This window comes from Lactuca sativa, chromosome 1 (genome assembly GCF_002870075.4).
Source record: "Lactuca sativa cultivar Salinas chromosome 1, Lsat_Salinas_v11, whole genome shotgun sequence".
NCBI classification, from domain to species: Eukaryota; Viridiplantae; Streptophyta; class Magnoliopsida; order Asterales; family Asteraceae; genus Lactuca; species Lactuca sativa.
In genome coordinates, this window is record NC_056623.2 from 185,895,345 (window position 1) to 185,967,433 (window position 72,089).

The window sequence follows — 72,089 nt, forward strand, 5'->3', positions numbered from 1 at the left end:
AATTCCTTAACTTTGTAACCTATTGTTCCATCAACATTTTCAAATATAATCCTTGCTGTACACCCAATAATTATCTTGTTTGAATCTGTTTTCCATTAACAGAACTTGTAACCAATGTATCAAAAGGTTTTGTTTTATCCTTGCCACCCTATTACATATAACATATATTTTTTTAATTATTTAGCAAATGTATTTTGATTGGTTACTCGTTGTTGTATGAAAACCTACCATTTCTTCGTATTCAATATATATTTTTACTACAAAATTTAGTGATTTAAAAACGTTATTTACAACTGGTACATTATCATATATGACTAATCATATATTAGAATTTATAATCATATATGGTTATACATTGTAATATATATGTAATCCTATTTTATATTGTTTAATCATAAATGATTAATCATTTGTATTTATACATTGTCATATATGACTAATCATATATTAGGATGTATAATCATATATGATTATATAGTTTAATATATCATTAATTATATATTTCAATTCTGATAAATCATGTGTTTGTACATTGTTATATATGACTAAGCATATGTTATATTGTCTAAACATATATGATTATACATTGTAATATATAAGTAATCATATTTTATACTATTTAATCATAAATGATTAATCATATGTATTTATACATTGCCATATATGACTAATCATATATTAGGATGTATAATTATATATGATTATATAGTATTATATATCATTAATTATATATTCCAATGTATGAACACATATGATAAATCACATCTATTTGTACATTGTCATATATGACTAATCATATATTAGAAAGTATAATCATATATGATTATACATTGTAAAATTTAAGTAATCATATTTGATACTATTTAATGATAAATGTTTAATCATATGTATTTATACATTGTCATATATGAGTAATCATATATTAGGATGTATAATCTTATATGATTACACAATTTAATACATCATTAATTATATATTTCAATGTATGAATACATATGATAAATCATATGTGTTTGCACATTGTCGTATATGACTAGTCATATATTAGAAAGTATAATCATATATGATTATACGTTCTAATATATAAATAATCATATTTTATACAGTTTACTGATAATTGAATAATCATATGTATTTATACATTGTCATATATGACTAATCATATATTATGATGTATAATCATATATGATTAAACAGTTTAATATATCATTAATTATATATTTCAATGTTTGAACACATATGATAAATCATATGTGTTTGTATAATGTCATATATGATTAATCATATATTATACTGTTTAATCATAAATGAATATACTATATAATCGTAAATAGTTATACAGTTTAATACATCTTTAATAATATATTTCAATTTATGCACATATATGATATATCATGTGTTTGTACACTGTCATATATATTTAATCATATATTAGACTGCATAATCATATATGATTAATCATATGTTACAATTTGTAAAGAAATATTATTAGTCATATCTGTTTATACATTTGCAATATATGATAAATCATAAATTACAACGCATAATTTTATACTATTATGCAGTTTAATATATGATTAACACATTATCAGTTATTTGTTTTGTTTACGACTGAGAAAAAATCAAAATGAACTTTTTAAATTATAATGCAATACGTAATAAATTATTTTTACTCGATCGTATTTTGAAGGTTTTGATGTTGATTTTGATAAGTTAATGAAATTAAATCGATTTGTTCGTCATTACGATATGAATTGATTTCAATTGTGATAGTATCTCTTGTGATACACTCGTTAATTTCTTTAGAATACGACATCATGTATGAAATTTGATTTGGATTCAATATTCAAATGCTCTTAAGCTCTTTTGAATTATGATGATGAATGTAATGTGATTGTTTCTTCAATTTGAGGATTATATCTCGTATTTTGAAAATATGAACGAATGCTTTGTTTCGACTGTTTTCTTCGATTTGAAGATGCTCATTAATTTAATAACAGATTCAGTAAAAATAGGAACTTTAAGATGAAATTGAATGAATTGTTTAAGTTGGTTGATAGGATTAGAGGATTGATATTGAGAATCGATGATTTAGCGATATGAAGATTTTTTGTTTCGTAATCGTATAACAGAGAAAAATGAATGTGTGCACTTTCTAAACATAAACATGAAATTTAGTGTTGTACCCCTGAATACGGAAGTTAAAGTTAGAATGTACTGGCTGATGATTCGGCTCAAAATGTCTATTTTTTTTTTTTATCTCAAGAGAACCATATATATATATATATATATATATATATATATATATATATATATATATATATATATATATATATATATATATATATATATATAGTGGTGGACACAGAACATTTTCGTAGGGGTGGCACTAAATTTTTTTTTTCAAATAAATCTATATTAGTAGTGTCACTCGTGTTTTAAGCCGGTGCACCAAATAGAAAAAACATTTAAAAAAAAAATTTACATTACGTGCCGGCATCGGAGCAGTGGCCCGGGACCCTTGGGGCACCACTATGGTCCGCCACTATATATATATACACACCAAAAAAACCAATGTTTAAAAATCATATACTTTTTTCAAAAAACTTAAAGGATATTTATGTAACTATCTTTCTTTTAACCTATTTCTTATGAATAACATTCACTTGACTACCTTAAGAGTGGACCCTTGACACGTCAAAAGCAACAAACAAAATGCGACAATGTTTACTCAATTACGTAGGTTGTCTCCCCCTTTTTGTTATTTTACATTTAAAATCAAAAATAAAATTTGGAATTATCGTATGAGTTATTCCAACAATTAGAATCTCTTGAACATATTTTTTTCAATATGACAAAATAACGGCAAATAACATTATACTTATTCTTACTTCTAGTTGGATAAATAAATTCCCAATATGAATGTAGAAGGTAGACATACAAACTTGATTACCATTGGGATTATATAATAAAATATTTATCAATTTAAAACTTCAAGTTTCAACACTTTGATGTCATGAACTATCTGATAGATCAAAACCAAAGATATAAAACGATAACAAACAAAGGGATTCATGACATAAACGACTTCAATAGGCGACGCTCTAATAATTAGGACTTTACACCTTTATAAAAATGCTTATGATATAATAATATATAAACGGTCTAATGTCCTTACTGATGATTTATAATAATCCGTGAGAAAAGAATATAGAAAAGGAACTTCAGTGAGAAAAAGTATAGTATGTTACAAATTGTCATTATTGGTGATTTTTTTATAGTGTATTTACGTTGATAAAAGTGGACAGAAATGACCTTACAAAATGGTTTTGACTGTTGAAAAAATAAAACAAGGAAAAAAGGATTCAAAAGGATATAAGATTCAAAGATAAAGCATAAAGCTAAAACATTACATGCTTTTCTTATTCACCACCCCGAATAAATCAATGGAACCAAAAGCATGGACTTTTCTTATCAAAGAATTCTCTGAGTTTTGATTTTTTTTTATTTATTTATTTTTATTAATATCTTAATCAATCTATAAAAATGCACTTAGTAGATATTAGGTCGATGTAAAAAAAAAAAACTTATTGCCTTACATAAGCTCTAGAAGACTAAAACCTATACCTTTAAGTAAGGCGTTTTATCTATTTTTTTAGTCTACTAAATATTCAAAATATGGATGACAACGAGTAACACGTAACTCCTAAAATAAATGATAAAAGAAAAATGAACCATATCTAATAACGTTCTCTTCTTCCCTTAGTAATTTACAAAGCCTTCAATGGTTCTATTAAGTAGTTTCTTATCTTCATATTGAAACAACTTCAACATTTCAAAAGTTTCAATATTTATGTTATATCATATAAAACGTAATCACAAGTTACTTCTGACGAAGGAAGTGTAAATTCAAATAAACATACAAAAGAAGTTTTACTAAAATCAAAAAGAAAAATGTGGAAATGCTTCTCGTAGAAATGAAACCAATCACTAGTGCTCCCTCAATTTGTTTGCTATTAACGGTTAATCCAAATTTTAGTTGACTGTAGCATGAAAGACTTTTCCATTTGAACTTCAAGAACATCAACAAATTTGTTACAAGTGATTTAGTTCAGGGCCATCCAATACAAAAATTCGATAATGATTCGTTATGTACCACATGAGAACAATGAAAACAAAGTAGACAATGTCATCCAATTACCATTAATACAAAGATAGTGAAACGATTTGAACTTTTTCATATTGATCTTCGTGGCTCTTCTTTTGTTATCTCTCTAGGTGGTAAAAACACGTTCTCGTAATTTTCATTTACATGGGTTTATTTTTTAAAACATAAATCATAAACAAAGATTGAAATGAATAACTTCATCCAACGTATTGAACTGAGTTTGAAGAAATATGTTTGAAGGATACGAAGTCAGAATGATACCGAATTCAAAAATCAAGTTCTTGATGGATTTTTGAAGGAAAAGGGGATAACACACAGCTTTCGGCACCATACACACCTCAACAAAATGATGTCATTGAACAATGAAATCTTTCTTTGTGCATAGAGGCTAGGACAATGCTCAATTTTGCAAATATTCCATTATAATATTGGGTTGAAGCAATTTCCATTGCTTGTTTTACACCAAATCATTCATTCATGCATTGTCGTTTTAATATTACACCATATGAAGTCATAAATAAAAGAAATCCTAATGTCAAATTATTTCATGTGTTTGGATGCAAATGCTTATCATGATTTTGAATGAGCATCTTTTTAAATTTTATTCTAAATTAGACATAGGAATTTATTTGGGTTATTCTCAAAACTCTATTACTTATAGAGTAATGAACGAGATGACATAAATAATATACGGAACTTTCAATTTTACTTTTGACGATCACTATATAAAGAAGTCTAATGTAAAATCCCAAAAATCAACCATAATTTTTTTTTTTGAAAATCATAGTGTAAAACTATTAAAAAGATTTCATCTATAGCATAACAACATAGTCTCACCATCAGATTGTCATAAAAAAACGGAAGCTAAATCTTGTTTTGAAAATGAAACACAAAACATAACATAAATAAAAGTGAATTCTTTAGAAAGTCCAAATACCTCAATCATGCCAACTCCTTGCCCTTCTAACCTGAAGGACCTACAACTAAAAACATAAAGTAACATATGTAAGCCTAAGGCTTTGTGAGTAAACATAATACTGTCTCATTGTACATATCATATGCAAAACACATTAAGCACATAGTATCAACCATTAAATCAGATATTACATTACATTCTAGCACATAACATATGCCAACATATTCCTAACCACCATGCAACTAAAACTTCCCTTCGAGAGGCTATTTTGTAAGAGCACAGATCATGTGATCACACTTCCCTTGGAGAGGTTATTCTTTAGTTGGACCGATCATCTCGACTACACTTCCCTCCGAGAGGCTGTTGGTGGCCGAACATAACATAATCACATATATAATAAGGAAGTTCGTGAGAAATCACCTGAAAGATTGATAAGGTAACCCCACACAATGAGTTATGTGGCGCCGATACTACCTCGAACCAATGCACAGTTAGTAAGACCTTGATTTAATAGTTATAACACTTAATTTTCTTTCTTATAAGAGTATTCCCTATTTTAATTCAAACTTTAGGGAAAAAGACCATTTTACTCTTAAATTTTTGGTCTAGGGCTCCATCTCATCAAAGTTAATGAAAATTTAAGTTGGTCAAAAGTCAATTATCAATGACCCACTAATTCATGGCCAGTCCTCGGCCGTGCCATGGTCTAGTCACGACAAAGCAGTCACGTGAATCCACTATCTATCGTGTTGTGATGCCACGGTTGTTATGGCAGAACTCATCTCTCATTACACTCCTAATCCTTTTAGTCAATGTCTCATACATCCCTAGAAGGCCTTAATACTCACTTATGATGGGTTGGATCTTCATTCCAAAGCTTTGAAACATAAGGGATACAAGGAAATGAGGGAGATGAGAGGCTTACAGAGACTAGCGTTTAAGAATCTAAGAATATAGGAACATCCGGAGAGAAACCCTAGGAGTTAATGATGTTTATATAGGGATAAAGCCCAAAATATAGGGATTTTTAAGCACAATGACACCTGCACCGTGGTAACTAAATGACTACACATCGCGGTACACGTGGCCACTGCGTACCACATAAATCCATTCTTCGCGCCGTGGTAAAACAAAATTCTACAAAATCGAAATTAAGCTTGAACATGTAAGGAATGATTTCATCCTTGAAAACGGTTGTTATAATTCTCCCCCACTTATTTGGATTTCATCCCCGAAATCCATCATGTCAAGTTTTTTTTTTTTTTCAGATATTGGCTGCGCATCTTCTCTTCTGGTTCCTATGTCCATTCAGACCCCTTCTGGTGATGCCATTGCCCCTTCACTATTTCATTTTACTTGTTCAGAAGCTTCTTCGTCTTACGCTCCTTAATAAATATAGGTCACCCTACATAATTCAATCTCTCGTCCACATGAATATCCTTGAGTGGCAGAACAACGATATCATCCGCAACAAATGTCATCAACTCACAAACATGGAAGGTGTTGTGGATCTGTTGGAGTTCTACACGTAACTCCAAATAGTAAGCAACCTTTCTAACTCGGGAAAGAATTTTTAATGGTAGAATATATCAGGGTCCCAACTTCCCTTGCTTCCTGAAGCGAATGATCCCCTTCCATGGAGATACTTTAAACAATACATAATCTCCCATTTGGAACTCGAAGTCTTTCCTCTTTTCTTGGCATAACTCTTTTTTCGGCTTTGAGTGATCTTGAGGTGCTCTTTGATATGCTGAATACTCTTGGTGGTCCGCCGAAAAACCTTAGTGCTCCCTAGCACACATTATCTTACCTCCCCCTCCCAACAAGTTGGGGTTCAACATAACCTTCCATATAACATATCATATAAAGGGGTACCCCAATGCTAGCTTGATAATTATTATTGTAGGAAAAATAGACCAATAGAAAGAAGGTATCCTAGCTACTTCTAAAATCTATAATACTAGTGCTTGACTTCCAAAGTAAAAATGGTTATCTCACTTTGGTCGTCTGTTGAGGGACGTATGTTGTATTGAACCTCAATGGCGTACCCAGATCCTCATGAAACCGCTTCCAAAAATGAGATGTTAATATGGTATCTCTGTCAGATATTACTAAAATTGGCACTCCATGCCGATACATCACTTCCTTCACATAAATGTTTGCAAGCTACTATACAAATGAAGTCTCTTTAATGGCGATAAAATAAGCACTCTTTGTCCAACGATCCATTACCACCCAAATAATATAATAATTCCTTGGGATCTTGGGTAGCCTCATAATGAAATCCATTATTATGTATTCCCATTTCCAAATAGTAATCTCAAGAGGCTGAAATTTTTCATGTGGCATCTGATATTCAGCCTTGACCTTCAAATACGCGAAACACTTCTGCACATATCTGGTAATTTCCTTATTCATTGTCAGCTACCAATAATCTCCTCTTAAATCTATGTACATCTTGGTAGCACCCGGATGAATAGATAACTTTATGAGGTATAAGTAACTCCCGAGTGTCTCTGACCAAACTACAAATCTAGCCCTTAATCCTTTCCTTAGCTAGGTTTTCCATCGCTAATGCCTCATCCTGAGCCTTTCTAATCATGTTGAAAAGACATAAAACCAAATTCATCATCAAACATGTAAAATGTTGGGGGTGCACTTTGCTTCTTGCAACTTGGTGCATCCGCTCCTATATTTTCTTTACTAGGGTTGTAAAGTATAACTAGATCATAAGCCTTGAGTACGTCCAACCATTTGCATTATATCATATTCCACTCTTAGTGATCCATAGGGTACTTCAAACTCTTGTGATACTTATACACTATGCACATCACTCCAAACATATAATGTCTCCAAATCTTTAAGGTGAACACAACAACCCCAAGCTCAAAATCATGGGTTGTGTATCTCATCTTCTGTAGCTTTAATTGTCGAGATGCATAAAAATAACCTTACACCTCTGCATAAGGATTGCCTCTAATCCAAGTAAGGAAGCATCACAATAAACTGTCATATCATACACACATTTTGAAACGGTCAACACTGATGCTTTGCATAGCCTCCGTCTCAAGGTCGCAAAGCCTCGCTGCTGATCATCATCCCACTTGAAAGGAACACTTTTCTTTGTCAACTTTGTTAAAGGTATGACTATCATTGAAAAGTCTTGGATGAATCGGCAATAATATCCAACTAATCCTAGAAAACTCCTGATTTAGGTAGGAGTTTTTAGAAAACTCCACCTTGGCCAGATCGAACAAAATCCCATGCTGGTTGATGAGATGCCCAAGAAATTGAACTTCCCGCAACCAGAACTCACACTTCTTGAAATTGCATATAATTTTTCGCGTCTCAGATTCTTTGGTACTTCCCTCAAATGTTCCTCAAGCTCTTTACAAGTATTTGAATATATCATGATGTCATCTATGAATAAAATAACTAATTTGTCTAGCATGGGCATGTATACTCTGTTATTGAAATTCATAAATGCTGTTGGGGCGTTTTTCATGCTAAATGGCATTACTACAAGCTTATAATACCCATAGCGAGTACAAAAAGAAGTGTTGGAAACATCCTCTTCTCTGACTTGCATCTGGAGATACGTGAAGCGTAAATCGATCTTGGAAAACCAAGATGCTCCCATTTGATCAAATAGACAATCAATCCTCAGTAAAGGGTACTTGTTCTTGATAGTAAACTTGTTCAGTTTGTGATAATCCATGTACATATAGAAAGATATGTCCTTCTTTCGTACGAATAAAATTGGCGCTCCTAATGGAGAGCTACTAGGAAAAATGAATCCCAAATCTAATAGTTTTGCAAATGAGTGGATAGCTCTTGCATCTCAAGAGGTGCCATACAATATGGTGCTCTAGCAATAGGCACTACGCTTGGAACAACGTTAATCCAAAACTTGACCTGCCGCTCAGGAGGAATACCTGACAAGTCATCTATAACAACTGTTTTCTAGAATGGATCAGTAGATGGTATATAAGAGTAAAATTCATGGTTTTTGAGGAAAACCATGGGCTACGACATGACATGAAGTGTTTCATGACGTGGCATGCAAAATGAAAATCGCATATCTGGAGTGGTTGTCATGGCATGAAGAATGTTGTGTCATGACGTGACAAAGTTGCATCAGAAGCCCATGATTTTTAGGGTTTCTCCCATATTAAACCATATTAACTGAAGATCTAGGGCATCCTTTTTAGCCTCCAACCCCTCGCAATGAAATCTTAACACCATTTCTTGTTTGGAGGCCTTGTTCTCTGTATATGGTGAAACTTGAAGAAGAAGGAAGTTCATTGTGGTGCAAGGAAGCAAGGAGCTAGCTTGGATCCCTCATTCCTTTCATTTGGAGTTATTGGAGGTATAAATTTCACATCTTGATCCTTGTTCTTCTTGTTTCAAGTTTGGGCTCACTCGGATGTTTTGGTCCCTTTCATGAATGCTCTAGGAGTTTGCAGAACTCTAGAGCTTGTTGTGACTCTAAAATCGTCCTTAGGTTTCTAAGAATGAGAAAAGAGTGATGTGTGGAACTATTTGAGTCCATGAGCAAGTAGAGGTCATATTGAGGACTTAATGGATTTGGGGTCATAAGTATAGCTTTGAGATGGAGTCCTTATAGGTAAAGTTGGAAACTTTATCCATTAAATCGGTGAAAAGGAACTAGATCTAAAGTTATGGGCCTTGGTCTAAAGGAATTAAGCACTTAATGAAGATTTTGGATTTCTTCCATAAGTCACGACGTGTCATAGGGTTTGTCACGATGTGATGGTGCTCGAAGTTGCGAATATTTTGTCCTTGCCTTCTCACGGCATGACACATGGTGTGCCACGAGACGACGTTGACTTGGTTGGTTGTTGAATCTTGACCAATATGACTTGGGGTCAAATTTGGAGGATTTTGGTTGTTAATTGAGGATTCATTTCTTTTGGTGATTATTTGGTTCATGAGATTAAGCAGTGCGAGGTGTGAGAGTGTTGTTAAGCTTCTTCGGTTCATCAGTTCAGGTGAGTTTTCACTATGCCACGTATCCTATTATGTATATTTTGCATGGTAGGATATAGGTACTATTAGAGTACAATTATTTTAGTGGCCTAGGGTAAGTTGTTATTATCCCTTGCAGTTAGAGCACTTAGTGCTTCAGTATGCTAGACTGGTAGGGTCTTGACTTTTGATCGTATGATTCACTTCGAAGGCATGTTAGGTAGGGTAACTAGAGAAGGCTAGTTGCCAAGGGAATATACTATGTCAGTTATGAATGTGTTTATGTTATATGGTTATGTGGTAGTGATAGTTTGGGTCCTATGTAGTCTAAGTTGGATAACCTGAAAACTCTTGGTCTAATGCCTGATTGTGATGTTCTTCTGTGATTATTCACTCTTGGGTAGATCATTTATTCGACTGTCTTTCTGATCCATGACTACATATGACTTTATATCTTTATGGAAGACCAGGAGGTGGCTCCTAGCAATAGAGGTTAGGCTGGGCCAATTTACTCCATGCACAGGGCCCATTAGGTACAGTTGGGCGAGGCCCATTACATTAGGTGGGGCCTGTTATATTGTGAAAGGCCCATTATGTTAGATGGGTCCCATTATATGAGTTAGGTTGGGCCTATAAACTCTTGGGTTGGGCCCGATGTATATGATGCATGCATGTGGTTAGGAGATTTTGTTGTTCGGCACTAGAGCCGAGAAGTTGTGTGGATGCATTGTATATATGATGGTATATGTGGTAAACTAGGAAACTCACTAAGTTTTATGCTTAAAGTTGTGGATTAAAACATTTTGCAAGTCGTTCCTGTGAAGAGCTTGGCGAGACTATACACACGTATCGAATGTAACACCCCAAATTTTTTCAACACTTTTTCATGCTATGGTTTTAAAAACACATTCGGGTATTAACCCACATTTAACAAAAATAGGTCCCACAAATAACCTTTATAAATTAAAATATTGGATGTTACCATTAAGCATCAATAAATCCATAGCAAGCAAATAAGAATTACATCAATACAAAATAAAACGGAACTTATCAAGTTCCATTCCATTCTCTATAACATGACTTCTAACTTCCATCTATCATCCTCTATCCTTAAAGGTAACGTGAGATACATGACATTAAAAAGCGATACGCAAGACAATAATGTCTCTTGAGCTACGTGGGTTTGTCACTCAAAACATTTATCACATTTTTACCAAAAACATTTCATCTTTGCAAAATATAGTTTTAGACCACAAAACATTTTCAAGCATTTTCAAGGAAAACTCATTTCATACAAGTCATATAACATATCATATCATAAGTATCATTTTTGATCTTATCATTTCATTAGCTTCTTTTCCATTTCGATTCCCATTTCCATTTCTACTTTTCCATTAAGGGCTAATTCTAGTGTTAAACCGTTGCCATTTTTATACTTGGGGCCCAGCAATATCCCCAAGTCTATACCAAGGTGGAAGGAACAAAATCAGTCCACCGAGGCATCATTTCTGTTAGGACATCTATCTCGCGAAGGGGAGGCGCCACCCCGATAGATTCCTATATATCCCATTACGGGGACATCATGGCTCGAGCAATATATTCTTTTCATTACTTTCCATTTCTTTCATTCTAATCATTACTTTCCATTTATTTCCATTATTTCCATTACTTTCCATTTCTTTCCGTTTTACTCATTATGTTCCGTTTCATTCCATTCTTTTCATTTCTTTCCGTTCTTTTCATTACTTTCAATGATTTACATATTTCATACATTAGAATCAAAATAATTGATTAAAAAGCATAGCATCTATATTTCAGAACATTTCAAACACGTTAACAAAACATCCGTTCTTCCAAAACTTTCTTTCCTTCAAAAACATTCTTGACTTCAAGGCATTCTTTCAAGACAATTATTTCCAAAACATTTAACACTTTCTTTTCAAAATATTTCATATATCAAAGCATTGCATTTCATTGTCATAAAATCATTTTGCCATGTACCCCAAAGTGGGAAAAATGCCAACACGTACTCACCTCAATCACAAGAAGGCTTGGTAGTCCTCTTCTAGTTCCTTTCCTTAAAGCAACACTCTCAATTACCTCCTATATAAAATGGATGAACATTAGTCATTAAAATGAAAAAAATACCCCTCAAGGATTTTTATCATTTAGATATCCCCAAAAGCTTATTTATTTCATATTAGCTTATATATAAAGTTTGAGGGTAATCGGAGGTCATTTACTAGGGTTTCCATGAAAAGAATACATTTAACAGACTATTTGACATGCCCCGTATCATTTTAAGATGCCCCCGTGTCAAAACTGCAGGTCACCATTTTGTGTAGAATTTTGCTAAAAACTTTGTAACTTGTTCCCTATATTTCCAATGGCTACCAAACTTTACCAAATGGTTATTAAGGACTAAATAATGGTTTGAAACTTCTCAAATACTCAATTAAACCTTAACCACATAATGTCTTAATCATTAATACCTTTAGATGTCATCAAATCTATAAGAAAGCATAAAATGACATCTAAGCACTCTAGTTAGCAATTAAGGTCTTAATGACCAATGTTCTCATCCAACATCATTAAACATCACTTATATGAGTTCTCACACATGGTTAGGAGGTCTTTTTTCATCTTAAAACACTCCACTTAAACCTATTTAGTGCTCATTGAACACATCAAGAACATAATGATTCTCAAGTGTTTAAAAGATAGGTAAACTAGTCCATTTTTCACTTGAACATTCCAAAGCTCACAAGGCTTGTTCCCAACTTATTGAACAATCAAATAAATGTTATCAAGCACATAACCCCCCTCCCCCCATTAATGTCATTGAAAATGCCCAATCTAACCATGGAATCCTCAATTCAATTCCATGTTCCAAAATTCCCTTAGGCCATAACAATCACTAAAATTGGATCTTAACTAACATTCGTTCATGTTTTTGTTTCACTATCATATCTTGAGTGTCAATTCATGTTCATGAATATCATTCACTTCTTATATGAGATTCATTATGTAATTATCAATAAATTTCCTAAAATGCCCTTATGGCCAGTTATTCTATAAATTCAACTATAAATAAATCAATCCTTCATGTTCTTGCATTCAATTCATATTGTTCGTATCTACTCACAATTATGAGTATCATATACTCATCAAATGCTCACATTCGAAGAATTTCATTGTTTTCATCACAATTCCTTACATAACCATCTAAAGCCCATGTTAATGCAACATTCTCCGATCATAGATGTGTTTGATCATTCTAATTGGATTCATTGCCATCAAACATCATCTAGGTCATTGAATCAATTCAAAATCTAACATATAAAAATGAAATCTCCAATTTGAATTTTTAGGGTTCGTGATGGTTTTCACCCAAATCCTCAAATCCATCAATGAGATGATTGGATTGAGATTAGGATCATCAAAATAACTCAAGGGAGGTTAGAAACCAAAACGCTAACTATTAAATGCAATCAAATTTGACATTGGGGTTCATCCCCTTCATCAATTCGAATTTTAAGCTAAATGGGGAGGAGATTTTTACCTTGCAAGCCTTGAATCCTTCTCTACTTTGCTTGGTTGCTTAATTCACCACTTGAATCACACCCTATATGGAAAGGAGAAGAAAATCGCCATTTGAAGCTCTCTAGCATGCTCAATACGCATCTGGAAGAGAAATAAAGGGTGTGTTCACCTTATTTCCCACTTGTTCACACTTGGTCCCTTAAGTTTACTCGTTTTGGCTAAAACCCACCACACTTCATTATTTATGATTTTAAATTAAGTTTTGGCATACTACCCATTTCCCCATCCATTATATAACTTTTGTAGTCCTTTCCATTAACAAAGTCAACCCTGTAACGCCCTGTTTTGAATCAATTCCTAGTATGAAGCTGTGGCTTAAAGGTCGGTCATTATAAGGATTAAGGCTTTTGGGAAGGTAAGATCTAGGCCTATTTGGGTGCAGATGTATTAGAAGTGATCCGGGTGTTTGGTTCTTGTTTTGGAGGCTAGGGGAATTTTGGTATAGTGGCAGTTCGTGCTTTTGTGGAAAATGGATTTTTGTTTGGAAGGTCTCAAGAAAGGTTTGAGTTGTTAGAAGGTTAGGGCTTCTCGGGCTTATAATGAAGAAGTTATGGCCTACGGAAGTTTCGTGGTTTTCACGCTTAGCCGAGTACACGGGGCATACATAAAGAGTACGTGGGGCGTACTAGTGAAGAAGGTAGTATGCTGGGCGTACCTTGGAGTACGCTGGGCGTACTGACCAGGATAGTCGCGAATGTTCCCCGTAGTACAATGGGCGTACCATATGTACGTTGGGTGTACTCTAGTCAGATCAAAACCCTATTTTAGGGTCTTGGACCCTATTTAAACGCCTTATCTCATAACCTAACCCTAATATCTTCAGCCTCCATCCCTCTAAACCCCTGAACTCGACCCTTAGCCCTCATTCGACCCTCAGTCAGAATGGGTTTTGTTTATTAGGCTTCGATGTAGGCTAGCTGTTGGGATTGTTTATCTTCGGCCTATTGGGCCATCAGGTTGTGGGCTGTTAGTGATGTGGGGAAAAGGCCTCAGAAGGAGTTGGGCCCAATTTGGAAACTTGGGCCTCTGTTTGGGCCACAAGTGTTTTTTTTAGTATTTTGAGCTTAAGTGTTTGGATTATTATTGGACCGTCGGGATGCTAAGTTTGTTGGACTGAAAAGAAGGATTTGGGCCTCATGGCAAGACCCAAGTAGAGATTTGGGCCAATTTGGAAAATTGGGCCATTAATGGATTTATGGACAATATAGTGTTGAGTTTTTGTTTTGGATTTCGGCCTTAGTTTTGGATCATACTAGGCTAGGGGGTAGAATGGTCATTTTACCCCCATGCATGGGTTAAGGATTTTGGTATGGGACCCAATTGCTAATTAGGTATATTGATCGGTATTGATATCTCAGGAAGTAGAAAGGGCAGCAGCTAAGGATTTCTTTCAGGAAGCTTCTGCATTCGAGGTGAGTCTTCTCACCATACCCATGGGTCTAAGGCACAAAGGCTGACCCATTATATGATTATGGTATATATGTTAGTAAAGACCATGTGGGGTAGCCCATGGCATGAAGGTGTAAGAGCCTAGGGGGAGCCCACGACATCCTTACAGGTTTATGTATGTGCATGTAGGACGTTAGTCATTTTTTGTGATTTGATATGCTATATGATTATGTGTTATTGCATGGAAGACCCCGGGGGAGCCCGTGGCAATTGGATGTAAGACCATGTGGGATAGCCCATGACATTCCCATGTAAAGGCCATGTAGGGTAGCCCATGGCACGTTGGATGTAAGACCATGTGGGGGTAACCCATGGCATTCCCACGTTAAGACCATGTGGGGTAGCCCGCCCATGACACAATGTTATAAGACACTGGGGGGAGCCCACGACATCCATACAGGTTTATGTTTGTGTTATATGTAGATATTTCTGTGATATATGATATGTTATGTGATTATGTATGTTATTGCATGGAAGACCCCAGTGGGAGCCCATGGAAATTGGATATAATACCATGTGGGGTAGCCCATTGCATTCCCAGGTTAAGACTATGTGGGGTAGCCCATAGCACAATGGTGTAAGACCCTGGGGGGAGCCCACGACATCCTTACAGGTTTATGTATGCATGGCTTATGTGATATAGGCAGCTTTTATAGCTAACATGATATGTGATATAGGTAGCTTTTATAGCTAAGAGGATATGTGATATGTAGATTGTGTGTTTGGTATGCTCTGGGAACTCACTAAGTTTCGTGCTTACAAGTTTGTTTATGGTTTTAGGTATCAACGTTTTGGAAAAGAAGGGCTCAGATTGATCGTAGTGCACACACCTATGAATTCCGCAACCAATGATTTTGGGATGAACTCTGATGAAAGCTTTACTTAATGATGATTTGAAATGTTTGGGATAAATTGTTGGTTTAGTGTCTAAGCCTGTAACTATATTTGGTAAGTATTTGACCCGGTTGTGCATGGTCCTTTTGGGTTGCCTTCACCAAAGCAACATGATAGGATGATTTATAAATAAAGAGGTTGTTATGATTTATTAATATATTATATGATTAATATATTAAATGAGAAATCATATAGTTTAATTAATATTAGACAAGAATTAATTAAGAATTAATTTTGTGGCTAAAAGAGATAAATTAAATAAAGGGGACCAAAACTGTCAATTGTTTGATAGTTGGTTTTGGGCTGTGGATCCTTATGGATCATAGGGTTGATGAAATTAAGGTGTATGGACTACTTGAATTCGTCCAAGGCCTAATCTAGAAGGATCCTTGGACTGCTTAAGGCCTAAGTAATCCAATTAGGGTTTCAGGCTGTAACCCTAGCAACTCAAGTATTTAAAGGACCCAGGGACTACAGGAATCGGCTACCAGAAACACTAAAGAGTTCCTAGATTCGATTTTGTGTCCTCAACCTCTATCCATATCATCCTCTTGCAAGTCTTGGATGAAAAGCATGTTCATTAGAGAAACCTAGATCCAAGCATTGTATGTGCACATAGGAATGTTCTTATGGCTCAAAAACATCAGTGTTATCAGAGCCTTGATTGGCTTCTCTTGAATTTGATGCTTTGTGTTTTGATTCTTGCTTAAAAAATTGTTTTCTTGCTCTCTGCCTAATGAACTCGGCGAGTCCCAATGTGGATTCGACGAGTAGGATGAACTCGACGAGTCCATAAGGGGACTCAGCGAGTCGGAGCGTCAGATAGAGGGAATTTTGGGATTTCTTGCTGTTTTGCTTAAGGATAATTACCTAAATTGATTTAGTCTAATAAAATCCGAATTTTATTACCTTTTTTTATCAATATCCTCATAAAAACAAAAGATAATTACTAATTGTTTAAATAATAATTTCCTTATTTGATAATACTTGATTATTTAAATTAATTGTTGAATTATCTTGCAAGTTATTGACTAGGTCTAATTTAGATAATTATTAAATTTAATGTTTAATTGAAAATTATTTGCTAGTTGATCTTTGTGTTTTGAAAAAGTTCAAAACTTGCCCTCAAGTTTTGAAATTTAAATTTTATGATTAAAATGTTTAATTTGAGCTATTTAAATTTCAATCCCTAGAATTTTTACAAGTTTAAAATTCAACCTTATACTTTATTGTATTATAAGATTAATATATATATATATATATATATATATATATATATATATATATATATATATTAATATATATATATATATATATATATATATATATATATATATATATATATATATACACGTAAAACTTAAAATGCTAGTCTTACCGTTAGTAGGCCTCATTCACGAAGTCGATTTATAAGGGGGGTATAAGGTTAATGCCTATAAAATGGTAATTTAATGGGTGTCCACTGTCACCCACCGCTTCCTTGATTGGTGGTGGATCGTTAGTCGAACGGGTAGGATAGGGCAAACCCTTCCTCAGTAAAAGTATAATGAATCTATATAAAGTAACTAAATCTTTTTACAAAATTCCCAATCTTAGTTACTTTAGGAAAAGTGAATTGATGCAATCCCATGAAATTACACTTTGTACCCTTGCTAAGAAGTTAGTGGAGCGTGTGTGGTTAACCGGCACACTAATTAGTTCTAAGCAAAGGTGGCAAAGGGTGACTCATTGTTTGTCATAGTTCGATGGGGCGTGTGTGGTTAACCAGCACATCGAATATGTGAATGTAGCAATGAGGGCACCATGTACATTTGCATGGTTATTCACACCTGCTTTGTGATCCTCGGCATCCCAGTCACAAACTTGAGGGGCATATCGAGATTTAAACATGCCATCAAAAGGTTCAATGAATCTTAAAAGAATGTATGAGTTTTCAATATATTTAAACTTAATCTTCTTTTCGTTTTTCATGATGGAGTATTAGTGAATCGTCATTCACTTACCTTCAAGTTATTTGCATGTTAGATTACGACATCCCTTTTTTAATATGTAAATAAAGTTGCTAGATCCTATCCCTAATTTCTCATTTTGGGTGTTTAATTAGGGAGTCATTTCTAATCAAACATTATTATTTTCTTCAGATGTCGAACTCAAACAACAACAACGCTTCAGGCTCAACCTCATCCGGCTCATTCTCACTCATGAACTTGTGTGGGAGAGTGATCTTTGACGGGACCAATTTCAATGATTAGATCCATAACATCCGAATGGTCACTCGTTACGAGGACAAAGAGTATGTCTTCGATAAGGAGCTGAAGGAGGTGAACATCAACACCGCTACTCCCGAAGAAATTGCTGCCTTTGAGGCCCATGAGTGTGATGCCACGAAAGTCCATTGCATCATGTTGGCGACCATGACTACTGAACTACAAAAGTCCTACGAGGACTACTATCCCTACAAGATGCATCAAGACTTGGTGGACCGATACCACCAAAGTGCGAGGCAAGAAAGGTATGAGATCATCACTTCGATGATCACTGCCAAAATGGGTAATCGAGAATCCCTTACCGCTCATCTGCAAAAGATGCAGAGATATGTCGATCGCCTCCTGAAGAGATGGAAATTGACATTATCTTTCACTCCTTGCCTCCTTGCCACAACAATTTCCGCATGACCTACCATATGAATAAGGAAGAGGTCACCTTGAGCAAGCTTCAAGGATTGCTTAGGACTGCTGAGAGCAATCTCAAGGACAAGTATGTTGCATCAACTCCCACTCCAACCGCTGCTCCTGTTTTGGCCATAGGGCAAGGGAGAGGCAAGAAGAGGAAGGCTCCTTCAAAGAGCCACCACAAGGGAAAATCCCAAGATGGTACCTCTTCTAGTGGAACCAAAGTTGGTTCTGCTAAGCCCAACTCTAACCCGAAGGAGGCAGAGTGCCACCACTGCCACAAGATAGGGTATTGGAGTGTATTCTCTAGCGCTTAGTAATGGATTAGCATTAGATTTAAATAATTGTTGCTATTCACCAGATATGGCAAGAAACATCATTTCATTTCATGGTTTGTTTAGACAAAGATTTAGATATTCGTTTGATAATGAGAAAGGTTCTATTTATGCTTATCTAAATGGTGTTTTATATTTCGAAGCATTGCCTTGTAATGGAATTTATGAAACTGTGATGGTTGTAGATAACCTAGGAAATGATGTGTTGTGTTTGGATTCTTCCAATAGTATGGATAAAGCATGCGTGTGGCATTGTCGTCTTGGACATGTCAACAAGAAACACGTAGCCCAACTCCAAAAGGATGGAGTGTTGGAGTCATTCGACCTTAGGGACAATGACGTGTGCGAGTCTTGTTTACTTGGAAAGATGACCAAGTAACCCTTCACTGGCACTTGTGAAAGGCGTGAGGGTCTATTGGAACTCATACACAACGATGTGTGTGGGCTCTTTAGATCAACCACAAGGGATGCGAACCGCTTCTACGTGACTTTCACCGATGACTATAGTAGATATGGGTATATCTACTTAATCAAGCACAAGTCAGAAACCTTTGAAAAGTTCAAAGAGTTTAAACAAGTAGTGGAGAATCAATTGGGCAAGATAATCAAGATGCTTCGATTTGATTGAGGAGGAGAGTACCTAAGTCTTGAATTCAACGACTACCTCAAGGAATGCAGAATAGTTTCACAATTAACGTCACCAAGGACACCACGATTGAATGGTGTAGCTGAGAGGCGTAATCGAACCTTTTTAGACATGGTTCATTCCGTGATGAGTCATGCTTCACAACCTATCTCATTTTGGGGGTACACCTTAGAGACTGCTGCCCATATCCTTAACTTAGTCCCTACGAAGAAGGTTGCCAAAACACCTCATCAAATGTGGACAGGGAAGGCTCCCTCTTTGACACATACAAAGGTTTGGGGTTGCAAGGCTTTCGTAAGACGAGAGACTCACGAAAAGCTCGAACCTCGTAGTGAGCGGTGTATTTTCATCGGCTACCCGCATAAATCCTTTGGATATCTCTTCTATAGACCGAGTGACAATGTTGACTTCATGGCGAGGAGAGGGGTTTTCCGAGAGTGAGATCTCATAAGCCAAGGGGACAGTGGGAGGCAAATCGATCTTGAAGAGATTCAAGAGCCGAGCGATGAAGGAACCTCTAACGCTGGTGCTCAACCTGAGGAGGAAACTCCGGTTGAACCGATTGACGAGTCATTACCTCTTAGACGTTCCGAAAGAGTTAGAATTCAACCCTAGTTGTACGACTTTCATATTACTACAGAAGGGGACACGTATATTAGTGATAGTACACTAATAAATTTAGACGAACTTAACAACTATAAGAAAGCCATGGCAGGCCTGGAGTCTGCGAAATGGAAAGAGGCAATGGACAACGAGATTCAGTCCATGTACGATAACCAAGTTTGGAATTTGGTTGAACATGTGCCCGGACGTAAGACGGTCGGGTGCAAGTGGATCTTCAAGATGAAGACCGACGTGGATGGGAATGTGCACACATATAAGGCGCGATTGGTTGCGAAGGCTTTCACTCAAACTCCCGGAGTTGACTATGATGAAACCTTCTCGCCAGTTGCCAAAATAAAGTCTATTAGGGTGATGCTGGCCATTGCTGTATTTCATGATTATGAAATATGGAAAATGGATATCAAAACCACTTTCCTTAATGTGAAGTTGGTTGAGGATGTTCACATGGCTCAGCCAGAGGGTTTTGTCAATGCAAAGCATCCCAATAGAGTGTACAAGCTTGAGAAGTCCATTTATGGACTTAAGCAAGCGTCTCGCAGATGGAATCTTTGCTTCGATAAGAAAGTCAAAGAGTTTGGGTTTATACGAAGTGAAGATGAATCGTGTGTATATGTCAAATCCAGTGTGAGTATAGTTAGCTTCCTTGTATTGTATGTCGATGACATACTGCTCATAGGAAATGACATCCCGACACTGTAGGAAGTTAAATCCTGGCTCGGGAAGTGATTCGCTATGAAGGAACTCAGAGAGGATTTCTATATCTTGGGAATAAGGATAGTGAGAGACAGAATTAACAGACTAATAGGACTTAGTCAGAATACTTCCTTGGACAAGGTACTAAAACATTTTAGTACGGAGAACTCAAAGAAGGGAGAGTTACCGATCCAAATTAATGCCAAGTTGAGTAAGACTCAATGCCTCAGTACCGAAGTCGAGATAGCAGAAATGAGCCGAGTACCATAAGCTTCCACACTTGGCTCGATTATGTATAATATGTCTTGTACTCGCCCTGATGTGGCTTTCGCTTTGAGCATGCTCAGCAGATATCAATGGAACCCTGGCAAAGCACATTGGATCGCAGTCAAGAACATTTTTAAGTACCTTCGGAGAACCAAGGAATGGTTTCTAGTCCTTAGTTGGAGTGATGACTTAAAGGTGCAAGGGTACAGTGACACCAGTTTTCAGACCAACAGTGACAACTACCGTTCGCAGTTGGGCTGGGTCTTTACCCTTAATGGAGGAGCAGTGACTTGGAAAAGTTCCAAGCAAGAGACAGTAGCTGATTCAACATGTGAATCAGAGTATATTGCAGTGAGCGAAGCGTCAAAGGAGCCGATATGGTTGAAGAACTTCATTGGAGACCTTGGAGTTGTGCCTGCCATAAAAGAGCCTATGGAAATTTTCTGTGATAATGAAGGAGCGGTTGCCTTGACCAAGGAACCGAGGGATCATGGTAGATCTCGGCATATCGACAACAAATATCACTTTATTCAACATCGGGTAGAAGAAGGACTCCTCGTAGTGAAGAGGGTATCATCAGAGGATAACCCAGCCGATCCGCTTATGAAGGGACTGAGTAGGGTTAAGCACTTGCAGCACGCTAGGAGCATTGGGCTAAAGGATGATATTAGTTTAGATTAGATGGTTTAGAAACGTGTAATAGATAAATGTAATTGACATTTGATGATTAAATAAAGGAACATTATTTATAAGTAAAGTTATTGTCTTATGTTAATTGTTTAACTATTGTTTCACTTTGCATGTTTTGATTTCCTGAATAATTGAGTTATTTCAGAATAATCGAATTATTCGAACGGTCCACAATCGTTCATATGTTGGAAGTAGGTATGAATGAAGACTGTCATGAATATGTGTGTAGATTGTCTGAAAAGTATTAGACATAGCAAAAGTTTGCTACAACGTTCATGAGTGCTTATGAACAAGTTTTGAGCATTGGAATAAACCCACGCTTGCTGGAATCACTTCATGGAATTTATCATGAGTGATCGCAAGACGATAATATCATATGGTCTTAAAACCTAGATATATGGTTTATTGTTTAGTGATTGGTTGTGCATCGATAATGCGAAAACGCATCAGTAACTTGATGTCATAAAACAAATTGTTGTGTATGATTTGATTAAGTGAATAGTAAATGCATATACGTCGAAGTTTATCTGTTCCTTTTATCCAAAGAGGGTAAAAGCGATATCAGGGTCCCTCGATGATTTGATTTGAGTTATGTGTCGGGTCCGGTCAAGACTGAATTGATGTGTTCAATTAAGTTCTATGTCAAATGAATCAGAGATTGAGATACAAACTGCTGGACAATAAGTATGACTATGTTCCTTGTAATTGTCCGCATGATATCTAGAATAGAGGACTATACGATCCTTTATCTAAAGGACAGGTTACTTATAAGATCAAATTTCGACAACGTCTTTGGGAGCTACGATTGCTAATCGGAATATGCTTACATTATAGTTACTAGACATATCCAAGTAGGAGACTGTTGGATTAGTGTCTAAGCCCGTAACTATATTTGGTAAGTATTTGACCCGGTTGTGCATGGTCCTTTTGGGTTGCCTTCACCAAAGCAACATGATAGGATGATTTATAAATAAAGAGGATATTATGATTTATTAATATATTAAATAAGAAATCATATAGTTTAATTAATATTAGACAAGATTAATTAAGAATTAATTTTGTGGCTAAAATAGATTAATTAAATAAAGGGGACTAAAACTGTCAATTGTGTGATAGTTGGTTTCAGGCTGTGGCCCTTATGGATCATAGGGTGGACGAAATTAAGGTGTATGGACTCCTTGAATTCGTCCAAGCCCTAATCTAGAAGGATCCTTGGACTGCTTAAGGCCTAAGTAATCCAATTAGGGTTTCAGGCTGTAACCCTAGCAGCTCAAGTATTTAAAGGACCCAGGGACTGCAGAAATCGGCTACCAAAAACCCTAAAGAGTTCCTAGAGCCGATTTTGTGTCCTCAACCTCTCTCCATATCATCCTATTGCTTCTTGGTGTTTGTAAGCCTTGTGACTCTAAGCTCCAAGGATAACAAGATTCACGCTTTCAAGAAGAGGTAATCATATAGATGTACTTTGTAATGTTAATTTCGAATTATATATCATAGATCTAGGGTTTGCAAGTCTTGGATGAAAAGCATGTTCATTAGAGAAACCTACATCCAAGCATTAGGGTTTGTATGTGCACATAGGAATGTTCTTACGGCTCAAACCCATCATAAATGGTATCAATGTTTCAGCTATACTAAAAATGAAATTTTTACCCTTGAGTTTTGGGTCGTTACAAACCCTTTTAGTCAACTTACTTTGCTAATTTGACACTTTTGCCCCTTTAACTTCTAAAATGTTATTATTTTCCCTTCTAAGCTTCTAAACTTCATATCAACTAACGATATGATTATCCCTTGATGATTTAATTATATAAATCATTTTTCATTTATTTAGTTTATTAATTTAAGAACCCGGTCTTAAATTTTAGGATGTTGCAATTATCTACTCGTTAAAAGGATTCCATCCCTAAAATCTTATCATGAACCATCTCACTGTAATTTCATCCCATTACTTTTCAATTTCTTTGATGACCGTATATCCTTGGTCATTTGATTACTATTCAATTTATTTTAAAAATTAATAATACATCATTAAGGTTTATGATGAGAATAAATCTCTTGATCATTTAGATCTTTCATAGGAATATTAATGAAGAACAAACTATTAAATCAAACAAGGCAAATAACACAATATAGAATCAATATAAAGCTTATGATTCAAATGTAGTCACGCCTCAGCAGAACTCGATGAAGAACTTCCACTTTAGAGGCGAGCTAGGGTTTACAATACTATAATAAGAATGATAAAAGCGTTATTAACTAAGGATGCATGCATGAACCTTAAATACTAAAACCCTAGATTAAAATAATGCACGGTTGGGCAGGCCCAGACCGGTTACAAAACTAGGCTAAAACGAACGAGCCCAAGACGCAACAATATGATCCCTACAATCTCCCCCTTTGCGTCAATTTTGGCGAGACCTTCACTTCAGTTGTGTGACCTTGACTTGCTTCACAACTTTAAACAACCGAGAAATAATAGCAAGAAGCGTCTGCCGAAACTGAATATACCAACGAAGCATATCAGTAAGCAACCTCTTGTCAGCTTCACTATTCTGATTACACCTATGGATGATCTCCAAAATATGTTCCAAGCAAGCAGTAGAGAGCAGGTGTTTGTAAATAAGAGCGAATAGGCATTTTTGACCTTCGCCCCTAACGAACATCACAGTATGAAACTTCATGTCAATTTTTCCCTTAATCATCGTGTTTGCATTGCCATCTCTTCGAATTGATTTGACCGTAGTACGCTTGTGAATAGCAGCGACAATCTCTTGATCCATATTTGCTACTTCATGAATGTAACAAACAAGCATTCACTTGATATGATCAATGATTGGCTGATACTCCTGAGGATTGCATAGCAGAATATTGATGAGGAGTATCCAGTCGTGTGAGTTTAGATTTAGAAGGTCAGCTAGGGAAATGGTATGGACCGAGCTATCTGAGCCTCGGGTCACTTTGAATTTGACATTGATAAATTTCCCAGATGAAGATGGCATTAATACCCTAACTGTTGTAATTTTCTTCAAGCTCCAGGTCAGGTATTGTGGTTGAGCAAATTCCAGATAAAATTCCAGCAGATCCCGATCAACCTTCGGGTCTGGAGAAGGAATGACAACAGTAGAGGCAAAGCAGTGAAAGATGAATGCCTTTCGGTTGATTGGCATGTCTAACTGAACGTCCTTCGAGTTCTCAAGACTAAACGATAAAACAGGTTCAAGCCAATGAGTACTCGGTTCATCAATGACTTCCATCTAGAGCGATTCAATAGTCCATTTGGGAAATATTGACTTCTTTTTATCAAGAAGTTCCTTCTCTTTCATTTCTTTCTCCAACCGATCCATCTTCTCCCGAAGCTCTTGCTCAGAAGGCTTGAATTTTGGATCAGGCTTCGAAGGAGATCCAGTAACAAAATCATCAATATCATCTTCATCATCTTCTCCAATTATCTTCTTTTTCTTTTGATTTTTACTTGCCGAAGCTTCATTATCCTTCGGTCCAACAGTAGCTTTAGGTTCTGGAGGAGGTGGAGGTTGATTTTTGTCAAGTTTTCCTCGTTGGGATTTCTTTTCTCCCCTTGCTTCGGATGAACGAAAGTGTCCGAAACACCTTCAATGCAACTGAGAATATCCAAGGCTGGACATAGCTTCTAAGCCAAGTGACGGTGAATGGAGATCTTTAGGATATAGTCATGGGCGTCCAGGAGATGAAGCAGGATCGAATGGACATCACCAATAGAGCTGAGAATCACCTCTCTTTCATAGTTGAGATCATTAAGCTCTTGAGTTGCAGTACGGAGCTTTAAGTTCTAAACTTTGAGCTGTGAGGTTCGCTTGTCCAACTCATCCATGACTTTGTTTTCAACTGCTTGCTCTGCCTTAAGAGTAGTTAACCGTTCATCAACTTTGGTATGAATCTCTTCATTAGCAGCTTCAATAGCTTTACGAGCCACTCCAAGTTGTGACAACTCGACCTCCAGTGAGCGTTTAAGAGAATCAACTGAAGCAGTCACGATATGTGCATTTTTCTGAGCAGCAGCCTGAAGGGAATCTAGAAAGATTTGAGCTTCTAAGATTAGCTTTTCGACTTTTGCGGTCGCTTCCTTGCAGTCTTTAGTAGAGGCTTCCTCTGCAAGTGAAGCCTTTTGGAATTGAGAAGTGGAGGCATCAATGGCCTTCGCTGCATTGGAGATAGAGGTGTCATGCACCTTAACTGCAGAAGAGAATAGGGCCTTGATAGCAGCTTCGGAGTAGAGATTAGCAGAGGAAGAGGAAAGTAACCGATCAAGCTTATCAGTCCCATCTTTAAGATGTTGCTTGGTGATAGGTGTGTCATCATCATCGTCGCTTTGCACACGATAAGGACTGAAGTAAGTAGAATCAAATTCCAAGTCCTCACCTCCAAGAACAGTATATGTTTCGATTGAACGGGTAGGAGATGGATATTTAGTAGTGGCAGGGGTTTCGGGTGGAGAAGAACGAACCCCCGTATTAGATACGTTGGTCTGAACTCCCGTGGTGGTGGTAGTAGTGGCGTCGACAAAAATGGGTGTAGGGATGGGAATAGTGGAAGAAGGATGGTATGTGATAACTGGGAAGGTTGTAGGTAAATAAATAGGAATAGAAGCAGGTGGAGGAGAATGTGCTTTAGATTGAACAGGTACATCAGGAGTCGGAAAGCGAGAAGGGGTATCACCACGAACCAAAACCTCCTCATCAGAGCTTTCGCTCCCAGATGCAGTAGGAGAGGGTCGTTTATGTCCAATAGGGATGTAATCAGAATCTGAATCACTCGAGGACTGAAGAATAAGCCTCCGAGCAGGATTCTTTGTCTTTTTCTGCTTAGGCTATGAAGGTGCTGCCTTTTCGGTCTTTCATTTATTTGGAGTTTTCCCCTTAGCTCCTTTGATTACCAGTCCTTCATTCTGTTTATTTTGTTTCTCTCTCCTCTTGGATGGTTTATTTGCTTCCTCAATGGAATGAACCATTACTGGTGTGAGTTCCCTTGGGCCCGAAGAAGGAAGTTTCTTGTATTCTTGAATGATTGCACTTTGGTCAGACACACAGGCATACATGGATGCCATAATCGATCAAACAAACAAATACTTGGATAGATCATTGACTAGAATCTTGGTTGTATGAAACGTGGAAATAGAAGTGAGAAGCGAATCTGCCATGATTGGGACATGGAGACGATCCATCGCCCATTTTGTGACAAGGGACCAGAACCTTCCACAAGAGACTTCAGAATGGCGTGAAGAAGAGGATAAGCTTTGAACAAGTTGTTGCCATAAAACTGAGCCATAATCCAAATGTACGCCATTGTACAAACCATAAAGCATGGTCATAAAGGACTTGCTTGCACCATCAGATCTAGCGCTTCGCTCAGAAAGACCTTTGAACAACAATTTGAAGATGCCTTTCCATTGAGGAGGAAGGCAGGATTTCTTGAACTTCGTCACTGTGGTTAGGGTTTCAGTGTACCCCATATTGTAGAACATTGAGAACAATTGACCAGTGGTGATGGAATCGGGGTTTACCATGGTGGGTTCATGAACAAGACCTAGCAGGTTGCAGAAGTGATTCTTGGAAATCGAGGTCATCTCATTGTGAATGTCGAAGTGTAATCTCTCAGCAACTTTTTCGTAGTATGCAGTGGAGTAGATGTGAGATAGGCAAGACATGGGAACAACCTCCACCTGGGATAGAGCGATAACAAGTGGAGAGTATTTGAGGCACTCCACAATTTGCAGCATGTAGGGTTCATAAGCTGAAGGCGTAAGGTCAATAATGAGATTATAGTTGGGTTTAATGGCCAGAAGGTTGGAGTGAACAGAGGTATCTTGAACAGAAGACGATCCCGCCATTGATGAAGGTTGAGAAGAAGATAATGAACAGTGAGAGAAATTTCCTTTTTCTTTTAGAAGATTTGTGAGTGGTAAAAAAGTAAAGTTGATCGTGAGAAACCCTTTTATATGTGAGAGTAGGAGAGAGAAAGATCCACCTAAAATCTTGTCCTTTTGTGAAACGGTTCCAGATGCGATGGGGAGTAGACAGTTGGCAACCCCAGTGATGACGTAGGAGAGAGAAAAAACGTTTGACTTTTTACACGCCTTTCCATAGAAAGTACCTTTTTCAAATCGACAAAATGATTATATAATTGTTGACTCATCCATCATGCTTTATTTGAAATGTCACCCACATAAATAACATGAGCTGTTGTCACCCTCATAATATCCACCATAATGCCTGTTAGAACCCAAGCTATAAAAAGTAGCTCATATATAAATTAGAACTAGACTTTTGGAAAATCAAAGATTTTCGTGCATAGAGTGTGAATGAAAAAGAAATAAATTGAACTTTATGGGATATTGTGGTGTCAATTAAGACATGAAACAGTAAATCCAGGGCACGAATCTCTTCCTTTCAAGTCAAGATAGACTTCAAAGTGTCTGTGTAGTTTCCCGTTAAAATATGATCAAATGCTTTTGAAGAAGCAATGAAAGGCATCATTTAGATACGAAGCTTGTAAGGGTGGCTTTCTCTTCAATTCAGATTTCGGTACTTGATATAAGACCAAATGAGAATGAAGTATTTGTGAGACCAGTGTGGCCTGTTGAACAAGTAGGTTAGAGATATTTTTAGTGACTTGTAAGAAATCTCAAAGAAAAAAAATTAAAACTGGATCCTTGGGGAAGAAAAGTCTTGATGATAGACAATTTCAAAAAGATCACTCAAAATTAAAAGAGATTTCATTGGTGAAAGCTAGAACATAGTAATTGTTAACTGTCAATTCATTATTGGTATTGAATTTTTGGGTTTCACTTAGTACGTAGTGGCACGAAACTAAGATCATAAACGCAGATGTTGTGTAACCATAAACCTCAGTGGTAAGTGCTGAGAGTCTCAAGGGTTACAGGAATGACATGAAATGTAACGGAGAAAAAAGATGTAGGTGGTTTAAGAAGCGAATGTGCCTCTGCTATATAAGAAGGACCTAGCAGAAAACTCTAAACTCCATATGAGAAGAGTAAGGTAGCTCTCGATTAGAGTGAATGTAACAGCCTAATTTGGAAAACATGATTTCTTTTTATCACACTATTAAGGCTTCACTCAAAATCTTTTGAGGCTTTGGTCAACATGCAACAGCATGCATCTAGAGACACTTAACTAGTCTAATGAAAAGAATTTATACCTGCTGCAACTCCACCATTGAGAGTATCTTTGATACGAAGAAAAACATAAGAAAATTGAAATAAAATGGAAAATATTTTTGTATTTTGTGAAAAAACAAAAAGAAAATTATTTTAGGATTTTATAAAAATAAAAAAATTTGAAAATAAAAACATAAAAATAAGTATGAAAAAGAGTGTACAAAAGAATACAACCAAAATTCCTTTTAATGAAAAAGAAGCGAATGAATTCAGAAGAACCGAACCCGAAATAGACCGAACGTTCGGTTCATTTCGGTTCCCGAGTGAACCGAACCCGAAATAGACCGAGCGTTCGCTCTATTTCGCTTCTTTCCTTTAATGAAGCGGAGGCGATTTTGGTACTGATTCTGCCTCGATCATTCCTAGGCCTTGTAAGATTTTATTGAAACTAGCTTCAGGTAAGGCCTTAGTGAAAATATCTGCTAATTGATCAGTGGTCCTAACGAAATGAATTTCTACATTACCATCTTCCACATGATCTTTGATGAAGTGATACCGCAATGCTATGTGCTTTGTCTTTGAGTGTTGCACTGGGTTATTACAAATCCTAATTGCACTTTCAGAGTCGCAATATAGTGGGATTTTCTTCATGTTCAGCCCATACTCCCTAAGCTGACTTCGTACCCAAACGACCTGATATGTGCATCGGGCGGCGGCTATATATTCAGCTTCAACCGTGGAGAGAGAAACACAAGTTTGTTTCTTTGATTGCCAGCTAACCAATTTACCATCAAGAAATTGACATCCTCCAGTAGTGCTTTTACGATCCAATCCACAACCCCGTAAGTCAGCATCTGAGAATGCTTGGAAAAAAATCCTGAGTTGGTTGGATACCATAAACCGAGAGCGGAGGTTCGCTTTAGATAGCGAAAGATGTTCTGCCAGCATGTGAGGTTCGCGTGGGTTGGCTTGAAATCTAGAACTATAGCAGACTGAGAACATAATGTCCGGCTTGCTGGCTGTAAGATACATCAGAGATCCAATCATCTGATGATAAAGCGTCATGTCAGTAGCTGGTTTGTCTAATGAAGGTGTTAGCTTGGTGCCAAATTCCATAGGAACCTTCACCCTTGAATCGATTAACATCCCAAACTTGGAAAGTGATTTCTTTGTGTATGCCTCCTGATTGATAAAAATGCCTTCGGGTCCCTGTCTAATATTTAAACCAAGGAAAAAGTTAATTGGACCCATTGAGCTCATCTCAAATTTAGTTTCCATCAATTTCCGGAATTCAGCTGTTAGGCTGGGATTCATGGAGCCGAAGATGATATCATCAACATAAATTAGAACCTAATCATTCTTAAGGCTTTAATGTTGCACTGAAACTTCTCTTTCTCGTCTTGAGGAATGTCTTTCACATTATTCACGAGCTTATTGTACTCCTTTTGATTTTTGACAATCTTTGAAGTGCTTGAGTGAGCAAACAGACCAACTAGCATTGCTTCCTAGATCAAATACCCATTATCCTCTGAACCGATTACATAATCTTCTAAGTGGTGCGTCCAAACTTCATAATCCTGAGTGTATAAGATGGGAATCCTTGTTGTTGATCCAATACTATTGGAGATGTTGATTGGATTAGATTGCGAATCGTCCATAGACATTGTGATGATGTTTGATCGATAATTTGTTTAAGATCAGACTTATAATTTATCGTTAGGTCAAGATCAAAAATTAATGAGATACGCCAATTAGGAATGACGGCTCAATTAATATCAATCAATGTAGAAAACCCTTATAACTTCTTCAGCAGAAGAGATTTATATGAATTACACAGCCTCCTGCTCTGATACCAATTTACGAGAATAAATCTCTTGATCGTTTAGATCTTTCATAGGAATATTAATGAAGAACAAACTATTAAATCAAAAAAGGCAAATAACACAATATAGAATCAATATAAAGCTTATGATTCAAATGTAGTCACGCCTCAGTAGAGCTCGATGAAGAACTTCCACTGTAGAGGCGAGCTAGGGTTTTTACAATACTATGATAAGAATGATAAAAGCGTTATTAAATAAGGATGCATGCATGCACCTTAAATATTAAAACCCTAGATTAAAATAATGCACGATTGGTCAGGACCAAACCGGCTACAAAACTGGGCTAAAAGGAACGAGCCCAAGACGCAACAATATGATCCCTACAGTTTATTAACCCTCTTGGCGACTTTTACCCTTTTGTCCCTTTTTAAACTTTTGACAACATCATGGAATAAGGTTATCAAACCTTAAGTCAACATTTTTCTGTTTCCTTATTTAGGTATTCTATATTGCCAAGGTATACCCTTTCATTCCCAAGCACACCATTATTAATTATTTATTTTCTATACTTATCATTCTCAATACATTACACTTAATTATGCCCTTAAGCATAAAACCACCCTTTAAACTTTAATGCAATTATGATTTACCAGTTTAGCTCCTACTAATTCCTCTACCTTTCTTTCCAAAGGCCTTACTTTATATTCATGAGAATGAAGCTTTACAGTCAACCAGTTCTGCAAGTCAATTTATACAATTAATCATAATAATCCAATCATGTATATCATTCATTGTGTACTACCTTTATACCAACATGTACTATACTATCCAAGTCTGTATATACTTCCCATACAATGTCCCTATCCTTCTTCATTCTCTTTAACTTACATTTCAAACAAAGATCTCATCATGAGTTAGCACATAAGTCCACAAGTCAAATCATACCATGAAAAGAAGTTCTAAATCACTTGGCATTGCTTCAACTCAACTCTCAATTTTTTGTTGGTTCCAAATTATCTCGTTACTTGTAACTTGGTTCTTCTTAGCTATCTACCCCTTAAAAGAAATGAAGACATTTATTTTAAGGTTTAAATTACACGATGATCCTCATCATGTAGAAAGGTGTTTCATTTATCCCTTCACGAGAGCTTGTTGCCTCACATTTACTCCTTATCGATCCCGAATTTGTAACACCCCATTTATTTAATAAATAAATAAAATAAATTAATAAATGAATAGTAACCCCAAATAAATAATTATATAGCAAGGTGTTGGTTTCGAGGAGTAAATTGGCATAAGAAGTTGGGGGTTAAAAGTGTTAGTTCCGGATTCAGTTTGTAAATATTTATGAAGACAGGGGCTGCATGGTAATTATTGGGACTTAAGTTGAAGGGTTTTTGGATGGTTGGGGTTAAAAAGGTAAGTTTCAGACTTAATTTGTAAGGGTTTTCTGAAGGAGGGGTTAAAAGGGTAAATTATCGGATCTATTTCGAAATTATTTATGGAGGGAGGGACCATAGTTGTCATCATAGAAATGACTTTAGAATGCTGACTGGGTATTTATGTGATGAAAACCCTAACCCTAGTGGCCATGTTGTAGCCACCACCTCCATCCTTATGCCTCCCACAACCGGCGACCATCCTCCTTCCTCGACTTTCGGTGCCGCACCACCACCAATGTTGTCACACCCCAAAACCGAGAACGGCGGAAACGTTCTGGGGCGGAGGACATCATGTATGCATCACAACAAATGTAAAGTAGTAAACAAGCAACAACATCATCCATTGCATTAATAGTATAATTTTAGTTACAAGTGTTTTCTTTCATAGTACAAGACATGATGATAACTTATCAAAATAAAAGACGAGTCTTGACTGCTCCGTCTTCTCTAAACCTTGTATCGACACCTGTCTATTTGTAACCTGAGAATACAAGTTATTTTGAAAGAGTAGATCAGCATTTAAGCTGGTGAGTTCATAAGTATTTAATGTCATTGCTTTGATTAGTTGATATGAAAGACTGGTAAATGAATGATGAAACATTTAGTATAAGTATGAAAAGCTCTAGAAAATCCCATATTTCCTAAAAGTAGTCTTCTACCAAGACTCGAATGTTTTTTTTTTGAAAGTAGTCTTTTACCTAGACCTGACTGTTTTGAAAGTACGCATCTCTTGAAAATGTGATGGTTTTTCCCTGTTTAACTATTATTAGTAGTCCCTTAAGTATACCTGAAATGGTATCAACCTAGAACATCCGTAGACTGTTCATTTACCTCTGTTGCTAACAGTCGGGTTTAGGAATAGTTAGTCCCTTATGTATACCCACGATGGTATCAACCTAGAACATCCGTAGATTGTTCATTTACCTCTGTAGCTAACAATGGTTGTCGGAATGGTTAGTCCCTCAAAGTATGATATGGTACTAGGAGATAAAGTCCCAGTCTATCTCGTCGATGATGTGATTGAATCACAAGGTAAAGATAGAAAGGCGAACAATATAACCATATCTAGACATATAACATGTAATAGTAATTTGCCATATAATGTCTATGTAAAAGTATTCATGTAAGAGTATTCCTTCATATAACATGTAGTAGTAATTTTCCATATAATGTCTATGTAAAAGTATTCATGTATAAGTATTCATGTAAGAGTATTCCTTCATATAACATGTAGTAGTAATTTGCCATATAATGTCTATGTAAAAGTATTCATGTATAAGTATTCATGAAAGAGTATTCCTTCATATAACATGTAGTCTGGACTCATGAATGAACTGACTCTGGTGTAATTTCTTGTAGTAGGCAAAATGTTTTGTTTACTCTAAACTATTCCTATAATAGTTTACTAGAATGTAATTGATGAGTGACCAAGTAGGTTTATACACCATTGCTATCTACGAGTATCGAAACTAAATTAACTGATGGAACATTTATGACCATATATGTATACATGATATATAACTAATATTTAAACGACTTTCGGACGAATGCCCAATATCCCACCAGACCACATCTCACGGCGCGAAAAGGAAATAGGGTGGATAACCTTCCTAAGTCTTTTAAACATTTCTTATATAACTATACATATAGAGGCATGCAATTTATAATATAAAAGCATAAAGAAGTTTTGTAAAACCGTTGAAAAGTCTAATAAAGAATTTGTGACTTGATGTCAGTTTATAAAATGATTGAAAGTATTTTGTTTGATAAGACAGTTTAAGTACACGGAAAACCATTGTTTGAAAACACCTTTGTAACCGATTTTGAAAGGAAGCTTACAGTATGTAAGACAGTTTTATAACGAGCTATAATCATGTAAAAACGTTTAAGAAAGTCATTTGAAGTAATATGTTTAGTGAAACTGTTAAACTTGTAGTAAATCCATTTGTATACTAGTTATAAATCACATAAGATTGATTTATTAACAAGAAGTATCCCAAAATATTGATGTTTTTCGTGCCAAAATAATCGTATGTTTGTAGTATGATAGGTGGACACATATACATACAGTATAACAAGTGTGTTTGATTTATATATAAATAACAACACTTTTCATTTCAAAAGATATGATGTTATCGTGATACATTTTGCATACGAAAGTTTCTTTATAATAATTATAAATCACATGCGATTCCGTTGATAAAAAGTATAAAACGAAACTTTATATAACATACGATAATCATCGTGTGTTTTACTTGTATTCCCCCCCTTAAAAGCATATAAAAATATTTATAAAACATTTAAAAGTGTGGATTATAGGGGTATGAACTCACCTGAAAGTTTGAAGATAGCAAGATGGAAAACCGGGCAGAGTTTCGTCTCGAGAAATGGATTTTTCTCGGGATTCTCGGGAGTAAAATCGACCCTCGGGTCTTGAGCAAAAAGGCCAGAGCTTCGGGTTTGAACGGGCACGGAAAACGAGGCAAGACCGCGAGAGAAATGAGAGAATTGAGCAAATTTTTCGGAAAGCCTCGCATCCTATTTATAGGAAGGCTGAACTGCTTCGGTACGCGGGGCGTACGCTCGTACGCAGCGCGTACGCATACGTCATGCATGACCGAAGCCTCGACTGCCTCGGCTTCGGATGGGACGGGTTGCTGGGGAGGCGGGTCGGATGGGACGGCGGGTCGGACGGGTCGGACGGGTCGGGCGCTTCGGACAGGTCGGATGCCTCGGATAGGGCGACGTGGACGATCCGAGGCCCTTGATCTCAGTACGCGGGGCGTACTTTGGTCCTATCCGATGACTCCCCTTCGGATAATACCGGGGGTTTTTAATTAAATTTATAAATTATTTTAATTAAACTTCAAAAATTCATATCTCCTTCATACGAACTCCGCTTTCGACGTTCTTTATATCCCCGCGAAGGTGAGACTATGATCTACAACTTTCGTTTAGATTCCGTTGGCAAATTATGAAATAATTTTTATTATTTATTTATTAAAATGACGTGATTAAGAAATTTCTTTAAAAAAATTCATAACATCTTTATTTGACGTCGGTTTTTGCTAGACTTTTTACCGTTGAAATACCATTGACGAGACCTTCAATTCTCGTTTAGGTCATTTCGGCCAAAAGTCGCTCGATCTCCGATTCGAGTTTTACGTAACTTCGTATTGTCGTTTTTCTGTCGGAAAAACTTAGAATGGTCATAACTACCTCGCGTTCATCCTACCACCGACAGCGAGGAAGAGTCACTCGTGACGTTGAATCAGGGGTCGACGGACATTTAGCGACACTATTTTTGTCGCTCCTTCGCTTCGTCGGTGCTACCCTGATCGTCATTCGCCATCGTCTTATCCAGCAGCTGCCGACGTCCATGCTGCCCTCCAACGCTATCTTTGTTTCCCTAGTCGGTGATGATGGGGACCATCAGTTGGTCTCGTGTTCCTGTTGTGGTTGCTATCGTTCAAGGCCGCCATATCCTTTCTCCACTATGACCGCTCAAGTTTGTTGTTGTTGGGTTCGTCATTGTTGTCGCTGCCATATACTGCCACTGTTGCCGCCATATCGCACAACTACCGCGTATCGCCACAAGAGCTCCGATGGGTGTGTTCTTCGTGTTCAGTTCAAGAGTTTCCATGTTTTCATATTTGTCACACCCCAAAACCAAGAACGGCGGAAACGTTCTGGGGCGGAGGACGTCATGTACAGTATCACAACTATGAAAAGTAATAAACAAGCAACAACATCATCCATTTCATTAATAATATAATTATTATACAAGTGTTCTGTCAAATTTTGATAAACACTAAAGCATAAATCAAAATGAAAGATGAGTCTTGAACAAGCTCCATCTTCCTTTCTCCTTGCATCGGTACCTGTCTATGATGACCTGAGGATACAAGTAAGTTTGAAAGCAAGTATCAGCTTTGAAGCTGGTGAGATCATAAGTATTTTAGTGTCTTAATTTGTATGTAAGAAGTTGTTTGTAAACGAACTGTAAGTATGAAAACGTGTGTAAATGAACTGTAAGTATGAAAATGTTTGTAAAACTACTGTAAATGTTTGAAAAACCTAGAAATCCCTATGATTCCTACTTTATATAAAGGTGTCTTCTAACAAGACTTAACTATTCTCAATGTAGTCTTCTACCAAGACTTAACTGTTCTAAATGTTCGTTTCTTGTAAAAGTATGTAATTTTCCCAAGTGTAACTATCATTATCAAAATATAGTTTTTACATTAAAGGTTTAAGTGAAAAGATCACTAAATATATGTAAAGGGAAAATAAATGTAGTACTGTAGTGTAGTGCTGTAAGAACTACTGTTGTACTAACTACCTTAAACCGGATTTATATTAAGGCATCATGTGATTAATTGCACCATACTATCGACTGGTAACAACGACATACGAATGGTCGTAATAACGGAATGACGTTTGGCACCCGCAGACCTGCAGGTCCGGCTGTAGCTAGCAGCAAGGTGTAGGATAGTCAATCCAGTATAGATCTATACGCAAACTCACGCTCTCCCTCCAAGAGAATTCTGGCTACAACTCGGGCCATGAAATTTAAGGCATGCTCCGATACAGTGGATCACAATTTTATTAACGTATTAATGTAAGTGTAATGTAATGAACTGTTCTAGCCTTAATGTATGTGCTCTGTACCTAGCAAGTATAGTAATGTAATCATTCTAGTATAGTTGTATATGTTCTTCTCTAGTAGTAAGTATTGACTCATGAATGAACTGACTCATAGTATGATATCGCGTTCTAGTAATAGTTATAGTATCTTCCTAAACTACCTATATGGTAGTTTACTAGTAATCTAACTGGTACGTATGAACATGGATGTATACCCTTGCTACCCAAGGGCATAGGATGAACTGGAAGGACCCTTTTATGACTATATATGTACACATGATATATAACTAATATTTAAATGACTTTCGGACGAATACCCGATATCCCACGAGACCACATCTCAAGCGCGAAAAGGAAATAGGGTGGATAGCCTTCCTAAGTCTTTTAAACATTTCTTATATAACTATACATATAGAGGCATGCAATTTATAATATAAAAGCATAAATAAGTTTTGTAAAACATTTGAACATAATTATTATCTTCAGAAAAGATCGACTTGATGACAATCTATAAAATAGTTTGAAGGCATAAATTTGATAAAACAATTTAAGTATAAGGAAACATTTGTTTGAAACATAGTTGTAAATAAGTTTGAAATGTGATATACAGAGTAAAATGTACAGTGTAATAAAGAGTTTAAAACATATAAAATGTTTATAAAAATCATTTGAAGGAAACTGTTTGATAAAACGGCTAATGTGTAGTAAATCATTTGAATGCTGCATATTAATCACATGTGATTGATATAATAACTAGCATAATTCTACTTATTAATCACATGTGATTGATATAATAACTAGCATGATTCTACTTGTATCCCCCCCATAAAACATTTAAAAATAGTTTAAAACATTAATTAAGGGGTATGAACTCACCTGCAGTAGGTGACTGGAATTGAACGGACTGTTATCGTAAGGAAGGATCGGACAAGTGCTTGGTGTCAAGTGAAGACTTTAGACACACACAATGATCCTAATTACATATGAAGACATATGTATATAAATAATTAGTGATTAAAACACTAATTATACAAGTATAAACATTTAAACGCGAGGAAAACACTTTTGGTCAAGTGCTAGGAGGCTAATGGGTTGCAACAAAGGAGTGCAATGCCCCTAATGGGAGTTTAAGGTCTAATGACCATATGTCTTGGAGTTTACGGCCCAGGGGAGTAAACTCCTGGTCGTAAACTCTCACTAAGGTCTCTAAATGAAGCTTAGAATTAATACAACTCTAGTGGTGAATTGTTTCAAGGCTAAATCAAGTGTTTGGGCTTCCTATTAACTCTTTTAAGGAGTTTACGGCCCTGGCACCATATTCTCTTGGAGTTTACGGCCGTAAACTCCCTTGGGAGGGTGTTTATGGTGTTTTCAAGCCTCTAAATTAACTAGTAACTAAACTAGGCTTTTGTTCTTGGCTTTAGAAGAGTTTATGGCACCATTTGGCACCATTTTATGGAGTTCATGGCCCTAGAACCTTTTGGGCCGTGAACACCTTACTCTTGGTGTTCTAACTGTGTTAGCTAGTCCAAAACTCATTTAGGTACATGCCCAAATCAGTCTCTTGGCTTAAGGAAGGTTTTAAGGACATTTTGGCACTTAAACATGGAGTTCACGACCCAAGAACACCCTTGGCCGTGAACTCACTTTTCATCATTGATTTTAATTGTTTTTGGTGTCCTAAACGTGCAATGGTGGGTTCTAGTTCGAGTTCTAAAGCTTTGAGGGTCATTGGAACACTTTAGAACCTTAAAATGGAGTTTACTCCCCAAGTGTTCTTGGGCGGTAAACTCTCAAATCTTGGGGTCTTAATCCGATTTTGATGTTTTCTAGTCATATAGATACTAGCATACAAGTCTAAGGTAGTTACAAATCACGGGGAAAGGACTAGGTAGCATTTAAGCCACATATTGGAGTTTACTCTCCAAGAACGTTCTTGGGCGGTAAACTCCCGAATCTCACAGATTTGATATGTAATTGGTGTTTCTAAACACAATCTAAGCTATATAACATAACTAGATCGAAGTACTCACAATTTGGGATAAAAACCCGAAGATCCGTGAGAGAGAATTTTGACTTTTCTCTAAATGGAATTCAACAAATGAACCAATTTGGTTCAGAATTCTATTTATAGTCCTGAGATATTTTTGGCAGAAAATATTTTTATTCCTGGAACGAACTCTAATGTCCTAGAGTATTGGAATAACAGTGTTGCACAAAACCCTAGTGCATCCACTCTCCTAATATCTTCTTAAGTGTAAAATCCTGAAAACTGCCAAACTTATACTCGAAATCTGAGTTTTCACTATAACTGTTCTGCATCTATTGGCTTGATATCGTTTGTTCAGAATGGAAATTTCGGGTTGTCACAATATTGCTGAACAAGTGAGTGTGTGAAGTGGTGGCTGCGACCACTCGCCACCGCCAGCCACCACAAGGTGGCTATGTGTGCATTTTATTTTTGATGTGTTATTTTGGGTTAAGCATTGTAAAATGTAATTAGAGATTAGTATAATAAAAAGAAAACTCAAACCACCACCGTAGGGTGGTGCCTACCGCCACAAGCCGCTGTGTTGGGTGGCGGTGTGTTCGTTGTGTTTGATTCGTTGGGTTGTTTGGACAAAGGGACTAAACCCTAATGGGCCTAATGAAACCTAATTGATCAAAAGACCTAGCTATTGAGCCTATTGGGCTAAGATCGGGGTTGGAAACCCTAATTAGGGTTTAGAAAACCCTATTATTGGATTTATGGGCCTTGGACTTATTAGGATCCACTTTTGGGCCATTGGAACGGAGTTGTGAATTGCACCCAATCACACCATATGACTTATCTAGTAAAGTGATGGACTTAATGGATTAAGTCGTTAATGGGTTAAGTGAGAAACACTTAACCCTAATCGTCATTTTATGTGAAACCCTAATTTCACTTGGGCTTTGGTGTTTGAGCCAACAATGAGCCATCCAAGAATAATCATATGGACTAGAATAATTGGATGTGCTTTAGGGTAAGGCCCACATGAGGGGTTGGGCCCAATTTAGAAATTGGGCCATAGATGGGCCATTATTTGGGTCTTAATGATTATATGATATTGGGCCATTAGAATGTCAAATGTTGGACTGGAATAAATGGTTGGGCCTTAGAATAAGACCATGTAAACGTTTGGGCCCAATTTAGAAAATTGGGCCGTATGTTGGGCTTTGACTCATAGTTGAATGTTGGGCCTTTGGATTGGGCTTTGGGCTTGGATCAAGCTAAGATTGGGGTAAAGTAGTCTTTTACCCCAAGCATGGACTTATAGTTATGTGTTGGAACCTAATTATTAATTGGGTGTTATTTTGATGTTGACAGTTCAGGAACCTGTCATCCAGCAGATGGGGTTGGGTGCGGGACTTTAGCAGTGTGTGGTCAGTTACCTTCCAGTACAAGTGGGTCTAAGGCCACCATGCCGACCTACTAGGAGTTGTTTGTTAGATGATTGTCTTTGTGATAATTATCTGGTATGCTCTTATTTGTTATGTTTGTGTGTTAGGATGCTATGTGGTACATGTTAGTAGTAGTAGGGGTGAAATAGTCCTCGGTTATCAGTTGAAAGATACCGAAGGGGTCGTTAGAACCCATACATGCTTAGCAGTATGTTTATGTTATGTATTATGTGGTAGTGGTAGGGGGTGAAATAGTCCCCGTTATCTGGTTGAAACGGACCGAAGAGGAGGCCATCACCCAAATATGCTAGGCAGTTATCCGGTTGAAATAGAATGAAGGGGAGGCCAGCACCCAGATATGCTCGGCAGTATCCGGTCGGTAGGACCGAAGGGGTAGTTCGGGCACCCGGATATGCCTGACAATACGTGTATTGTATGGTATGTGGTATGATGGGGGAACTCACTAAGCTTTGTGCTTACGATTTTCAGTTTTGATTTCAGGTACTTCGTTTTCAAAGGAAAGGAGTCGGCTCGATCGCAGCGCATCACACTATGTTTTCCGCACATGAGATCTGTTGGATTACACTATGATATTATTTCATGATAACATGTTTGACTATTGACACTATGGTTTTGACATGTGATGTTATTATGGATGTTTTACTACTTATGGTTTTATAATAACTTATTTAAAAATGAAATTTTTTGGCTTTAAATTTTGGGATGTTACAAAATTCAACATTTCATTGCATATGGCTCCTATCATAATTTCATCATTCATGTGTCCTTCAAAATTGATGCTCGAGTAATCGACTCCCCATTCTACACTTCGTCACTTTAACTTCTCAAGTATCATCATACTCTACCTCTTTCTACTTCTTGTCCCTTTCTTGAATGCACAACCAACTTTTATATCAATTGATTTTTGCGTCCTTTGGTCACAGTTCGAGTGACCCATAGTACTCTAAGGCAAATTCGTGTCTTCCACATTTACTCATAATAAAATCTCCCATTATCATAAATCTATCCGCTCTTTGTCTGGTTCTCGATTCCAGTTAGCAGCAATACCAAAACCTAGTACTAAATTGTACTTGAGTGTGCTCGGTTCGTATCTTCAAGTTTCACAACTTATGAGTTATAAATATTGTATCATTGGTTCATTCATTTCACCCATAATTCCATGTACCACATGTTGTTCTTACTATGCCCCCAAAATACTATGAGATCTTGTAACATCACATCATCACATTTCCATGTCCTTCTTACCATCTACCCATTAAAAGAAATGAGGGTATTTCTTTTAAGGTCCAAATTACCCTTTGATTATCTCATGGTAGTAGTTCTTCTATATTCCATTATGTGAAATCGTCTTCCTACTTTATTGATCATACAACACCTTCTAGATTCCTTCTCCTTCATCATCAAACTATTACACATTGAAGTCTTACTGCTTCTGTCGGCCTCATCACATTCTATGTGTAATTTTAACTTCTCATAACAATTTACAGGACTTGTAAGTAGGGCTTACAAAGTCCCTCCTATTAAATTGTTTATCATAGTAGTCTAGTACCCTAGGGTAAGGTACTCTCTTGGACTTATCATTGTCATTTTAAGTTTCCATTATGTTTAAGACTTGAGACAATATTCATATAATTTTTCTTCTTCCACGACCTAAAAGTACCTTCAGGTATCTCACACTACACTTCTTTCCTTGTAGTGACTCCACTCTTCACTCACTAGTCTAGTGCATTAGGTTAATGCACCATTTCTCGAATTTTACTAGTGTCTTGGCTTCATAAGGACACCCTTCCTCCACAGCTACCACAACACTCATCACTTTGTATTGTCGACATCTGGTTTCCAACTCCTTAGGATCCCAAAAGATCTCATTAAGTCAACATCATCATACTCATTGTCAAGCTATCATGATCGCGCTTTCGTGTACTATCTTGCTTTCTTCATCATATTACACTTTCGCCAACTTAGCCATTGGCTCGCTTTCCCGTGTCGATAAACACATCAAATCATTATCTTTCATCTAAGGATGGAATTCATGATTCCATTCCATTCATTTCTCAATCAACTTACTTGTAACTTGAAGTTATCACTCATATGTTGTAACAAAAGCTCGTCCCTAATTACCAACTCCAACTAATTTTCTTAATCATGACTTTGGAGTTCCAGTTCTTGTCCCATTTTAGACTTTTTCAAAAAGTCAATCATGTCCTTTTTGAACTAAATGTTTGTTAACAATTTAAATAGCTCAATTCAATTCATTCCTTAGCGTTTCTAACTCAATACCAATGATATTAAAAGGGTATAAACTGAATTTCAACCATATATCAAATGTATCCAAAGTAATTTTTCATTTTCATACTAGCTATTTGACTTTGACAGAAAAGTCAAACGTCTCAAAATTTTCCATTATCCATTAACATGTATTAAATTCCTTCATGACTCTTATTTAATATAAGGCATGCGTTCATTAAGACCCTAACTCACCTGAATCATTACCACATTTCACAAAACACCTCCATGGTTCCACATTTCACATTTCCATTAACATGTGTTAAATTCCTTCACGAGTCCTCTTTGTTGATCGGTGGTGGCGATGCTGGTATCTTTTTTTAGAATGAGAAGGTGAAAGGACTAATGTAGCATGAGAGAGAGAGAGAAAGAGAGAAATGGGTGAGTGATGTTTTTTTTAATGAAAGAAAAAGAAAATAAATAAAATTAAAAAGGATATATTTGTTAATTATAGGTACCAAAACCACACAAGGTATCAGAAATTGAACCAATGATGCATCACCAAACTTTTTTGGACCATAGAGACCATTTTTGAGATTTTTGACAACCATAGACATCTGTTTTGAGATTTTGTCTTAAAACCATGATTAGAAACTAGTCTTTTATTTGTCAAAAATAACAACCTAAAATAATTTTTGGAAACTAAATTAGCTTTAGCTTTTCGAAATAACTATTTCTCACATATTTCGAATATGCCGCTTAAACTAGGGGTGTCGAACGGGTAAAATTTTCGGGTTTCGGGTAGAATGGGGTAGAACGGGTATTTCCTTAAGAAAATAATACCCGATACCCGATCTATATTGTAATTTGGGTTTTCAGGTTTCTGGTATTCGGGTTTGAGGTCGGTTCGGGTAATTATCGGGTATACCCGAAAATTTCTTAAATGACACTTATTGATAATTTTTTATTTTTTTATTTTTTATTTTTACATGTTGGTTAGTTTAATAAAAAATCGGGTAGGAAAATACTCCATACAGTTAACAAGTATATATATAATAACAATACAAATCATTATAATATGTTATGTACTTTTTTAATTCCATTCCATGCGATAGTGAGAAACTGAAAATTGTGATGACGGTTCAGGACTTCAGCTTCAACATCGTATTCCCTTTGCAAGTTTGCGTCGACTGTCGAGTCGTCATTTGTAAGAAAGAAATGAAGGGTTTTGTTTTATTTGAAGTGTGCGTACGTGACTGCATTGTATATTTGGTATTACTTAAAAAACGAATTCGGGTATTCGGGTATACCCGAAAATAAATATTCATACCTAAAACCCGACCTATATTATTATCGGGTTAACCTATTACCCGAATGTTCATACCCGTTACCCGTTCTACCCGACCCATTCTACCCGAATTCAGAACGGGTCGGGTGGGTAGAACGGGTTTCGGGTTTTTTCGACAGCCCTAGCTTAAACGCTATAGTGTGCCGGGACGACGGAACAGATAATATTAATATATAAATAAGCATATCCATATATTCATATATAAGTATATTAATATATGAATAAGTAAGTGTCTATTCACACATAATTATTCATAGATGCATAAGTGGCAGTTGGTGGCAGATGTGGTGGTGGCCGTGACAATGGTGGTGCTGATGGGTGACAGAGGTGTTAGGTGAGATGACGAATATTCATTTATGCATAAGTATATTCATATATGAATAATTATGTGTCTAGTGATTATTCATATATGAATATATTTATTCGTATATAAATATTATTTGTTTTTTTCTTCCCTGTACGCTGAAGCACTTAAGCGACATATTTAAAATATGCGAGATTATACTTAGCTTTATATTCTCATATGAATATTACATTTCTCCGTCTCCTCGATATGCATGCGGGTTTTACGGCAAAAAGAAATATATGTCCTAGATTTGTCCCCGTATTCTCGATTTTATAGTTGTTTTCGTTTTAACCTTCCTTTCCTATATAGATTAGTAAATATATGGACATAGTTAAAAATACAATTATAATTTTTTTTTAGTTAATTCGAAGGCAATGAAATAATAATATTCAGATATATCCACTACTAAACTTAGCAAACACTTGTAATTCAGTCCAACAAACACAACCGCACTTTCTGAGAATTAAAGGACAAAAAAAGAAAAGAATTGGTCCCCTCCAATTTAGAATAGCATGACAGCAAAAGCAAGGTGTAGGACCCATCTAAATATGAAAAGAAGAAAGAAAGTGCCTGCTCACAAGATCCATGGCGGGCCTTTGCGTTTGAACTTGAAAGATAGCATAGCAATCATGATTCATTAACCACGACTCCATAAAACAAACCACCTCCAAATGGCCACTTCCCCACTATCGATATCTCTAACCGTCCACCGCCAACTCCTTTCCACTAAAACTCACACATCAAACCTTCCAAATCAAGATAACGAATTTGGGTTTGATCAAAATGAAGAAATCGGGTAGAAAGAAAACCAGCCAAACGGTGTCTTCTTCAACCTCAAATGTCTTCTCCAAATTATGGATTTCAAGATTCAAGAACACAAAAGGATGTGAAGGACCCCAACCAGAACCTGAATCTTCAGACTGCAAAACGAAAGCAAACCACATTCCATTACCAAAGCAATGTTCAAATAGTGATGGTTTTTACTGGAGGCTTTCATTTGGGAAAGAAAATGATGAAGGTGACGAGAGTTTGTGTAGTTCAGATAACAAACTCAATGTTTCTCCGGTAGGTTATGGAAGCTCCGGCAACATGATCTTTGACCAAACAAAAATAAGAGATTTGATCAGTGGCGATGCAGATGAAGATTTTCGCAAGTCTCCAGAAGATTGCACTTTCGAAGATCCAAACTTGGAGGAGGAATGGCAGAAGGTGAAAAACATGAAAATCAATGAGATCAAGTCAAACGATCAGAACCATCGGAAATCTTTTCATATAAGCAGAAAGCATGGTGGTAACGTCAAATGTCATTCTCCAAGAACAATTGCTAAGGCTGCATACAAGATCAAAGCTCTTGAAGACGTGAAGAAACCATTGATGAAGACAAAGGAGAGAGTGACTGAAGATGCATTCAGGACCAGTCTTGATAGTTTTGCCATTGTGAAAACTTCATTTCATCCAGAGCAGGATTTCAGAGACTCGATGATAGAAATGATAATGGAGAAGCGAATTAGGAAAACAGAAGAGCTTGAGGAACTTTTGGCTTGTTATTTGACATTAAATTGTGATGGATATCATGATCTAATTGTTAAGGTCTTTCGACAGGTATGGTTCGAACTGAACCATCTTCACTTTAATCAAATCTAGACTTTTGAACTTTTTAGCTTACATGTAATGGATATTTGTACATCTGTAGCTGTTATTTCCATCATGTCTGTTTGTATCCATCATTTCACTATCTTAAGAGAATGGGATCAAACCTGGTGACTACATTTTCTCAAGTTAATCATAATTTCTAAGTGTTAATTATTAGCTTTGCAGACATTGTCAGTTACTTTCTATGATGTTTGTATCCATCAATGTTCAACCTTGTGGTAGTTTTTAAGTCACTCGGTAATATTGGCATCATGGCATGTATTTTGCAGAATCTGTTTCAGAAAATAAAGTCCAAGTTTAAATAAGGAAAAACCACAATCATATCATTTTTGCATACAAGGAGTCAAGGACTCTTGACTGAGTTGACCAATATGATTTTTAAATTCCACGTAAAATCTTATAGGACTACATGATTGATCAAAATGGATATTAGAGCTATTGGGTCGTTTAGTTGTCTTTGGTTGTGTTAGTCCTTGAGTTAGTCAAAATGTGATCGAGATTTTTAGTGATTCCAGATTAATATGAAAATCTTTTACTGAGACAGACCAAAAATCAACAGGAGTACAGCAGAGTGATGCTTTCTTAAGATTTAAAACTATAGATATTGGGTTTTTGGTTTTTTTTTTTGTTTTTATTTATTTATTGAAAAGTCAAGGGAGTGAAAAATGAGAAGAAAAAAAGGAAATAACAAAAGCAGATAAGATTAATACATGAAATCTTGAAAGTGGGTGCCAACAATATAACCAAGTGGGGACATCATCTTCAATTTAATAAAAAATAAGAATTTTATCTAAATCATGAGGTGGGACCCACTTGCAAATGGGGTCCATGCACCCAATGTCTTCTATACCACCTCCGCCCCGTAGTTAGTTGTTACTGAATATTTCTTAGATTAGTCTAATGACTCTTTAGCTCGTATGCGTACATCTTTGTTTTATTAGTGTGTACATCTAATTTACACTAATATTAGTATGTGCTTGGATTTACACACGTATTAGAGAGAAAAAGAAAACGAGAGAAAAGGTCAAACACGAGTGCAAGAGAGAGTGATAAACACAAGAGCAACAAAGATCGATTGAGAAAAACGAATTACACTATAGAGTGATGGCAGAAGCAAACAACCAAAATTTTGCCAACCCTAGCATCCCTTCGTTCGATGTCCACTACGAACATTGGGCCAAGCTAATGAAAGAATTTCTGCTCTCCAAGGAATATGGGAGCTAGGTACAAAATGTTGTAGCAATCGGTCGTGAAGAGGAGATTTATCAACAAATGATAAAAGATCGAGAGATTAAGAACTACATTTATCAAGCCATCCATTGAGAAAATTTGGAGACAGTTATAGAAAGATGACATCCAAACAAATATGGGATGTCATGCATCAAAAGTTTCAAGACTCATCGAAGGTTTAAGATTACTCAAAGCATTGAGAAGAAAATATGAGTGACTAGATAAACATATAATATAACTAGCTGGTGCACCCCGCTTCGTGGGGTTCAGTTTTGATCGTCATTTTATTTCTGTCTTTTTCGGTATATGTTTTAAAGGATAGTTTTATTATGTAACATATATATATATATATATATATATATATATATATATATATATATATATATATATATATATATATATATATATGAGTGGTAAATTTAGTTGATAAAACTATAAAAAGTTTGGGGTCAAGTGGAATGATTAGGGTGCGGTAATTGTAGCCGATTTGGGTAGGTGAAGAGGTTAAAGTTGGTATTGGAAACGTAATCTACGTCAGCGGTATTGATGACCGCATTAAGTGTAGGAAGACAATCGTCATGGAGGGCAATCTGGCTTCTATAAGATTCGTAAAGGGATTACCCTTTATTCCAGATATCTCCTTTTTTATACACATTATTTTCGAACATCAGCCGTAGAAAGCGACCACCAAGAAAGTTGAAGCCGCAGGAAATGAAAAAGATTATCAAAGTTCTGATCAAGCAGGCGGAAGATGAGGCATTTGCACTGGCAGATGTTGAAAACGATTTCTATCTGAACCAGCAAACAAAAGCTGACATACAGGCAAGTATGAGTCGTGGACCTACGTATCTTAACTATCTGTTTATTGATAAGCTAGTCGTTGATAACACATATGAAGCATCGAGAGTTATGCAAACCATCTATAAGCTGAAGAGGGAAGCAGAGATGAGAATGGAGGAACTAAAGAAGGAGCTAAAGAAACTACCAGAGGATGATCGACCTTATGTCGATTAAGGTGATAGTTGTATGGAGGTAGTTATGCTTTTTTGTTTTAGAATGTGAATGGTCTTTTGGGGTTGTAAATGGGTATGGTCGTATGGTGTCTGTTTTAGAAATGATGTTTGCTTGTTTTTGGTTTCTTGTCTACTGGTAATGGGTTGGGGATAGTTGCATGGAGGTAGTTGTTATGCTTTTTTGTTTTAGAATCTGAATGGTCTTTTGGGGTTGTAAATGGGTATGGTCATATGGTCTTTGTTTTAGAAATGGTGTTTCCTTGTTTTTGGTTTATTGTCTACTGGTAATGGGTTGGGAAGCGTATCTTTGGTCGTGATATGTAATGTAATGGTTTTATGTTTTAAGTAATGGAATCGATAATTAGTACTTTACATGTACATGTGGAATGTGTTTTGTTTTGGTGTTTATGGATTTTTTTCTCTTTATTGAATTTAGTATCAAAGATCGGTTAATTGTGATTGTGTTGTACGTTTGTTGTTGTAGTTTCATTTAGAGTAATGTTGGAAAGTGGGTTGAATGGAGTTTGGACTGTGGAGAAGAAATTGTTAGCTTTCAATATTGACATGATTTAAGTGTAGGTGTGTAAGCTGGGTCCCCCTGTATGCACCATTAATATTATGTACTTTTTGCAAATATTAGCGTCTTTTGGTTATGAGCTCAAGTTGTTATTCTTGATAAGGAAATAGATGGGTAAAGTTGGTATTATTTAGGGAAAAGTGGTTGTATGTGCATTTTGTGTAAAAGAAATATATTATGTCAAGTCTAACAAAGCAACATAGATTGTAATTTAAACAACAACAGAAGAAAATGTTTTCTCTTTCTGAGGGTTTGGATGCGTTGGAATAGTTAAATATTTATAGAACTTCTTTGCACATATTGGTCATAGATTTATAGGAACTGGTTATTTTAGCTGGGTCCACAATTAGGGTCCTATTAGACTGATTTCTATCTATTCACCAAAGGTATGTAGTTAAGACATTGGTACAAAGTCTTATGTTGTTTACATACAAAAGCACTAAAAGTGTTTGTGGAACATCTGATACCAACTACTAACAGATAGGAGACATTCATCAGAAACAAAATAAGAGATGATGGATCTATTTTTTGCGGCTTCGCTTTGTGTCCGTTGATGGTGTTGGGTCATCTGCATGCAACAGAGAGGATGTGTTAGAAAACATAAAGGTATAATAGGTAATAGTTTCATTTATGTGTATACCAGTGATGTTGTATGACAGAGTGTGTGCGGTGCGTGTGATGGGCATTGTAGAATCAGGTGTGCTTTCTTGCATTGTTAACCTTGTCGTGGGAACCTGGGTTGGAGTTGTTAGGACATTTGTTTGAGATGTAGAATTTGAGCTTTCAATGTCTACGGTTATGAAACGTAAATTGTCCCCAGCAGATGCCTTTAGGATCTGAATTGACATGTTTTTTGTTTGCCCTTTCTGCTCAGTAAGAAAAGCTGGAAGTGTTTTCCTGTTGACGATGTTGTTGTTTGCTATAAGATCTTGAAGGGTAGACTTGAGCAGTTTCTCACATAAGGTGTCGGATATGATTGTTGATATTGTGTCCGTTGTGTCACTTACTGTTAGGCTGAATTTATGTCTCTTCTTAAAATAAATTTGTTAGCTTATAGCATACAAGATAAATAGTTCCAATGTAGATCGAACTGTACTTACGAAAATGTTGGGTTTTCAATGAGAGAATGTGCATTGCAGTACCATTGTGGGCCACGTTTATGAATGGGATATCTATAAGTGGGACATAGAACCTGATACCAATTGTCTTGAAACTGAATATCCATGATTGATGCTTTGATCAAAAAAGTTTTATATTGTAAACAAATGGTTGTACTGTTAGGGTATTGATTATTATCTATATTATTGAATGAAATTAGATAAGAAGATATCATCAGTAAGTCTGATCATTTTCTTTTTTTTCATATCCTGCAATGTAATTGGTATTCCAGATGGGATAGAAATTAATCTTTGTGGTCCACGAAAACTGAAACCAGAGAGTCATTTTTTTAACAATATTTTTATTGAACAAATATGATGTTTACAAATGAGAAATTTGTTGTACATATCAAGAAGTGTTGCTGTTTCTGGTATTTCTAGATTTATGTATACATGGGTGGCAGGGGATGATCCATGGCGCAATGTTCCTAGGATTAAAAAGAGGATTATATTCACTAATAACAATTATTATGGTATAGCAGTGATTTTTTTGGTAACTTTCAGATTGGAAGTGCCATACCTACAGAAGTGGAAGCCTTTAGGTTTGTAACAACAACACCTGTAATGGTAGGCAACGGGATGAGTAGATTGCGGTTAAATTTTATTGGGACTGTGATGCATTCATTCCATAGGTTTATTGGAAGTTGATGCCACTAGACGTTGAATGTATCATGTTATTAGCTAATGTAAGTGTAATCTGTACTTAATATGTGTTCCATGATATTGCAGTCACCTCTTGTCTGTTAGCATGAGGAAAACATATGGCTCATGATTTGCTTTTCTGCAGTCTTTGATTTTTAATAGAACACCAATAAAATCTAAAAAACAATCAATGTTATTACGTGAGTAATGTATATAATATATAATGAAGGACAAATCTGTATACCTGGATAATAAGGTGGTTTTTCTCCAAGTTCCATGAGATGCGATTTTGTGACAAACCGGAACTAGTGTTTTGGTATTGTCATTGTATCTGGAAGTGATTTGATTACTGAAATGAGACCAACCTCAATGTAGAAATCATTCTCTAATCCTTCTGGTGCCGATCAAGTTCTGGACAGCTGTATTCGGAGATCGTGTAGCAATCAAAGAATTTGACTACTGATTCAATATAGGCCTGACTAGTATGTTATCCAAGAATCTAGATTGCATCTCCCTATAGAATTTATTAAGTATTAAAGTATAACCATAACAATTTTTTATTGTATATTTATGTTTTCTGTATATATTTTGTACACTTACAAATCTATCAACACCTAAGTACCATGTCTCGTATCGACGGACATCGTTCTTCCAATTGCGGATGATTCTCAGCAGTAAAGGAGCTCCAACACCTTCGCAGTTTAGATCGGATATACAAGTCATGACTGCTATGTCTTTACTATTAGGTAAACATACATTAATTGAGGTAAAAGTGTTAGCTGTTACATATAGCATGCATTGAGACTTGTTTGGAAAATAATCACATCTATGTAACAAATAGTGATATGAAAGTTAAATTTTAAGGTATTATGGCTATTTTGGACCTGTTTGTGGGATACATTGTGTCACAACTGAAAATTTTGAGCCATGTAATCTATACATTCAAGTTAATGGGAATCAAAAACTTCAATCAAATACAACATGCTAGAACTACAAATAGTCATCAAACCATTGGAGACCCTAAAAGTCCTTGTTAAGTCCATTTTGGATTAGGACTCCCTTATTGGATCCAAACGGACCAATAAGCTTCCAATTAGACTATCATGGGCTTAGAACCCTAATTGGGCTCTAATTGGACCCACACTTATTTATTTCAACATTTTGGGCCATGTTGGACCTAGAATGAAATAAATCACAAGCTTTGATCTATAATTTAACCTAACCTAGCTTAATAAAGCATAAAAATCACAATTTTATTTTATAAGGCCAATGAACACCCAAACTACCTCAAATATTGGGCTTAAGGGCAAAAAGCCCAAAAATCTTTTTTTTTCCCCACCATTCTCGGCCCAAGGCCCAAACTCAAGAGGATATGAAGAGAAGTTGACTTTGGTTGCCACCTCACTATTACCCATAGGACTTCCATGCATTATTTCCCATTCTTCCATGCATATCACTTCAAATATCACATCTTCTTCTCTCCTCTCTCTCACTCTCGGCCATACACACACACACACACCAAAAATCTCTCACAAATTCTCTCTAGATCACTCAAGAACATCTCTCCCCCTCCATCCAAAATCTCGAAAATTAGGAAGCATTCAAGAAGATTCTTCCACAAAAATCAACATCTAAGGTAAGGTTTTGCTTGGATCTATGACTTGTATTCCTTATTTATCAAACATCTCTTCCTAATCCATGCAAAAATCATGATCTTGCACTCTAGAAACCCCCATAATCTCGAAAAGTTCATCAAGGAGTGCAAAGGCCAAAAATCACTTCATTTCTTCCAATCTTTCTTCAAAAACCGAATCAACACCCCAAGGTGAGCTTCATACCCCCTATTTTCTGTTTTTATGAGTTTTGTGGGGGGGGGGGGGGGAATACAAGTGAAAGTGTAGATCTATATGTGTTTTGTATGCCTTGTATGATTTCCATGCTTATATGTATGCTTTTATGTGTTTTTATGTTGGATCTAGCCTTAAAACCCCTCAAACCGAGATATAACTTATGTTTTATGATCTTAGCTTCAAATATATTTCTACACACAAAGTGTTTCAAGAAAAATGGCTAAGTGGTTTAGTAATAATTTTCTTTGGGTTAAAAACACAAATTTTGGGCCAAAAATGTGAAAAATACAAAATTAAGGGCCCAAATTGACATTTCACAGATTCTGATGGATGAAGTGTGCCAAAACAGTTTCCATAAAATTATTTCTGGAGTTATACTCAATTAGAGGATTAAAAACATAAATTTCAAGCTTAATGGGCTAAAAATGACATTTTCGGCCCAATGAGGCCCATTATGCGAATTTTTCTGTTTTGGAGGGCCAAAACTGTGAATTTCTGTAAAACAGTGGACTATAAGTGTCCCAAATCCTTTTCAAAGGTTTAAAATGCTTTTTAAATTTAAAAAGGACCAAAGTTGCAAAAAATTTTCCAATTTGGGCCAAAATTGTCAAAATTGCAAAAAGGAGGGCTAAAACCGAGAAAAACTGCATTTTCAGGGACTTAAACTGTTTTCTATGAAAAATGTGCTGAAAAATATTAATTTCAATAATTTTTGGTGTTAAAATGTCAAGAAAAATAGTTCAAGGACCAAACCAGGAAGTATTTAATAAAAAGGGTTGAAAATGTAAATTTTACAAATAATGAGGGGCTGAAAACAGGAATATTTCAAGGCTAGTTCAATATACACAATTTGATTAAATAATGGCATCGCGGCTATCGACGAAATACAATACACTACAATACCAAAAGTCGTTGTTAAACGAATTGGTTCGGTCTCGAACCAATAAAATCCGAAACTACTAACACTACGACACTATGACACTACGACCCTATGACGCTATGACACTACGACACTACGATTCATACAACTAACGATTTGGAATTCACTATACATACGAGTGTGCACAGACGTCTACGCACCATCTTTGGGCCCCAAAAGTGTAAAATCTTGTTCGTTGAGCCTAGCTAGCCCAATGACCTGATCTTAAGGCCCGAAGACCTCTATCTTACGAAGTGTTGGGTTTTACCAATCCGACACGACGTAACCGGACTTTCAATGGCTGTAGACTACTGGTCCCCAAGGGTCCTTTAGTGTCGCCAGTGGAGTCTGCCTTTTTGCGAGGTGGGTCTGGGACCCCTCGTACATTTTATCCCTAACCGGTTAATGGAGTCACCGGGGTCTTCGTGACCTCTTTCTCTTCGGATGTGGGACTACACCTAGTCAGGGCGATTGGATAACGCGATTAGTACTGACGACGCCTTCGGGTTCGTTAGTATAACTATAAACTGGGCGTTTGTGTAACGCGGGTTTGTAGTAAATAATCCTGCTCGAGAACCTTCCAACGTCGCCTGGGACTGACACTATACGCTATGCAATGGTTTCAATGTAACTTCACGTAATTCAAGGAACTAGGAGAACATCGGGTTTTCCTAGGGTTTTCAATACATACAGATTTGAAATGCATACATCTTCAATGAACATTTTTTTTTACAAGTATAGAAACAAACAAGCATACCTATGGATCTTCACAAACTTTTTCAAAAGCTTTTCTTTTCAGAAAATATCGGATTTTCTGGTGGTTTTTCAAACGATACAAACATTCGATTTCAAACACTACTTATGAACTCACCAACATTTCATATGTTGACGATTTTCAAAATACTTGTATTCTCAGGGAACCAGTGAATCAAAGGAAATCATATTCGGTGACAGTTGCAGTTTATTTATGTATGAATCGAACAATTTAATTTTGGGAATGTAATGTTTAAACAAAGTATGACATGTAAACGCTACTGGTTGTACTATGTTAATGAATGGTGACGAATGTTGTTATGTTTCATATATATTCAATGTTATGGTATTCAATTGAGTCACGACAGCCCCCGGACGTTTCCGCCGTCTGGTTCGGGGGTGTGACAGGTTGGTATCAGAGCTTTGTTTATAGTGAACTAGCATGTCGAGCCATACATTGATATGCAACTATAAACCAAAAAGAAGGACTAACATAACTCTGAACAAAACAAGTAAATAAAATACACTTGCTTGCATTAGGAATAAGGACCTCACGCTGAATCAAACACAATAATGCTGGTATCTCGGTTCATTCGAGACAGTTCTTAGGGATACCAAGGAGTGAATGTAGCCTGATCAACTACATTCTCTCCAAGGTAAAACTAACACACGTCTTGATGAGATCGGGATAGCCAGGGAACCTAAAACTATACCCTTTATCACCCAAAAAGAGAATGTTTGCTTAGTCTGTACAATAGTCGTAGCATCCTAGGATAATGTAGCATATTTACGTACTCGCGCAGACAGCATGGCTGGCTTTCATCACCCTGGAGACCCCTATTTCCCTAATCAGGGAAACAACGGGTGGCTAGAGGAGGAGGAGGAGCAGCAGGGTATCCAGTTTCATCAGGCCTTAGTAGCTCACGGGATGCTTGTGGATGAGCCAGGAGAGAATCCAGGCGAAGCACACGATGTTGGACCCGACGAATACGTAGACACTGACTACGAATTTGGAGAGCTCGACGATGACGACGAAGACGGCCAGGTCGGGGACCAGGACCCCGTCCAGCCATGCGAGGACGAGGCACGACTAGATCACCCTGCTCCACCAGCGAACCTCCCAAGAGAGAACCGTTCCCTCGAAGCTGAGATTGCCGCACTGCGACAACAGCTGTATGCTATGGAGGCTCGGGCAGTGCAAGCAGAGCATGAGAGGGATAAGGTTATAGGAGACATGGCAGAGATGGCGCAGCTATTGGCGCAACATTTCGGCATATGACTTCAGCACCATCCTCCTGACGCAGCTCATCGCGGTTAGGGATAGACTTATCGTAGTAGGCCATTAGGAACTATGTTATGTACTCCGGCTCTATATTTAAGTGACTACACTACTCATGGAGCCGTTATGCTGTCTGATTAGTATCACATATGTATGCTCCTACAAGCAAATTTTCTTGTATTAAATGCGGATAATAATATTAATAGACTTTTGTGTGTTTTGTTATGATATTACCAGTTGTTATGTGTTGAGACATTATGATTGTATGCCCGATAGTAGTAATGTTTAGGTTCGCATCACACACCTAGTTAGTAGGATCACAACCTCACAGAAACCACGTACACTCAACATCTTTCCGTTTCATGACAGAAAGATGCCTCGCCCAGCTACTCGCGGAAATCCCGAACCAATCCCGCCCGAAGTTGACTCCACTGCTTTCCAGGCAGCCGTGTCTGCTGCGGTCACAGCAGCTATGGCACAACTTCACCGAGGGAACAACGGAGGAGGTAACGGGTAAGGATCCGGAAGTTCGAACAACGGGACGAACCAAGGACTCACTAAAACGTGCACCTACAAGGATTTTGCGAACGCTAAACCCCGAACTTTCAACGGCACTGGAGGAGTGATCGCTCTGAAGCGATGGATCGAGAAGGTAGAGTCGGTATTCGAGATATGCGAGTGCCCCGAGCAGATGAAGGTGAAGTTCGCGGCCTGCACTTTCGTGGACCAAGCACTCACTTGGTGGAATGGACATGTGGAAGCTATGACACTCCCTGTTGCCAACTCTATTCCCTGGGCAGAAATGAAAGAGATGTTGACGGCTGAGTACTGCCCCCGAGGCGAAATACAGAAGATGGAACAGGAACTATGGAATCTCACGGTGCAGAATGGGAACATTGATGTTTACATATCGAGATTCAGCGAACTATCCCTGTTGTGCCCGGGTATGATTACATCAGAGGGAAAGAAGATTGAACGATTCATCTGGGGACTGACATCCCCCATTCAAGGGAATGTGATAGCTGCGAACCCTGAAACGTTTGACAGTGCAAAGAGATTGGCAAAGAGGCTATATGATCATAACCACAAAAAGGGCGAGAAACCGATAGAGACCGAGAAGAAGAAGGAGAGTGATGGTAAGAAAGGATGGAACAACAAGAGGAAGGGGCGTCAGGGCCCCGAGACCTCTAAAAGGCAGCAAACGGTGGCAGTTCACGCTGTCACTGCGCCGGTTCCAGTCACCCCACATGCTCCAGCCTCAGCTGCTTCAAATGCTTCAAGACCCTATTCCGGTAGTCTTCCCAAATGCAACAAGTGCAGTTTCCATCACCAAGGAGAATGCCGGGAACTCCATTGCACCAGTTGCAACCGAAGGGGACACACTGCAAGGTTCTGCAGGACTTATCCTTCTCAGAACCAGAGTCAGGGAAACAACCAGAACAACAACCACCCCCGCAATTGTTGGGTTTTGAGCAATCTAACACTTCCTAAGTGTGCATGCAACCCTAATAAACCTTGGATCTATGTTTGTCTAAATACATGCAAAATGATAATTTTCCAAGGTTTATAACCTATCTAACATGGCATGGGGAACATTTCAACATAAAAGAGTTAGAAGAGATTACATACCTTTGTTGTGTTGGGTTCTTAGGAGTTTGAGGGCCAAGCACCAATAGTGTGAATGCCTCAAATGGAATCACAAACACCACAAACTCTTGGAAAACTTTGAGAGAGTATACACACTCTTGTATTTTCGGCCACACACATGCACACACACACTAGAACACTAGCTTTCTCTTAGGCTATCTTAGGCACTTTTTCATGCTCCATAAGCATGCTTATATAGTATGCATGGTTAGGGTGAAACCCTAATAACCCATGTCTTTTCCTATTCCAAGGATCCATGGGTTAAAAGCTCCATGGATCATCCATGGACTTCCACATAAGCCTAGCCCATTAACAAATGAGTATTAGCCCATACTATATAAAACAAATAGCCCATAATTTAATTAGTATTCCTTTTAATCTCTAAATTAATCCATAATTAATTTAAGACTAAAACTAATTAAATAACGTAACTTCATATTAATATATTATAACTCATAATATATTAATAAACATATGTGTATAACTCTCATAAAATTATCCATAATAGTTTGGATGAGATGCAACCCAAATGGACCATGCCGGTCGGGTCAAGTATATACCAAATAAGTTATGGACTTAGACACCTTATCCAACAGACTCCCACTTGGATAAGTCTAATAACTATATTTGCCTATAACTTCAGGAACCAACCAACAATCGTAGCTCTCGAAAACTCCCTCGAACAATGAAGACTCTGTCGAACTATGAAGCGCCATTTTAGATAAGTGATCACATAATCCTCTGTTCTCATGATATCAGCCGGACAAACACATGGAACTATGTCTTGCTTATTGTCTAGCAGTTGTTTCTCGATTATCCGATTTGTTTGACGAAGAACTTCACTGAACACATCGGTTTAGTTCTGACCAGGCCTGGTATATGGGTCAACACAAAATCATCGAGGGGCCCGGATATCGCTTCTATTTCTAGAAGGAACAGATAAACTTCGACTGATATGCTTGTTCTACTACTTATTGAATTGTACACAAAGGCACGTTTTATAACATCAAGTTACTGATGCGTTTACGTGCAATCAATGCACAACCAACTCATAGGTAACAACTCATATCTCTAGGTTTAAAGATTTATATGATGTTATCGTCTCACGATCACTCGAGATAAATTCCATGAAGTGATACAAGTGAGCGTGGGTTTATACCAATACTCATAACTTATGAGTACTCATGAATGTTGCAGCAACCATTGCCATGCCCAAACACCTTTAAGACATCTACAAGCCCAATTCATGACAATCTTGATTCATACCTACTTCCGACGTATGATCGATTGTGGAGGTTTGAACAAATTAATTATTCTGGAAGTCAAAACATGCAAAACTGAAACAATAGTAAATAATTGACAATGATAGTAACACTTTACTCATAAATAAATCACAAATTTTATTCATCATCAAACGTCGATTACATTTTACAAGTTTCAGGAAAACTATCTAATCTGTAAAACTAATATCGTCCCTCAGCCCGATGCGTCTCGCATGCTGAAAATGCTTAACCCTCGTCAGTCCCTTCGTAAGGGGATCTGCAGGATTCTCATCTGACGATATCCTCCTTGTCACAAGGAGTCCTTCTTCAATCTTGTGCCTTATGAAGTGATATTTTCTGTCAATGTGACGGGATCTGCCATGATCTCTTGGTTCCTTGGCTAAGATAACCGCAGCATTGTTGTCACAGAAAATTTCTATAGGTTCCTTAATAGCTGGTACAACTCCAAGGTCTCCGATGAAGTTCTTTAGCCATATCGCCTCCTTCGCTGCTTCACTCGCTGCTATATACTCTGATTCACAAGTCGAATCAGCCACCGTCTCCTGCTTGGAACTCTTCCAAGAAATTGCCCCTCCATTTAAGGTAAAGATCCAGCCCGACTGAGAGCGGAAATTATCCCTATCAGTCTGAAAACCAGCATCACTATACCCTAATATTCTCAAGTCATCACTGCCACCAAGGGTAAGGACCCAATCCTTAGTCCTCCGCAGGTACTTGAGAATGTTCTTTACCGCGGTCCAATGAGCCTTGCCAGGGTTCCCCTGATACCTGCTGACCATGCTCAAAGCAAATGCCACATCAGGACGGGTACAAGTCATAGCATACATGATCGAGCCAACTGCGGAAGCATATGGTAATTGGCTCATCTCAGCTATCTCAGCCTCTGTACTCGGACTCTGAGTTTTACTCAGTTTGGTATTGCTTTGGATCGGTAAATCTCCTTTCTTGGAATTCTCCATGTTGAACCTTTTCAACACCTTATCCAAGTAGTTACTCTGACTAAGTCCAATTAGTCTTCTACTCCTTTCTCTTAATATCCTTATCCCTAGGATATAGGTAGCCTCCCCTAGGTCCTTCATAGCAAAGCACTTCCCAAGCCAGGACTTAACCTCCTGCAAGGTTGGGATGTCATTTCCTATGAGTAGTATGTCATCCACATACAGTACCAAGAAGCTAACTATACTCCCACTAGCTCTGACATACACGCAAGACTCATCTTCGCTTCTCAAGAAGCCAAACTCTTTTACCTTCTCATCAAAACAAAGATTCCAGCTACGAGATGCTTGTTTTAATCCATAAATGGATTTCTTAAGCTTGCATACTCTATTAGGGTACTCTGCATTGACAAAACCCTCTGGCTGATTCACGTACACATCCTCAGCCAACTTTCCATTAAGGAAAGCGGTTTTGACATCCATTTGCCATATTTCATAATCATGAAATGCTGCAATGGCTAACATAACCCTAATAGACTTAATCTTGGCCACCGGCGAGAAGGTTTCATCATAATCAATACCTTGAGTTTGAGTAAAACCCTTCGCAACCAGTCGAGCCTTATAAGTATGCACTTTTCCTTCCATGTCGGTCTTCTTTTTGAAGATCCATTTGCACCCGACTGTTTTACGGCCTGGTACATTGTCAACCAAGTTCCAAACTTGATTGTCATACATGGACTGTATCTCGCTGTCCATAGCCTCCTTCCATTTAGCAGACTCCGGGCCTGCCATGGCTTCCTTAACACTGCTAGGTTCGTCCAAATTTACTAGTGTACTATCACTAATAAACGTATCACCTTCCGTAGTAATATGAAAACCATAATAAAACGAAGGTGTGTTCCTAACCCGTGTGGAACGTCTCGGAGGTACAGACTCGTCAGCTGGATCAACAGGAGTTTCTTCCTCAGGTTGATTGCTAGTGTCTGAGGTTCCTTCACCAATTGATTCTTGAATTTCTTCAAGATCAATCTGCCTCCCACTGTCTCCTTGGCTTATAAATTCTTTCTCGCGAAAGATCCCTCTTCGTGCTACAAAGACCACATTCTCACTGGGTCTGTAGAAAAGGTAACCGAAGGATTTCTGTGGGTAGCCGATGAAAATACACCTTTCACTTCGGGGTTCAAGCTTATCATGAGTTTCACGCCTCACGAAGGCTTCGCAACCCCAAATTTTGATGTGGTCCAAATTGGGAACCTTCCCAGTCCACATCTCATGAGGTGTTTTGGTAACCTTCTTTGTAGGGACTAGATTAAGGATATGGGCGGCAGTCTCTAAGGCATACCCCCAAAAAGAGATTGGTAACGAAACTCGACTCATCATAGAGCGAACCATGTCCAACAAGGTACGATTACGTCTCTCAGCTACACCATTCAGCTGTGGTGTCCTGGGAGGAGTCAATTGTGAGACAATCCCACACTCCTTAAGATAGTCAAGGAACTCGGTACTAAGATACTCACCACCTCGATCGGATCGAAGCATCTTAATGTTCCTGCCCAATTGATTTTCTACTTCCTGTTTGAATTCCTTAAACCTTTCAAAGGTTTCGGACTTGTGTTTGATCAAGTATACATACCCATATCTACTATAATCATCAATAAAAGTCACATAATACCGATTAGCGTCCCTTGTGGCGGTTTTGAATGGCCCACATACATCAGTATGTATTAGGTCCAACAAACCTTCACCCCTCTCACAAGTTCCAGTGAAGGGTGATTTTGTCATTTTTCCAAGTAGACAAGATTCACAACTATCATCTGATTTGAGGTCAAATGATTCCAAGACTCCACTCTTTTGGAGTTGGTCTATGCGTTTCTTGTTTACATGTCCAAGACGACAATGCCACAATGATGCTTTATCTAGGCTAGTAGAAGAATCAATATACAACACATTATTTCCTAAGTTGTCTACAATCGACACAGTTTCATACACGCCATCACAAGGTAATGCTTTAAAATAAAACACATTATTAAAGAAAGCATTAATACCACCACATTCATTATCAAACGAAAAGGTAAAACCTTGTTTGTACAAAGCATGAAAAGAAATAATATTCCTCGCCATTTCAGACGAGTATACACATTTATTCAAATCTAATTTTAACCCATTATTAAGCAACAAAGTATAAACTCCAATCTTGGAAACAGGTGAAGCCTTCCTATTCCCCATGATTAAGTTTATCTTCCCGTGCTCCACATCCTCACTTCTTCTTAGGCCCTGCAAATCAGAACATATGTGAATACCACATCCTGTATCAAGCACCCAAGAGTTAGAATATGTTGAGTAATTAGACAATATAGTGTAAATACCTGCATAGGTGGGTTTCACTTTCCCATCCTTTAGATCCTGCAAGTACTTAGGGCAGTTTCGCTTCCAGTGTGCCTTTTCATGGCAATAAAAACATTCAGCATCCTTTGGAATGGCAGAAGGAGTGACAGAACCGTTCTTAGTCTTGGATGAGGAGCCTTCAAGAGACTTTCCCTTGGTACCCTTCGAAGGGTGTTTCCTCTTTTTCCCTTTGCCTTGCCCAATAGCTAAAACAGGGGTAGAAGTTGGAGTAGGAGTAGTAGAGGTAACAACCGCTTTACCCTTAAGACCGGTTTCAGCGGTCTTCAAGAGTCCTTGAAGCTTGCTGAGGGTAACTTCCTCCTTGTTCATATGATATGTCATTCGAAAATGGTCATAACAAGAAGGCAAGGAGTGCAAAATGATGTCAATTGCTAACTCCTCGGGGATGTTAACATTCAGCTTCAGCAAACGGTCCACATACCTTTGCATCTTTTTCATGTGGCCCGTGACGGATTCACCGTCCTTCATGCGGGTAGTTATTATGGAGGAGATTATTTCATACCGCTCCTGACGAGCACTCTGATGGTACCTTTCCATCAAGTCTTGGTGCATCTCAAAAGGGTAGAAATCTTCATATGACTTTTGGAGCTCGGCTGTCATCGTGGCCATCATGATACATGCCACCTTAGTAGCATCTCTCTCATGAGTCCTGAATTCAGCGATCTCCTCAGGAGTAGCAGTAGACTCATCAAGTTCTTTTAACTCCTTATCGAGGACATATTCCTTGTCCTCGTAACGAGTAACCATCCTGATGTTCCTAATCCAATCCATGAAGTTGGAACCATCAAAGATGACCCTCCCACAAAGATTCATGAGAGAAAAAGAACCAGTTGGGTTAGAGCCTGAAGCATTAGTGTTGGAAGACATCTGAAAGAAGAAAGTTTAGATTAGATATTTAGGATCCTTAATAAGACACCCAAATGTAATATTAAGGCTAGGATCCAATCACAATATATTACACTTAGAAGAGGGATGCCGTAATCTAAGTAATAATATATTTGAAAGGTAGGCGAATGACGATTCACCAATTTCCACCATGAAAACGAAATGATTAATTAGGTTTAATTGGATTTGAAATTCCTAGATTCTTTTGAGATTCATTGAACTTTTCAATGGCATGTTTCAATCTCGATTGTGCCCTTCAAGTTTTGTGACTGGGATGCCGAGGATCACAAAACAAGGTGTGAATAACCATGCTAACTCACTTGGTACTCTTAATATTATCACCTAATCAATGTGCCGGTTAACCACACACGCTCCATTGATCTATGACAACATTAAGTTACCCTTCGTGATCCTTACTAGTCTAATTAGTGTGCCGGTTAACCACACACGCTCCACTAACGACTTGGTAAGGTACAAAGTGTGAATTCCATGGATTAGCACCATGTTCACATTTTCCTAAAATAACTAAGATTGGGAATTAAAAGAGTTTAGTTATTTTATAATATTCATTATACTTTTAATGAGGATTTAAAGTCGTTGTTCTACCCGTTCGGCTAACGACCCTCCACCGATCAAGCAAGCGGTGGGTGAGAGTATACACCCATTAAGTCGCCATTTTATAGGCAACAACCTTATACCCACCTTATAGACCGGCTTCGTGAATGAGGCCTACTAACGGTAAAACGACTTATTCTTATACATATATATATAATAATTAACCATTAATGTTATAAATAGTATAAGGGTTGAATTTTAACTATTAAAACTCTAAGGTTTGGAATTAAAGTTTATTAAAGTGTGTGAAACTTTACAAATTCCAAAACTTGAGGACAAGTTTTGTAACTTTGCAAAACTCTTCATTTCATAACTTATGAATTAAAGGTTCATAAAAATGAAGACTCTTCATTTTCATGTAACTTATGTGTTTTAAGTGTATGTTAAATGAAAGTGACCTTTGGTAATCCATAACTTGAGGACAAATTATGGACTCCATTAAAACACATAAATGATTAAGAATTAATTCTAAACAATTCAGCAAATAATTCCTATCATTTTTCTAAATTCATAAGAACATGAACATGATCATCAAAAATTCAAGAATTATATGAACACATAAAATCATGGATTTTTGATATATGCTATTGTAAATGGATTAGAACAACCATTACACCAACTAAAATAAGTTTTACAACACCAAAACAATTTAGGGTAATGTTTCCAGTCCATTTCCAGCAGCAAAAGTCGAGATTCTGCATTCTTTCGATCCTACTCGCCGAGTGCACGAACGGACTCGTCGAGTAGGTTGAAGTTTGCCTTGGACTCGGCGAGTCCCCCCAATGGACTCGGCGAGTCTAGCATGCAGACAGCAACGATTTCGACTTTTCTCACTATTTTGCATCAAGTATCAAACAAGCAAGCCTAGGCTCTGATACCACTGTTGGGTTTTGAGCAATCTAACACTTCCTAAGTGTGCATGCAACCCTAATAAACCTTGGATCTATGTTTGTCTAAATACATGCAAAATGATAATTTTCCAAGGTTTATAACCTATCTAACATGGCATGGGGAACATTTCAACATAAAAGAGTTAGAAGAGATTACATACCTTTGTTGTGTTGGGTTCTTAGGAGTTTGAGGGCCAAGCACCAATAGTGTGAATGCCTCAAATGGAATCACAAACACCACAAACTCTTGGAAAACTTTGAGAGAGTATACACACTCTTGTATTTTCGGCCACACACATGCACACACACACTAGAACACTAGCTTTCTCTTAGGCTATCTTAGGCACTTTTTCATGCTCCATAAGCATGCTTATATAGTATGCATGGTTAGGGTGAAACCCTAATAACCCATGTCTTTTCCTATTCCAAGGATCCATGGGTTAAAAGCTCCATGGATCATCCATGGACTTCCACATAAGCCTAGCCCATTAACAAATGAGTATTAGCCCATACTATATAAAACAAATAGCCCATAATTTAATTAGTATTCCTTTTAATCTCTAAATTAATCCATAATTAATTTAAGACTAAAACTAATTAAATAACGTAACTTCATATTAATATATTATAACTCATAATATATTAATAAACATATGTGTATAACTCTCATAAAATTATCCATAATAGTTTGGATGAGATGCAACCCAAATGGACCATGCCGGTCGGGTCAAGTATATACCAAATAAGTTATGGACTTAGACACCTTATCCAACAGCAATAACATCAACACCCATACCGGCGGCAACAACGCAGGGCCTAGCCACACCTGTTTTGGGTGTGGAAGGACGGGACATTTCCGTCGAGATTGCCCTAACAACAACAACTCAGGAAACAGAGGAGCAGGGAGAATGCTGACTATGGGTCAGAGTGATGCAGTTCAGGACCCCGCAGTTGTGACCGGTACGTTCCTCCTAAACCACACTTATGCATACATCTTATTTGATACCGGAGCGGAGCGAAGTTTCGTAAGCGAGAAGTTTAAACATTTACTAAAACAACAACCCCAGAAGCTAAATGAAACCTATACGGTGGAAATGGCCAATGGGAAGACCGAATCCACTAGGGAAATCTACACTGGATGTACCCTAACCCTTAACCAGCACGTCTTTCGAATAGACCTAATGCCAGTATCAATTAGGAGTTTCGATGTAATTATCGGCATGGATTGGTTAAGCCCCCACCATGTTGAGATTTTGTGCCGCGAGAAAGCCGTTTGCCTTCGTCTCCCAAATCACGAAACCCTAGTAATTTACGGAGACAAACCCAATACGAATCTTCGTCTCATCTCGTGCATCAAAGCACAAAAACACTTGCGAAAGAACAATTTGGCGTTCTTGGCTCACATAGTGGACAAGACCAAAGAAGAAACTAACATCCAAGACATTCCGGTAGCGTGTGAATTTCCGGACGTGTTTCCCGAAGATCTTCCAGGAGTACCCCCAGAGAGACAGGTTGAGTTCCGAATCGACCTCGTTCCAGGAGCAACTCCTCTCGCTAAATCACCATATCGGTTGGCACCTGCTGAAATGCAGGAATTGTCCAGCCAACTCAGTGAGCTTCTGGACAAGGGATTTATCCGACCTAGCTACTCGCCATGGGGAGCTCCGGTGCTCTTTGTCAAAAAGAAGGACGGATCTTTCAGAATGTGTATCGATTACAGAGAGTTGAATAAACTCACTGTTAAAAACCGCTACCCACTTCCCCGAATCGATGATCTATTCGACCAGCTCCAAGGAGCTAGTTATTTCTCCAAAATAGATCTACGGTCCGGATACCACCAACTCAAAGTCCGAGAAGAGGATATTCCTAAAACCGCTTTTCGAACCCGCTACGGACATTATGAATTCGTTGTAATGCCCTTCGGTCTAACAAATGCACCTGCCGCATTTATGGACCTAATGAATCGAATCTGTCGACCGTTCCTGGACAACTTCGTCATTGTGTTTATCGATGACATCCTCGTCTATTCTCGAAGCAAAGAGGAGCATGGCCAACATCTTCGACAAATCTTAGAAACTCTGCGAACGGAAAAGCTTTACGCCAAACTCTCCAAGTGTGAGTTCTGGCTCCGGAGCGTGAATTTCCTAGGCCACGTAGTTAGCCAAGACGGAATTCATGTGGATCCTTCTAAGGTCAAAGCTGTGGAAGGATGGGCAACTCCGACTACGCCCACCGAAATTCGTCAGTTCTTAGGCCTAGCAATAGGAGATTCATCCAAAACTTCTCTAAGATCGCCAAGCCGCTAACCTTGCTTACGCAAAAGAGCGTGCCATTCAAGTGGACAGACCGACAAGAGGTTGCGTTTCTAACCTTGAAGCAAGCTCTCTGTAGCGCTCCTGTGCTATCTCTACCCGAAGGAACGGAAGATTTTGTAGTCTACTGTGACGCGTCGAATCAAGGCTTAGGTTGCGTTCTCATGCAACGTGGAAGAGTGATAGCATATGCGTCCCGCCAACTAAAGACGCACGAAGTAAATTACACGACCCATGACCTAGAACTGGGAGCTGTGGTTTTTGCTCTAAAAATTTGGAGGCACTACCTGTACGGTACAAAGTGCACCATCTTCACAGACCACAAGAGCCTCCAGCACATCTTGAATCAAAAGGAGCTGAACATGAGACAGCGGCGATGGGTGGAATTACTAAATGACTATGAATGCGAGATCAAGTACCATCCAGGCAAGGCCAACGTGGTAGCTGACGCATTAAGTCGGAAGGAGTACACAAATCGCCGTACGAAAACGCACTCGATAACCATTCAGTCTCATTTGGCCACTCAAATTGCATCAGTCCAGTCAGAGGCTATGAAAGCGGAAAATAGAACTAGTGAGGCATTGCGCGGAATGGAGAAGAACCTAGAAGTCAAGGAGAATGGGGTATACTACTTCATGAACCGTATGTGGGTCCCAAAAATCGGAGGATTTAGGGAGACTGTTATGAAGGAAGCCCACAAGACACGATACTCCATTCATCCTGGTTCGGACAAAATGTATTTGGACATCAAGCAACACTATTGGTGGCCTAACATGAAGGCGGAAATCGCGACTTATGTTGGTAAGTGCCTTACGTGCGCCAAAGTAAAAGTGGAGTACCAGAAACCTTCCGGATTGTTACAGCAACCGGCAATCCCTGAGTGGAAATGGGAAGGGATTTCTATGGACTTCGTGACCAAGCTGCCCAAGACGTCGGACGGACTGGACACCATATGGGTAATAATCGACCGACTGACGAAATCTGCCCATTTCTTGCCAATCAAAGAGTCCTACAAGATGGAGAGATTGACGCGGTTGTACCTACGAGAGATCGTAAGACTCCATGGAGTGCCAAAATCTATCATCTCGGATAGGGACAGTAGATTCACGTCGCGGTTTTGGCAATCACTCCACAAGGCAATGGGGACTCATCTCGATATGAGCACCGCGTATCACCCCCAAACGGACGGTCAGAGCGAACGAACCATCCAGACGCTCGAGGACATGCTTCGTGCATGTGTGATAGACTTTGGAAAGTCTTGGGATACCCACCTGCCGTTGATCGAATTCTCATATAACAATAGTTATCATTCGAGCATTAAGGTGGCCCCTTTCGAAGCACTGTACGGGCGTAAATGTAGATCACCGTTATGTTGGGCTGAAGTAGGTGACACCCAGCTAGCAAGAACACATACGTCGGATAGGGCAATAACAGGACCGGAAATCATTCGCGAGACCACAGAAAAGATTGTCCAGATCAAAGCTCGATTACAGGCATCGCGTGACCGGCAAAAGAGCTACGCTGATAAACGGCGAAAGCCCTTAGAATTCCAGGTCGGTGATCGAGTATTGTTGAAGGTCTCACCCTGGAAAGGGGTTATACGTTTCGGAAAACGGGGAAAGCGGAACCCGCGATACATTGGGCCTTTCGAAATCGTCGCCCGAATAGGTCCAGTAGCATACAGACTACAACTACCCGCGGAGCTAAACGGTGTACACCCCGTGTTTCATGTCTCTAATCTGAAAAAGTGCCTATCAGATGAAACCCTTGTCATTCCTCTTGACGAAATCGAAATCAATGAGAATCTCCTGTTCGTCGAAGAACCAGTCGAAGTCATGGACAGGGAGGTGAAGCGTACTAAGCAGAGTCGCATCCCGATCGTGAAAGTACGGTGGAACGCAAAGCGTGGACCAGAATTCACATGGGAACGCGAGGATCAAATGAAGCAGAAGTACCCTCACCTATTCTAGCATTCTCAAATCTAGCTTTCAAACAGAATTTCGGGACGAAATTCCCTCTAACGGGGGGATGATGTCACAACTGAAAATTTTGAGCCATGTAATCTATACATTCAAGTTAATGGGAATCAAAAACTTCAATCAAATACAACATGCTAGAACTACAAATAGTCATCAAACCATTGGAGACCCTAAAAGTCCTTGTTAAGTCCATTTTGGATTAGGACTCCCTTATTGGATCCAAACGGACCAATAAGCTTCCAATTAGACTATCATGGGCTTAGAACCCTAATTGGGCTCTAATTGGACCCACACTTATTTATTTCAACATTTTGGGCCATGTTGGACCTAGAATGAAATAAATCACAAGCTTTGATCTATAATTTAACCTAACCTAGCTTAATAAAGCATAAAAATCACAATTTTATTTTATAAGGCCAATGAACACCCAAACTACCTCAAATATTGGGCTTAAGGGCAAAAAGCCCAAAAATCTTTTTTTTTCCCCACCATTCTCGGCCCAAGGCCCAAACTCAAGAGGATAAGAAGAGAAGTTGACTTTGGTTGCCACCTCACTATTACCCATAGGACTTCCATGCATTATTTCCCATTCTTCCATGCATATCACTTCAAATATCACATCTTCTTCTCTCCTCTCTCTCACTCTCGGCCATACACACACACACACACCAAAAATCTCTCACAATTCTCTCTAGATCACTCAAGAACATCTCTCCCCCTCCATCCAAAATCTCGAAAATTAGGAAGCATTCAAGAAGATTCTTCCACAAAAATCAACATCTAAGGTAAGGTTTTGCTTGGATCTATGACTTGTATTCCTTATTTATCAAACATCTCTTCCTAATCCATGCAAAAATCATGATCTTGAACTCTAGAAACCCCCATAATCTCGAAAAGTTCATCAAGGAGTGCAAAGGCCAAAAATCACTTCATTTCTTCCAATCTTTCTTCAAAAACCGAATCAACACCCCAAGGTGAGCTTCATACCCCCTATTTTCTGTTTTTATGAGTTTTGTGGGGGGGGGGGGGGGGGAATACAAGTGAAAGTGTAGATCTATATGTGTTTTGTATGCCTTGTATGATTTCCATGCTTATATGTATGCTTTTATGTGTTTTTATGTTGGATCTAGCCTTAAAACCCCTCAAACCGAGATATAACTTATGTTTTATGATCTTAGCTTCAAATATATTTCTACACACAAAGTGTTTCAAGAAAAATGGCTAAGTGGTTTAGTAATAATTTTCTTTGGGTTAAAAACACAAATTTTGGGCCAAAAATGTGAAAAATACAAAATTAAGGGCCCAAATTGACATTTCACAGATTCTGATGGATGAAGTGTGCCAAAACAGTTTCCATAAAATTATTTCTGGAGTTATACTCAATTAGAGGATTAAAAACATAAATTTCAAGCTTAATGGGCTAAAAATGACATTTTCGGCCCAATGAGGCCCATTATGCGAATTTTTCTGTTTTGGAGGGCCAAAACTGTGAATTTCTGTAAAACAGTGGACTATAAGTGTCCCAAATCCTTTTCAAAGGTTTAAAATGCTTTTTAAATTTAAAAAGGACCAAAGTTGCAAAAAATTTTCCAATTTGGGCCAAAATTGTCAAAATTGCAAAAAGGAGGGCTAAAACCGAGAAAAACTGCATTTTCAGGGACTTAAACTGTTTTCTATGAAAAATGTGCTGAAAAATATTAATTTCAATAATTTTTGGTGTTAAAATGTCAAGAAAAATAGTTCAAGGACCAAACCAGGAAGTATTTAATAAAAAGGGTTGAAAATGTAAATTTTACAAATAATGAGGGGCTGAAAACAGGAATATTTCAAGGCTAGTTCAATATACACAATTTGATTAAATAATGGCATCGCGGCTATCGACGAAATACAATACACTACAATACCAAAAGTCGTTGTTAAACGAATTGGTTCGGTCTCGAACCAATAAAATCCGAAACTACTAACACTACGACACTATGACACTACGACCCTATGACGCTATGACACTACGACACTACGATTCATACAACTAACGATTTGGAATTCACTATACATACGAGTGTGCACAGACGTCTACGCACCATCTTTGGGCCCCAAAAGTGTAAAATCTTGTTCGTTGAGCCTAGCTAGCCCAATGACCTGATCTTAAGGCCCGAAGACCTCTATCTTACGAAGTGTTGGGTTTTACCAATCCGACACGACGTAACCGGACTTTCAATGGCTGTAGACTACTGGTCCCCAAGGGTCCTTTAGTGTCGCCAGTGGAGTCTGCCTTTTTGCGAGGCGGGTCTGGGACCCCTCGTACATTTTATCCCCAACCGGTTAATGGAGTCACCGGGGTCTTCGTGACCTCTTTCTCTTCGGATGTGGGACTACACCTAGTCAGGGCGATTGGATAACGCGATTAGTACTGACGACGCCTTCGGGTTCGTTAGTATAACTATAAACTGGGCGTTTGTGTAACGCGGGTTTGTAGTAAATAATCCTGCTCGAGAACCTTCCAACGTCGCCTGGGACTGACACTATACGCTATGCAATGGTTTCAATGTAACTTCACGTAATTCAAGGAACTAGGAGAACATCGGGTTTTCCTAGGGTTTTCAATACATACAGATTTGAAATGCATACATCTTCAATGAACATTTTTTTTTACAAGTATAGAAACAAACAAGCATACCTATGGATCTTCACAAACTTTTTCAAAAGCTTTTCTTTTCAGAAAATATCGGATTTTCTGGTGGTTTTTCAAACGATACAAACATTCGATTTCAAACACTACTTATGAACTCACCAACATTTCATATGTTGACGATTTTCAAAATACTTGTATTCTCAGGGAACCAGTGAATCAAAGGAAATCATATTCGGTGACAGTTGCAGTTTATTTATGTATGAATCGGACAATTTAATTTTGGGAATGTAATGTTTAAACAAAGTATGACATGTAAACGCTACTGGTTGTACTATGTTAATGAATGGTGACGAATGTTGTTATGTTTCATATATATTCAATGTTATGGTATTCAATTGAGTCACGACAGCCCCCGGACGTTTCCGCCGTCTGGTTCAGGGGTGTGACACATTGCGTAGTAGATCTTTGTATACAATGTTTTTTGTTTCTATGGGTATGAAATGGTCATTTTTTTCTATAAATTTTTGTATGGATGCAGGTGATGTTGCTTTGGAGAAAGCTACATACAACTGTCCATGTGCAAAAATTGGTTGAGACAGATAAACACCAATTTTTTTTAATGACTGTCCCTAGCTTTTATAGATTGTTATTGCATAACAGATCTTGACTTGTAACACTAGTCAAAATAGGTCAATAGACAATCACATGTGATTATGCCAATCATGTAATGTGATTATGTTAACCTAGTAATGTGGTAAGAGTGTTATGTAGTTCATGATAAATTCTAATACAAATATGAATCTTCTTTATAATACAACTTAAAGTATATGTCCATACGATTCCAAGGATATAGAGAACATCTGAATCCGACTTCGGATTAGGAAGTTGTGATAAACCGAACACTATATATCTCTATAACAAGAGGAATTTAAAATAAACTTAGAATTAGCTATTCGAGTCTAAAAGAGAGTTGTAGTGCTCGTAAATACCTACACGTGGATATAAAAAACGTCAAAAACGGAGTTCATATGCGAAAATTACGACCTTCCGAAGA

The 72,089-nt window shown here is 37.6% G+C and overlaps 1 protein-coding gene across 1 annotated transcript; it reads left to right on the forward strand.

The window, feature by feature from the left end:
• The first annotated feature begins 44,990 nt into the window (after positions 1-44,990).
• On the forward strand, positions 44,991-46,184 carry LOC111893735 (transcription repressor OFP4). The gene has a single exon (XM_023889801.3). It carries the CDS (start codon positions 45,162-45,164, stop codon positions 46,020-46,022), a length of 861 nt encoding a protein of 286 aa, XP_023745569.1. The 5' UTR covers positions 44,991-45,161; the 3' UTR covers positions 46,023-46,184.
• Positions 46,185-72,089: the final 25,905 nt, after the last annotated feature.

What these genes read in the sequence shown, in the direction of transcription:
- LOC111893735 (XM_023889801.3), top strand. Translation starts at nt 45,162, where the DNA reads ATGAAGAAATCGGGTAGAAAGAAAACCAGCCAAACGGTGTCTTCTTCA.